Raw genomic sequence first — 72089 nt, 5'->3', positions numbered from 1 at the left:
AAAGTGCCTTTATCCAAGCCACATCTCCAGCACAAGTCTGGTACGCCAGGATACATAAGAGCCACTTTATCGGGTGTTCTGTACCATCTGGACAGAATTTTGTAACCATTCTCCTGTACCCGGACGCACCTTGAGGACTTATGAGGGGTGATCAGCAGTGAATTAACCTCCGTGTCAGAGAATTGTTTGCCTAAATCTTTTTCCCATAATCCTATGTATGAGGGTTTAACTCTCGTGTGAGGCTGAATGAGTTTTTTGTAAAGGAAGGAGATTAGTTTGGGGGGGTAAGTGGCAGAGGAAATCAGATTCTCAAACCATCCAGAGGTATGTGTCATGGGGGTAAATTTGTAGTAACTGAGCAGCTCTTCTTTAAGATATTTGAGAGCAAGAAAATTAGCGGGCAGTATACCGCTTGTGGAGGCTAGAATAGATTCAGGGGGAACACAGCCATCGCCATCCAGTAGCTCCAGTATAGGAGTAGATGAGGATCTAAGCTGGGAGGGGATGGAGGATTTTACTTCCCTAGGGGCGAGTGAATATATATCTTTGATTTGAAGGAGGTGAGACAGAGGTAATTGGTCAGCATAGTTGGAAGAGAACCACTTCCATACATTGATGGTAGACCTTATTAGAGGGTTAGTCATATGAGGAAGGTGAGATAGTGGCTTGTCCGAGAGCAAAAGGGATCTAATAGAGGAAGTAAAGTTGGAATTTTCGATATGGAGCCATGTTTTATGTGTAGGGGAACGTATCCAGTCAACCACTCTGCAGAGGTGTATCGCCTTCATGTACAATTCGGGATCAGGAATGGTTATACCTCCTAGTTTTTTCGGTCTTATGAGGGAGGAAAGTGAAATTCTGGGCTTTTTCTTATCCCATAAGAACTGTCGTATAAGTGCATTTAATTTAATGAAAAAAGAACGAGGGATCATGATAGGGAGAACCTGGAGGAGGTAAGTCAGTCTTGGGATGACCAATGACATTACAATATTTTTCCTTCCAAACCAAGAAAGGAAATGTTTTTCTAGTGAGTCCAATTGAGCGGCCATAGACTTTAACCACCTCCGGACCGCTGTACGCAGATTCGCGTTCCGGAGGTGGCAGCCCTGCGCTCAGCGACGCATATACGCGTCATCTCGCGTGAGCCGGGATTTCCTGTGAACGCGCGCACACAGGCGCGCGCGCTCACAGGAACGGAAGGTAAGAGAGTTGATCTCCAGCCTGCCAGCGGCGATCGTTCGCTGGCAGGCTGGAGATGTGTTTTTTTTGACCCCTAACAGGTATATTAGGGCTGTTTTGATAACAGCGTCTAATATACCTGCTACCTGGTCCTCTGGTGGTCCCCTTTGTTTGGATCGACCACCAGAGGACACAGGTAGCTCAGTAAAGTCCCACCAAGCACCACTACACTACACTACACCCCCCCCGTCACTTATTAACCCCTTATTAGCCCCTGATCACCCCATATAGACTCCCTGATCACCCCCCTGTCATTGATTACACCCCTGTCATTGATCAACCCCCTGTAAAGCTCCATTCAGATGTCCGCATGATTTTTACGGATCCACTGATAGATGGATCGGATCCGCAAAACGCATACGGACGTCTGAATGAAGCCTTACAGGGGCGTGATCAATGACTGTGGTTATCACCCCATATAGACTCCCTGATCACCCCCCTGTCATTGATTACACCCCTGTCATTGATCAACCCCCTGTAAAGCTCCATTCAGATGTCCGCATGATTTTTACGGATCCACTGATAGATGGATCGGATCCGCAAAACGCATACGGACGTCTGAATGAAGCCTTACAGGAGCGTGATCAATGACTGTGGTTATCACCCCATATAGACTCCCTGATCACCCCCCTGTCATTGATTACCCCCCTCTCATTGATTACACCCCTGTAAAGCTCCATTCGGATGTCCGCATGATTTTTACAGATCCACTGATAGATGGATCGGATCCGCAAAACGCATACGGACGTCTGAATAAAGCCTTACAGGGGCATGATCAATGACTGTGGTGATCACCCCATATAGACACCCTGATGACCCCCCTGTCATTGATTACCCCCCTGTCATTGATCAACCCCCTGTAAAGCTCCATTCAGATGTCCGCATGATTTTTACGGATCCACTGATAGATGGATCGGATCCGCAAAACGCATACGGACGTCTGAATGAAGCCTTACAGGGGCGTGATCAACGACTGTGGTTATCACCCCATATAGACTCCCTGATCACCCCCCTGTCATTGATTACACCCCTCTCATTGATCAACCCCCTGTAAAGCTCCATTCAGATGTCTGCATGATTTTTACGGATCCACTGATAGATGGATCGGATCCGCAAAACGCATACGGACGTCTGAATGAAGCCTTACCGGGGCGTGATCAATGACTGTGGTTATCACCCCATATAGACTCCCTGATCACCCCCCTGTCATTGATTACACACCTGTCATTGATCACACCCCTGTAAAGCTCCATTCAGATGTCCGCATGATTTTTACAGATCCACTGATAGATGGATCGGATCCGCAAAACGCATACGGACGTCTGAATAAAGCCTTACAGGGGCATGATCAATGACTGTGGTGATCACCCCATATAGACTCCCTGATCACCCCCCTGTCATTGATTACCCCCCTGTCATTGATCAACCCCCTGTAAAGCTCCATTCAGATGTCCGCATGATTTTTACGGATCCACTGATAGATGGATCGGATCCGCAAAACGCATACGGACGTCTGAATGAAGCCTTACAGGGGCGTGATCAATGACTGTGGTTATCACCCCATATAGACTCCCTGATCACCCCCCTGTCATAGATTACACCCCTGTCATTGATCAACCCCATGTAAAGCTCCATTCAGATGTCCGCATGATTTTTACAGATCCACTGATAGATGGATCGGATCCGCAAAACGCATACGGACGTCTGAATAAAGCCTTACAGGGGCATGATCAATGACTGTGGTGATCACCCCATATAGACTCCCTGATCACCCCCCTGTCATTGATTACCCCCCTGTCATTGATCACACCCCTGTAAAGCTCCATTCAGATGTCCGCATGATTTTTACGGATCCACTGATAGATGGATCGGATCCGCAAAACGCATACGGACGTCTGAATGAAGCATTACAGGGGCGTGATCAATGACTGTGGTTATCACCCCATATAGACTCCCTGATCACCCCCCTGTCATTGATTACACCCCTGTCATTGATCAACCCCCTGTAAAGCTCCATTCAGATGTCCGCATGATTTTTACGGATCCACTGATAGATGGATCGGATCCGCAAAACGCATACGGACGTCTGAATGAAGCCTTACAGGGGCGTGATCAATGACTGTAGTTATCACCCCATATAGACTCCCTGATCACCCCCATGTCATTGATTACACCCCTGTCATTGATCAACCCCCTGTAAAGCTCCATTCAGATGTCCGCATGATTTTTACGGATCCACTGATAGATGGATCGGATCCGCAAAACGCATACGGACGTCTGAATGAAGCCTTACAGGGGCGTGATCAATGACTGTGGTTATCACCCCATATAGACTCCCTGATCACCCCCCTGTCATTGATTACACCCCTGTCATTGATCAACCCCCTGTAAAGCTCCATTCAGATGTCCGCATGATTTTTACGGATCCACTGATAGATGGATCGGATCCGCAAAACGCATACGGACGTCTGAATGAAGCCTTACAGGAGCGTGATCAATGACTGTGGTTATCACCCCATATAGACTCCCTGATCACCCCCCTGTCATTGATTACCCCCCTGTCATTGATCACACCCCTGTAAAGCTCCATTCAGATGTCCGCATGATTTTTACAGATCCACTGATAGATGGATCGGATCCGCAAAACGCATACGGACGTCTGAATAAAGCCTTACAGGGGCATGATCAATGACTGTGGTGATCACCCCATATAGACTCCCTGATCACCCCCCTGTCATTGATTACCGCCCTGTCATTGATCAACCCCCTGTAAAGCTCCATTCAGATGTCCGCATGATTTTTTAGGATCCATTGATAGATGGATCGGATCCGCAAAACGCATACGGACGTCTGAATGAAGCCTTACAGGGGCGTGATCAATGACTGTGGTTATCACCCCATATAGACTCCCTGATCACCCCCCTGTCATTGATTACACCCCTGTCATTGATCAACCCCATGTAAAGCTCCATTCAGATGTCCGCATGATTTTTACGGATCCACTGATAGATGGATCGGATCCGCAAAACGCATACGGACGTCTGAATGAAGCCTTACAGGGGCGTGATCAATGACTGTGGTTATCACCCCATATAGACTCCCTGATCACCACCCTGTCATTGATTACACCCCTGTCATTGATCAACCCCCTGTAAAGCTCCATTCAGATGTCCGCATGATTTTTACGGATCCACTGATAGATGGATCGGATCCGCAAAACACATACAGGCGTCTCCCTGGAGCCTTCCAAGGGGGGTGATCACCCCATATAGACTCCCTGATCACCCCCCTGTCATTGATCACCCCCCCCTATCATGCTCCATTCAGATGTCCGCATGATTTTTACGGATCCACTGATAGATGGATCGGATCCGCAAAACGCATACGGACGTCTGAATGAAGCCTTACAGGGGCGTGATCAATGACTGTAGTTATCACCCCATATAGACTCCCTGATCACCCCCATGTCATTGATTACACCCCTGTCATTGATCAACCCCCTGTAAAGCTCCATTCAGATGTCCGCATGATTTTTACGGATCCACTGATAGATGGATCGGATCCGCAAAACGCATACGGACGTCTGAATGAAGCCTTACAGGGGCGTGATCAATGACTGTAGTTATCACCCCATATAGACTCCCTGATCACCCCCATGTCATTGATTACACCCCTGTCATTGATCAACCCCCTGTAAAGCTCCATTCAGATGTCCGCATGATTTTTACGGATCCACTGATAGATGGATCGGATCCGCAAAACGCATACGGACGTCTGAATGAAGCCTTACAGGGGCGTGATCAATGACTGTGGTTATCACCCCATATAGACTCCCTGATCACCCCCCTGTCATTGATTACACCCCTGTCATTGATCAACCCCCTGTAAAGCTCCATTCAGATGTCCGCATGATTTTTACGGATCCACTGATAGATGGATCGGATCCGCAAAACGCATACGGACGTCTGAATGAAGCCTTACAGGAGCGTGATCAATGACTGTGGTTATCACCCCATATAGACTCCCTGATCACCCCCCTGTCATTGATTACCCCCCTGTCATTGATCACACCCCTGTAAAGCTCCATTCAGATGTCCGCATGATTTTTACAGATCCACTGATAGATGGATCGGATCCGCAAAACGCATACGGACGTCTGAATAAAGCCTTACAGGGGCATGATCAATGACTGTGGTGATCACCCCATATAGACTCCCTGATCACCCCCCTGTCATTGATTACCGCCCTGTCATTGATCAACCCCCTGTAAAGCTCCATTCAGATGTCCGCATGATTTTTTAGGATCCATTGATAGATGGATCGGATCCGCAAAACGCATACGGACGTCTGAATGAAGCCTTACAGGGGCGTGATCAATGACTGTGGTTATCACCCCATATAGACTCCCTGATCACCCCCCTGTCATTGATTACACCCCTGTCATTGATCAACCCCATGTAAAGCTCCATTCAGATGTCCGCATGATTTTTACGGATCCACTGATAGATGGATCGGATCCGCAAAACGCATACGGACGTCTGAATGAAGCCTTACAGGGGCGTGATCAATGACTGTGGTTATCACCCCATATAGACTCCCTGATCACCACCCTGTCATTGATTACACCCCTGTCATTGATCAACCCCCTGTAAAGCTCCATTCAGATGTCCGCATGATTTTTACGGATCCACTGATAGATGGATCGGATCCGCAAAACACATACAGGCGTCTCCCTGGAGCCTTCCAAGGGGGGTGATCACCCCATATAGACTCCCTGATCACCCCCCTGTCATTGATCACCCCCCCCTATCATGCTGCATTCAGATGTCCGTATGATTTTTACAGATCCACGGATACATGGATCGGATCCGCAAAACACATACGGACATCTGAATGGAGCCTTACAGGGGCGTGATCAATGACTGTGGTGATCACCCCATATAGACTCTCTGATCACCCCCCTGTCATTGATCACCCCCCCTGTCATTGATCAACCCCCTGTCATTGATCACCCCCCCTGTCATTAATCACCCCCCCTGTCATTGATCACCCTCTGTAAGGCTCCATTCAGACATTTTTTTGGCCCAAGTTAGCGGAATTATTTATTTTTTTTCTTACAAAGTCTCATATTCCACTAACTTGTGTCAAAAAATAAAATCTCACATGAACTCACCATACCCCTCACGGAATCCAAATGCGTAAAATTTTTTAGACATTTATTTTCCAGACTTCTTCTCACGCTTTAGGGCCCCTAGAATGCCAGGGCAGTATAAATACCCCACATGTGACCCCATTTCGGAAAGAAGACACCCCCAGGTATTCCGTGAGGGGCATATTGAGTCCATGAAAGATTGAAATTTTTGTCCCAAGTTAGCGGAACGGGAGACTTTGTGAGAAAAAAATAAAAAATATCAATTTCCGCTAACTTGTGCCAAAAAAAAAAATTTCTATGAACTCGCCATGCCCCTCATTGAATACCTTGGGGTGTCTTCTTTCCAAAATGGGGTCACATGTGGGGTATTTATACTGCCCTGGCATTCCAGGGGCCCCAAAGCGTGAGAAGAAGTCTGATATCCAAATGTCTAAAAATGCCCTCCTAAAAGGAATTTGGGCCCCTTTGCGCATCTAGGCTGCAAAAAAGCGTCACACATCTGGTATCGCCGTACTCAGGAGAAGTTGGGGAATGTGTTTTGGGGTGTCAGTTTACATATACCCATGCTGGGTGAGAGAAATATCTTGGTCAAATGCCAACTTTGTATAAAAAAATGGGAAAAGTTGTCTTTTGCCAAGATATTTCTCTCACCCAGCATGGGTATATGTAAAAAGACACCCCAAAACACATTCCCCAACTTCTCCTGAATACAGAGATACCAGATGTGTGACACTTTTTTGCAGCCTAGGTGGGCAAAGGGGCCCATATTCCAAAGAGCACCTTTCGGATTTCACAGGTCATTTTTTACAGAATTTGATTTCAAACTCCTTACCACACATTTGGGCCCCTAGAATGCCAGGGCAGTATAAATACCCTACAAGTGACCCCATTTTGGAAAGAAGAGACCCCAAGGTATTCGCTGATGGGCATAGTGAGTTCATGGAAGTTTTTATTTTTTGTCACAAGTTAGTGGAATATGAGACTTTGTATGAAAAAAAAAAAAAAAAATCATCATTTTCCACTAAATTGTGACAAAAAATAAAAAATTCTAGGAACTTGCCATGCCCCTCACGGAATACCTTAGGGTGTCTTCTTTCCAAAATGGGGTCACTTGTGGGGTAGTTATACTGCCCTGGCATTCTAGGGGCCCAAATGTGTGGTAAGGAGTTTGAAATCAAATTCTGTAAAAAATGACCTGTGAAATCCGAAAGGTGCTCTTTGGAATATGGGCCCCTTTGCCCACCTAGGCTGCAAAAAAGTGTCACACATCTGGTATCTCCGTACTCAGGAGAAGTTGGGGAATGTGTTTTGGGGTGTCATTTTACATATACCCATGCTGGGTGAGAGAAATATCTTGGCAAAAGACAACTTTTCCCATTTTTTTATACAAAGTTGGCATTTGACCAAGATATTTATCTCACCCAGCATGGGTATATGTAAAAAAACACCCCAAAACACATTCCTCAACTTCTCCTGAATACAGAGATACCAGATGTGTGACACTTTTTTGCAGCCTAGGTGGGCAAAGGGGCCCATATTCCAAAGAGCACCTTTCGGATTTCACAGGTCATTTTTTACAGAATTTGATTTCAAACTCCTTACCACACATTTTGGCCCCTAGAATGCCAGGGCAGTATAACTACCCCACAAGTGACCCCATTTTGGAAAGAAGAGACCCCAAGGTATTTCGTGATGGGCATAGTGAGTTCATAGAAGTTTTTATTTTTTGTCACAAGTTAGTGGAATATGAGACTTTGTAAGAAAAAAATAAATTTTAAAAAAAATCATCATTTTCCGCTAACTTGTGACAAAAAATAAAAAGTTCTATGAACTCACTATGCCCATCAGCGAATACCTTAGGGTGTGTACTTTCCGAAATGGGGTCATTTGTGGGGTGTTTGTACTGTCTGGGCATTGTAGAACCTCAGGAAACATGACAGGTGCTCAGAAAGTCAGAGCTGCTTCAAAAAGCGGAAATTCACATTTTTGTACCATAGTTTGTAAACGCTATAACTTTTACCCAAACCATTTTTTTTTTACCCAAACATTTTTTTTTAATCAAAGACATGTAGAACAATAAATTTAGAGCAAAATTTATATATGGATCTCGTTTTTTTTTTGCAAAATTTTACAACTGAAAATGAAAAATGTCATTTTTTTGCAAAAAAATCGTTAAATTTCGATTAATAACAAAAAAAGTAAAAATGTCAGCAGCAATGAAATACCACCAAATGAAAGCTCTATTAGTGAGAAGAAAAGGAGGTAAAATTCATTTGGGTGGTAAGTTGCATGACCGAGCAATAAACGGTGAAAGTAGTGTAGTGCTGAAGTGTAAAAAGTGGCCTGGTCTTTCAGGGTGTTTAAGCACTGGGGGCTGAGGTGGTTAAAAGGGGGGTATAGTTCAAATGAAAAAGGTCTGGCAAGTGGGCATTAATCTTAATTCCTAAGTATATTATGTGTTGGGTCGTTCAATTAAACGGGGAATTAGTTTGGAGTTTTTTAACGGACGCAGGGGATAAACCAATATGTAAAATCTGGGACTTTTGGGGGTTGACCTTAAAGTTAGAGAATGAACTAAAGACATCTAGCATATGGAGTATTTTAGTCATAGAGGTACTGGGGTTAGTGGTTAGGATTAGAGTTGAGCGAACACCTGGATGTTCGGGTTCGAGAAGTTCGGCCGAACTTCCCGTAAATGTTCGGGTTCGGGATCCGAACCCGAACCGAACTTCGTCCCGAACCCGAACCCCATTGAAGTCAATGGGGACCCGAACTTTTGGGCACTAAAAAGGCTGTAAAACAGCCCAGGAAAGAGCTAGAGGGCTGCAAAAGGCAGCAACATGTAGGTAAATCCCCTGCAAACAAATGTGGATAGGGAAATGAATTAAAATTAAAATTAAAAAAATAAAAATGAACCAATATCAATTGGACAGAGGTCCCATAGCAGAGAATCTGGCTTCACGTCAGCAGAGAATCAGTCTCTTCATGCCATAGCAAAGAATCTGGCTTCATGTCAGCAGAGAATCAGTCTCTTCATGCCATAGCAGAGAATCTGGCTTCATGTCAGCGCAGAATCAGTCTTCATGTCATAGCAGAGAATCAGGCTTCACGTCACCCACCACTGGAACAGGCCACTGTCACAAATTTAGGCCCCGGCACCCAGACAGAGGAGAGCGGTCCCGTAACAGAGAATCTGGCCTTATGTCAGCGCAGAATCTGTCTTCATGTCATAGCAGAGAATCAGGCTTCACGTCACCCACCACTGGAACAGGCCACTGTCACACATTTAGGCCCAGGCACCCAGGCAGAGGAGAGCGGTCCAGTAACAGAGAATCTGGCCTTATGTCAGCGCAGAATCTGTCTTCATGTCATAGCAGAGAATCAGGCTTCACGTCAGCCACCAATGGAACAGGCCACTGTCACACATTTAGGCCCAGGCACCCAGGCAGAGGAGAGCGGTCCCGTAACAGAGAATCTGGCCTTATGTCAGCGCAGAATCTGTCTTCATGTCATAGCAGAGAATCAGGCTTCACGTCACCCACCACTGGAACAAGCCACTGTCACACATTTAGGCCCAGGCACCCAGGCAGAGGAGAGAGGTCCCGTAACAGAGAATCTGGCCTTATGTCAGCACAGAATCTGTCTTCATGTCATAGCAGAGAATCAGGCTTCACGTCACCCACCACTGGAACAGGCCACTGTCACACATTTAGGCCCAGGCACCCAGGCAGAGGAGAGAGGTCCCGTAACAGAGAATCTGGCCTTATGTCAGTGCAGAATCTGTCTTCATGTCATAGCAGAGAATCAGGCTTCACGTCACCCACCACTGGAACAGGCCACTGTCACACATTTAGGCCCCGGCACCCAGACAGAGGAGAGCGGTCCCGTAACAGAGAATCTGGCCTTATGTCAGCGCAGAATCTGTCTTCATGTCATAGCAGAGAATCAGGCTTCACGTCAGCCACCACTGGAACAGGCCACTGTCACACATTTAGGCCCAGGCACCCAGGCAGAGGAGAGAGGTCCCGTAACAGAGAATCTGGCCTTATGTCAGCGCAGAATCTGTCTTCATGTCATAGCAGAGAATCAGGCTTCACGTCACCCACCACTGGAACAGGCCACTGTCACACATTTAGGCCCCGGCACCAAGACAGAGGAGAGCGGTCCCGTAACAGAGAATCTGGCCTTATGTCAGCGCAGAATCTGTCTTCATGTCATAGCAGAGAATCAGGCTTCACGTCAGCCACCACTGGAACAGGCCACTGTCACACATTTAGGCCCAGGCACCCAGGCAGAGGAGAGAGGTCCCGTAACAGAGAATCTGGCCTTATGTCAGCGCAGAATCTGTATTCATGTCATAGCAGAGAATCAGGCTTCACGTCACCCACCTCTGGAACAAGCCACTGTCACACATTTAGGCCCAGGCACCCAGACAGAGGAGAGCGGTCCCGTAACAGAGAATCTGGCCTTAAGTCAGCGCAGAATCTGTCTTCATGTCATAGCAGAGAATCAGGCTTCACGTCAGCCACCACTGGAACAGGCCACTGTCACACATTTAGGCCCAGGCACCCAGGCAGAGGAGAGAGGTCCCGTAACAGAGAATCTGGCCTTATGTCAGCGCAGAATCTGTATTCATGTCATAGCAGAGAATCAGGCTTCACGTCACCCACCACTGGAACAGGCCACTGTCACACATTTAGGCCCCGGCACCCAGACAGAGGAGAGAGGTCCCGTAACAGAGAATCTGGCCTTATGTCAGCGCAGAATCTGTCTTCATGTCATAGCAGAGAATCAGGCTTCACGTCAGCCACCACTGGAACAGGCCACTGTCACACATTTAGGCCCAGGCACCCAGGCAGAGGAGGGAGGTCCCGTAACTGAGAATCTGGCCTTATGTCAGCGCAGAATCTGTATTCATGTCATAGCAGAGAATCAGGCTTCACGTCACCCACCACTGGAACAGGCCACTGTCACACATTTAGGCCCAGGCACCCATGCAGAGGAGAGAGGTCCCAAAACAGAGAATCTGGCCTTATGTCAGCGCAGAATCTGTATTCATGTCATAGCAGAGAATCAGGCTTCACGTCACCCACCACTGGAACAGGCCACTGTCACACATTTAGGCCCCGGCACCCAGACAGAGGAGAGCGGTCCCGTAACAGAGAATCTGGCCTTATGTCAGCGCAGAATCTGTCTTCATGTCATAGCAGAGAATCAGGCTTCACGTCAGCCACCACTGGAACAGGCCACTGTCACACATTTAGGCCCAGGCACCCAGGCAGAGGAGAGCGGTCCCGTAACAGAGAATCTGGCCTTATATCAGCGCAGAATCTGTATTCATGTCATAGCAGAGAATCAGGCTTCACGTCACCCACCACTGGAACAGGCCACTGTCACACATTTAGGCCCCGGCACCCAGACAGAGGAGAGGTTCATTCAACTTTGGGTTGCCCCGCAATATAATGGTAAAATGAAATTAAAAATAGTATTGAATGAGGAAGTGCCCTGGAGTAGAATAATATATTGTTAAGGGGAGGTAGTTAATATCTAATCTGCACAAGGGATGGACAGGTTCTGTGGGATCCATGCCTGGTTCATTTTTATGAACATCAGCTTGTCCACATTGGCTGTAGACAGGCGGCTGCGTTTGTCTGTAATGACGCCCCCTGCCGTGCTGAATACACGTTCAGACAAAACGCTGGCCGCCGGGCAGGCCAGCACCTCCAAGGCATAAAAGGCTAGCTCTGGCCACGTGGACAATTTGGAGACCCAGAAGTTGAATGGGGCCGAACCATCAGTCAGTACGTGGAGGGGTGTGCACAGGTACTGTTCCACCATGTTAGTGAAATGTTGCCTCCTGCTAACACGTTCCGTATCAGGTGGTGGTGCACTTAGCTGTGGCGTGTTGACAAAACTTTTCCACATCTCTGCCATGCTAACCCTGCCCTCAGAGGAGCTGGGCGTGACACAGCTGCGTTGGCGACCTCTTGCTCCTCCTCTGCCTTCGCCTTGGGCTTCCACTGGTTCCCCTGTGACATTTGGGAATGCTCTCAGTAGCGCGTCTACCAACGTGCGCTTGTACTCGCACATCTTCCTATCACGCTCCAGTGTAGGAAGTAAGGTGGGCACATTGTCTTTGTACCGGGGATCCAGCAGGGTGGCAACCCAGTAGTCTGCACACGTTAAAATGTGGGCAACTCTGCTGTCGTTGCGCAGGCACTGCAGCATGTAGTCGCTCATGTGTGCCAGGCTGCCCAGAGGTAAGGACAAGCTGTCCTCTGTGGGAGGCGTATCGTCATCGTCCTGTGTTTCCCCCCAGCCACGCACCAGTGATGGGCCCGAGCTGCTTTGGGTGCCACCCCGCTGTGAACATGCTTCATCCTCATCCTCCTCCACCTCCTCCTCATCCTCGTCCTCCTCGTCCTCCAGTAGTGGGCCCTGTCTGGCCACATTTGTAACTGGCCTCTGGTGTTGCAAAAAACCTCCCTCTGAGTCACTTTGAAGAAACTGGCCTGAAAGTGCTAAAAATGACCCCTCTTCCTCCTCTTCCTCCTGGGCCACCTCCTCTTCCATCATCGCCCTAAGTGTTTTCTCAAGGAGACATAGAAGTGGTATTGTAACACTGATAACGGCGTCATCGCCACTGGCCATGATGGTGGAGTACTCGAAACAGCGCAACAGGGCACACAGGTCTCGCATGGAGGCCCAGTCATTGGTGGTGAAGTGGGTCTGATCCGCAGTGCGACTGACCCGTGCGTGCTGCAGCTGAAACTCCACTATGGCCTGCTGCTGCTCGCACAGTCTGTCCAGCATATACAAGGTGGAGTTCCACCTGGTGGGCACGTCGCATATGAGGCGGTGAGCGGGAAGGCCGAAGTTACGCTGTAGCGCAGACAGGCGAGCAGCGGCAGGGTGTGAACGCCGGAAGCGCGAACAGACGGCCCGCACTTTATGCAGCAGCTCTGACATGTCGGGGTAGTTGCGAATGAACTTCTGCACCACCAAATTCAGCACATGCGCCAGGCAAGGGATGTGCGTCAAACCGGCTAGTCCTAGAGCTGCAACGAGATTTCGCCCATTATCGCACACCACCAGGCCGGGCTTGAGGCTCACCGGCAGCAACCACTCGTCGGTCTGTTGTTCTATACCCCGCCACAACTCCTGTGCGGTGTGGGGCCTGTCCCCCAAACATATGAGTTTCAGAATGGCCTGCTGATGTTTACCCCGGGCTGTGCTGAAGTTGGTGGTGAAGGTGTGTGGCTGACTGGATGAGCAGGTGGAAGAAGAGGAGGAGGAAGCTGAGTAGGAGGAGGAGGAGACAGGAGGCAAAGAATGTTGCCCTGCGATCCTTGGCGGCGGAAGGACGTCCGCCAAACAGCTCTCCGCCTGGGGCCCAGCCGCCACTACATTTACCCAGTGTGCAGTTAGGGAGATATAGCGTCCCTGGCCGTGCTTACTGGTCCACGTATCTGTGGTTAGGTGGACCTTGCCACAGATGGCGTTGCGCAGTGCACACTTGATTTTATCGGACACTTGTTTGTGCAGGGAAGGCACGGCTCTCTTGGAGAAGTAGTGGCGGCTGGGAACAACATACTGTGGGACAGCAAGTGACATGAGCTGTTTGAAGCTGTGTGTATCCACCAGCCTAAATGACAGCATTTCATAGGCCAGTAGTTTAGAAATGCTGGCATTCAGGGCCAGGGATCGAGGATGACTAGGTGGGAATTTACGCTTTCTCTCAAATGTTTGTGAGATGGAGAGCTGAACGCTGCCGTGTGACATGGTTGAGATGCTTGGTGACGCAGGTGGTGGTGTTGGTGGTACATCCCATGTTTGCTGGGCGGCAGGTGCCAACGTTCCTCCAGAGGCGGAGGAAGAGGCCGAGGCGGCGGCAGCAGCAGCAGAAGAGGCCTCTTCCTCCGAACTGTGAAAGTCAGTGGCACGACCTTCATTCCATGTGGGGTCTAGGACCTCATCGTCCCCTGCATCGTCTTCCACCCAGTCTTGATCCCTGACCTCCTGTTCAGTCTGCACACTGCAGAAAGACGCAGCAGTTGGCACCTGTGTTTCGTCATCATCAGAGACGTGCTGAGGTGGTATTCCCATGTCCTCATCATCAGGAAAAATAAGTGGTTGTGCGTTAGTGCATTCTATCTCTTCCATCCCTGGGGAAGGGCTAGGTGGATGCCCTTGGGAAACCCTGGCAGCAGAGTCTTCAAACAGCATAAGAGACTGCTGCATAACTTGAGGCTCAGACAGTTTCCCTGATATGCATGGGGGTGATGTGACAGACCGATGGGCTTGGTTTTCATGCGCATCTGTGCGCTTTCTGCAGAAGACTGGGTGGGAGATAATGTGAACGTGCTGGATCCACTGTCGGCCACCCAATTGACTAATGCCTGTACCTGCTCAGGCCTTACCATCCTTAGAACGGCATTGGGCCCCACCAAATATCGCTGTAAATTCTGCTGGCTACTGGGACCTGAGGTAGTTGGTTCACTACGACGTGTGGCTGTGGCAGAACGGCCACGTCCTCTCCCAGCACCAGAGGGTCCACTAACACCACCACGACCATGTCCACGTCCGCCTCCGCGTCCCTTATTAGATGTTTTCCTCATTGTTCCCGTTCACCACAATTTTGAGAATGGCAAATTTGGGAATGCTTTTTCAACCCAGAACAAAAAGTCTGCTTTTACGGTCACTACAAATAACTTGACCAGCTAAAACTGTGCAGATTTGGTTGAATAGAGATGTGAGACCTGTTTTTTTTTGCGCTGTGTGACAGTTATAGGTTTAATCACAGAATGACACTTCTATCAGCACGCTAGCGTGTGTCTTAGGTTTTTCTGAATGACACTATCAATACCTTCAATGTAAGATTTTGTTTTTGGGATAGATTTCAAGTAGGCCTGAAATACCACAAACTAGTTATTTTCAGAATGGCAAATTTGGGAATGCTTTTTCAACCCAGAACAAAAAGTGTGCTTTTACGGTCACTACAAATAACTTGACCAGCTAAAACTGTGCAGATTTGGTTGAATAGAAATGTCAGGTCTATTTTTTAGGCGCTGGGTGACAGGCTCAACTTGCCCCTGATGTAATATATGGCCAAAAAATAACTACACTGTTGATGGTTAAATGCACTTGGGTGACACAGGCTCAGCCTGCACCAGATGTAGTATACGGCCAAAAAATAACCAGACTGTTGATGGTTAAATGCACTTCTTTGACACAGGCTCAGCCTGCAGCTAATGTAGTATATGGCCAAAAAATAACCAGACTGTTGATGGTTAAATGCACTTCGGTGACACAGGCTCAGCCTGCAGCTGATGTAGGATATAGCACAAAATAACCACACTATCGATGGTTAAATACACAAGTCACAAAATGGCCGCCGATCACCCCAGAAAAAAAGTGATCTAAAAACGCTCTGGGCAGCCTCAAAAAAGTGAGCAAGTCAATAATAGCACTTCAATGATCCACAGCTGCAGTTCGATCACAGAATGAAGTCTTTTGGAGGAGTTAATCTGCCTAATCTCGCCCTAACGTCGCAGCTGCAACCTCTCCCTATACTGATCATAGCAGAGTGACGTGCGGCGCTACGTGACTCCAGCTTAAATAGAGGCTGGGTCACATGGTGCACTGGCCAATCACAGCCATGCCAATAGTAGGCATGGCTGTGATGGCCTCTTGGGCCAAGTAGTATGACGCTTGTTGATTGGCTGCTTTGCAGCTTTTCAAAAAGCGCCAAGAAAGCGCCGAACACCGAACCCGAACCCGGACTTTTACGAAAATGTTCGGGTTCGGGTCCGTGTCACGGACACCCCAAAATTCGGTACGAACCCGAACTATACAGTTCGGGTTCGCTCATCCCTAGTTAGGATCAAGAGATCATCCGCAAAAGCGGCTAGTTTATGTTCTTGTGAACCAACCTTTAACCCTTTGATGGATTCCTCTTGCCTAAGTGCTTGCATGAGAGTTTCCATAACTAATACGAAAATAAGGGGGGAGAGAGGACAGCCTTGGCGAGTGCCATTTTTAATCTGGAAGTTATTTGAAATATGGTTATTCACTAGGACCGACGCGGAAGCATTAGAGTACATTGCAAAGATAGCTTGAATATAAGGCTCAGGAAATCCAAATTTCTGTAACGTAAGCTTAATATATGACCAGTCAATGCGGTCGAATGCCTTTTCCGCGTCGGTACCTAGGAGAACCAAAGGAAGTTTTTTACTGGAGGCGTAATATAGGGCATTCAGAATTTTAGTAGTATTATCCTTCCCTTCCCTTGACAAACCCCACTTGGTCAGGGTGTATCAAAACAGGAAGGATATGTTGTATTCTGGTTGCTAACATTTTCGCTAGTAATTTCAAATCTGTGTTTAGGAGGGATATTGGGCGATAATTAGCACAGTTAGTAAGATCTTTTCCCTCTTTAGGAATGATCGAGATCACAGCTCTCGTCATGTCTGCGGAGAGGGGAAAGTTTAGGAGAGTTTGGTTACAGACTCAAAGGAGAAAGGGGGCTAATGTATTATGGAAAACTGAATAGTAAACAGTCGGGAGACCATCAGGGCCGGGACATTTATTCTTTGGAGAGGATTTTAGGGCCTTGGAAAGCTCCGCAAGATCGAAAGGCTTTGAAAGGTCTTCCCTCTGTGACAAGGTTAGAGAGGGTAATTTGAGAGTGTCTAGGAAAGAGTTGGGGTGACAAAGTGATCCGGTGGCTGACATAATGTCAGAGGGGGTGGGTAAATTATAAAGGTCTTTGTAAAAGAGGCGAAATTGTTCCGCAATAGATTCAGGTGAAAAAAGTTGGTGTCCTTGGGGGGATTTGATAGAGGTTATATATCTAGCATTTTTCTTTTTTTAATTCGGTTCATAAGGAATCTTGAGGCTTTATTGCCGTGGGCATAGAATTTTTGTTGGGAGGAAAGGTAATATTTAGCTGATTTTTTATTTAAGATATTTTTCAGCTCAGATCTAATAGTTAATAGCTCAGTGAGTTGTTGAGGGTCCAACGACTGTTTATGCAGGTTCTCTAAAATGTGAATGCGGTCTAAAAGGGATGAGAAGTGTTTGTCAGCTAATTTTTTTAGGTGGGAGCACTTGCTTATAAACTGTCCATGTATATAAGCTTTGTGGGCGTCCCATAGTGTCTGTGCGGAAATTTCAGGGGAGTCATTGGACTTGAAGTATTGCTCTAAAAGGGAGGTGAAAAAGGAAACGTGGCTAGTGTCGCTCAATATGGACTCATTAAGTCTCCAACCGGAGAACTTACCAGATCCAGGTTGAGGGTGGAAGGAGCAGAAAATTGGAGAGTGGTCTGAAACGGTAATGTTTACAATCTGGGGGTCAGAGGATTGGTGTAAGAAGTCTTTAGGCACGAAGATGTAATCGATTCTGCTGTATGAATGAGAAGGAGCCGAATAAAAGGTGTAATCAATACCAGTCGGATTCATACATCTCCATATGTCAACCAATCCCAAATCATGTAGCTTATTCTTTACTTTTTTTAGTAGTTTACCCGAAGTAGAAGACTTCTTAGACGAAGTGTCCGAGATCGGATATAAGGCTAAGTTTAGGTCCCCAGCTACGATAACTGTTCCCTCTCTAATATTTTCTACAATGGAAAGAACTTTCAAAAGCCAAGGGACTTGGTCGTAATTAGGGGCATAGACATTAACCAAAGTGAACATTTTATGTCCTATAAGACCCTTTAAAATAACATACCTTCCCTCGATGTCTGCGATGTGGGAGGAGTATTGAAAAGGGAAGTTCTTTTTTATGCCAATACTGACTCCTCTGGAGGCCGCCCCATCAGAACTAGAATGATACCAATCAGGGAATTTAGAGTAGGAGTGATCAGGGTAGTTACCCTGTTTATAGTGGGTTTCCTGAAGAAAGATAATTGAGCACCTCTCCTTCCAGAGAAGGGAGAAGATCTGAGATCTTTTTGAGGGTGATCTTAATCCTTTCACATTGAAGGATGCGAGTTTAAAATCCGTCATAGTGGATTCAATGTGGAAGTATGGGCAGGGAGGATTTCGTTATGGTTTTTGGCATCAGAGAGGGAGAAAAAGGTGTGATTGACAGCCCCAAGAGGAGTCAGGACCCAGCACAGCACAACACCGAGAACACCTGTACAGTGTGTCAATACCTCTTGACTGTGAAATAGCAGAAAAATAAAAAAGAGAAAAAACATACAACAAAAACTAAAACAGGGTCGCGTTTGGGCAACCAACATTAATGTGAATTATAATTGACACTTATCAATTAGATACTTAACACTTAGAAGAGAGGGGGGAAAGGAGGTAATAACCCCATATAGAGCGACCTGCTAAAGGACGACAGAGTATAAGATGTTGAGACCATTGGAGTGAGGCGAAAAAGGAGGAGGGTGTGAGAGGGGGGAGAGGGGAAAGGAATGAAGGAGGAAAAAGGTGAGACGGGAGGTAGATGGAGAAAATAAGTAGTGATAAGGGAGAATAAAGATGGAAAGAAGGAGGGAAGGAAGGAAGGAAGGAGGACAGAAGAGATCACGGACAAAAGTGTCATAAGGTTAATGACATCAATTGACCGCCAGACATTAAGAGGTGGACCATGCAATTCTCTTAGGCGTCAGGGGACTGTTTCTTCTCTTTGCTCTCTGCTGTTTAGGAGTGCCTGCTCTTTCCCAGGGTGTCATCTTCGGTAATTCCGGAAGAGAGGTGATATCAGAAACAGAGTCCCAGCAGGCAATATCTAGAGGAGGGACATCTGAGGATGAGAGAAATTCTTGTAGGTCTGCATAGGTCGAGATTCTGATGAAATTCCCTGAGTAACTGAACGATAGTCCAAATGGAAAAGTCCATCTGTAGAGGACCCATTTCTCACGTAGAAAATCAGTGAGGGGTTTGAGAATTTTCCTCTTCTGGAGCGTAACGGGAGCTAAATCTTGAAATATTGAGATAGGTATGTTGCTATAGGTGACGGTTTTCGCCTGTCTTGCGGCAGTGAGAATTCGTTCTTTATCGGCGAAATTCAGGAAGCGACAAATTATATCTCTTGGAGGCTCGTTACCTTTCGGCTTGGGCCTAAGAGCCCTATGTGCTCTTTCAATTAAGATGTTTGGAGGATCTTCACAGCCTAGAAGTGAGGCTGCAACGGACAGAATCGCTGGTAAAATTTCTTCATTAGTTACATGCTCTGGTATTCCTCTAAAACGCAGATTGTTCCTGCGTCCACGATTTTCCTGGTCTTCCAGGTTGTTATAGAGGACATTGATGTGTGATTGGCACATGGTGAGAGATTGGGTGATCGCTGTGCTGTGCTCAATTATAGCGGCCTGTGATGTTTCCAGAGTTTCTACCCTGTGGCCTACATGCTGGATTTCTTGTGTGAGGCCAGATATTTCCTGCCGCAGCGGCAGTAAGGCTTCGGCCAGCGCTTGCTTTATAAATTTCCTGGACACTGGTAATGCCCGAGGGGATCCGATGTCCCCTGCTTCACTTTCCACCTCCGACTGTCCCTCCTCGCAGCCATCAGAGATGTGTTTACCCGGCGGCGCCATCTTAGATTCTTTAGTCCCTGGAGCAGCCGCTTGCTTTTTAAGGTATTTAGCCATACCTGAGTTGGGATTCGGAGCTTTAGGAATGGCCCCTGGGTTGAGGGGTCTCTGTCCTCCGATTTTGACCATGTTAGGAGGTATTAGTAGCTTGCGATAGCTTCGTTCTTAGCAGGTCTAAGTACGGAGCTCAGCCAGAAGCGACCATTTGGCTCAGGCGCAAGCTCCACCCCCCTACACAAGCAGGTTTAACAGCTCAGCAAACAACTTCACCTTAGTTGAAAGTCCTGGTGTTTAGTTCACACAATGCTGCAAGTCCTGCATACAGAGTCCAAGTACAAGCGTGTGTTCACCCTTTGAAAACAGTTCCACACCAAAGTTTAAGTCTAGGATTTAGCCGACCTGTCCTCCCCATTAAGGTCTCAAACATTCATCCAGATACAAGCCTCATACAGAGACCCCTACTGCCGTCCACCTTGCTTTTTTAAGACAGTCAGGTGTCGGCAAAGCCCGAACTGTCAATCAGACCAGCAGCACATGCTGGGAGGAAAATACCTTCTCCATTTACACCAGAACTTTTACTGTGTCACACCACATATTGTTTATAAGAAATTATTATTATATATATATATATATATATATATATATATATATATATATATAAAATATATACTATATACAATACACCCTCTTACTGGGTCTGATTCGAGGTTGGATGCAATAAATGAGACACAAGAGTGAACGTATTAAAAAAAGATATATTGGATAGTGTGGGAAATTGATGTTACAGTATTATTATTGATGAGCATGGAGTTACAGTGGAACAAAAATAAATAAATATTACATAGAGAGAGACTTATCCACACATAACAATAATTAGAATTTCTTCACCAATCCAAGATGGCAGACTTATACAACAGACAACTCTTTAAACCTTACAGTACATATTTATCACACATGTGCTTTTTAGGTCTGTCTACCAGTCTCCTCTCCTGTCCCCTTCCAAGTGTCTCCTAGCCTCCTCCAGCTTTTCCTCCAGCTTCCCCCCAGCTTTCTCCAGATTTTCCTCCAGCTTCCCCTCAGCTTTCTCCAGATTTTCCTCCAGCTTCCCCAAAGCATTGATCTTTTATTCCTTGAAAGCTCTCAACCCCCCTCCATGCCAACGCCCCATATCGGTTATCTCAGAGAAACTGAATCTTAATCAATCAGTTATTTTAGCATTTTATGACACTTCTCCACTATTGACACATTTTGGGTGCCTTTTGTTCTTTGCCAATCAGCATATGTAAGAGATACAGGATCCTACAAGGCCTTTATCTGTGAGAATCAGAGTAAGATAAAAGGAGCTAGATACATACTGATGCGTACAGTCACCTACCAGTCTCTGATTCACACAAATAAATGCCTCATAATCTATAAAATATAATGCAACATAATGCATATATTATTTCCAAAACCTGTATTTCTTACAATATATCCACTTAGAATCCTTATCTAATGCATGTGAATAGGCATTTTGCTCACACACTCAAAAAAGTCCCATGGATTGTTGTCCGTGGTGCAGAAAAAAAAATCACACTTTTCTTTCTTTCTTCTCTTTTCACATATTCCACATGGATTAGCCCCATTTAGATTAGTTCAATTGAATGGGGCTAATCTTCATGAGTATCTGCAGTTCGATGAGTAGATACTAATACAGACACAGAGAGACCTGGCAGCCAGACTGCGATTCAAAGCATGGCACACAGGGGTCTGGCAGATGGCCCTGAGCAGAAGCTAGGTGAATGATGCAGTGCCTGTGCCATCCTTGGAGAGCAGGATGGTGGGGGACATAGAGCATCGCCATGACAATGGTGTATAAAAGTGTGCACTTCTTTGCAGGCAGCACAAATTCTGCCATGTTTGGGTGGCACTCTGCTTACACTCTAGGGCATACTGTACATGATGTTCAGGGGTTATATAAGCTATGTGTACACTCTCAACATGGTGGGAGATAATTTAATGGAGCACTGACATTCCACAATACATTAAATAAGTGTTGCAATGAGCCTTTTATTTTGGCATTGCCTTAATTTCAAAGGGAACTATGTAATGCCTTATTTGACTCCTAGTAGCGGGATGCACTGTGGTGAAATTAGCATCAGGAGGCTCTTCTAACAATTAAGGAGTCTAAAGCTTACCTTCTTTAAAGAACCACTCATATCCATGATTTGCTTTCAAAATTTCCTTACAAAATAAATTGACCATAGTTGTGTTTTTTAAAACAGTACAGTAGAAGACAAACCAAGAAACAGGAAGCACAATTTCAGAATGATTTATATTCCAAGAAAAAAAAAAGTCATGTGTAGTATGACATGATTTTATTGCGATGGAAGACTGGCACTTGACACATGGAACAAAGTGGGCGAAGTCTGAATCACAGTAACGTTTAATATCAAACAAAATATGTTTAAATATATCTATAAAAAAAGGTATGGCTAAAATATTGACTAAAAACAAATAGCGCACAAATTCAATATAAAATTGGCAAGTATAGTAGCTCAGAATAAGGTAACTATCATAATTCTTGCATCAGTTTGTTATGCATCCCGAAGCATGGCAAAAATATGTCTACTGCTTTATTTGCAGTGTGAGTCTGGAATGTCGATCAGATGTCATTTATTGCAACAATATAGTCCAAAGTGTCTCATTAGAATGGTGAAAAAATGAAACCGGTATATAGAAAATATGGCAAATCCGTTTGAATCAAATTGGATATATTGTATCTATGATAGATATGATCGCAAGTCTAGACGCCAGGTTAGCAAAGTCCTTCTAAGTTGATACTGATAACCCACGTATGTGGGCTTACCTTTATTTATCCCGGACTGCTCGTAGGTTCCCGTGGCACCTCCTTAGGCCGACTATAGACCGGCGTCCCGGCTGTTTCTCCGTCGGCGTCCCGCGTTTGGACGGAAGTCAGTTCACTGCGTGGGTGGTACTCAAGGAGCTGGCGTTCAAGCAGGCAGGAAGGGATCTTCCGGTGTGTCTCGATCAAGTCCTCGGTTATGATAGACTATAATCGTTAGTCTATCATAACTGAGGACTTGATCGAAACACACCGGAAGATCCCTTCCTGCCTGCTTGAACACCAGCTCCGTGAGTACCACCCACGTGGTGAACTGTCTTCCGACCAAACGCGGGACGCCGACGGAGAAACAACTGGGACGCCGGTCTATAGTCGGCCTTAGGAGGTGCCACGGGAACCTACGAGCAGTCCGGGATAAATAAAGGTAAGCCCACATGTTTTTAGTCATTATATTAGCCATACCTTTTTTTATATATATATTTAAACATCTTTTGTTTGATATTAAACGTTACTGTGATTCAGACTTCGCCCACATTGTTCCATGTGTCAAGTGTGCCAGTCTTCCATCACAATCTACTTAATTTAAAGGGTGAATCAATTTAGATCACCTGACCGTGGTTGTGAGGAGGTGAGCTATTTCCATAGAGATTCTATAGAAATGACATGATTTTAGTTTTGAAAGGTTTCTACAAGACATTGTGAGCAACAACTTTATATACAGAATACTGTAAGGCAATAGCAATCATACTAAACAGAAATGAATTGCAGACAAGTTTAGGCATGGCTTTTATCAATCCAATTTCTCAGTTTAATACAGTGCAAGCTATCCATGAAAGGAAGCAATTTTAAACACAATTACAGGAGATGAGACATTTAAAGCTGTAGTTACAACCCTTTACTTTACACTGCTGGTGGGTATCAGACATCAGAATCAATACATACATTACAAATTGCAGACTGAATTGTGTATTGACTAGTGTTGATTGAGCACCAAAGTGCTTGTGTGCTCTGGCCAAACACATCGGTATGCTCATGTGCTCTGCCGAGCACAATGATAGTCAATAGAAGTACCCCAGGCACCCCCTGCTTGGAAGAGAAGAGGGTGTCTGGTTCACAAAAAAAAGAAAAAAATTGATTGAAACCCCACCAAAATAGTTTGGAAACAGCATTGGGAGGATGTCTGGATGTATCTTGGACTCCCATTACCTATGACATACAATAAGCAACCACACAAAAGCTATATGCCAAAAGCTGGGTATCTGCAAGCCAACAATCTATCCATGAGACATGAGATCATCTGACTGAGAGCCAGTAAGCCTCAAAGTTGCTTCATATTTGTTGGATGGCTTGGGTGGACCTGCGCACCTAGATCAATATCATTAGGGTGACAAAAAGTTTTCCGATTGTCCTAACATAATATTCAATAACTTTTCTATACAGTTTTGTCATGTAAACTCATTTGCATAAACATGGGCATATGGTAAAGATATGCAAATTAGCAGAATCTGACTTGTTTTTCTACTGAAAAACCGTTTGTTTGGAAAATTTGCGATAAAAATTTGTCATTACAAGACTATGAATCCAATAGATGGCACTGTTCATGAGTAGTGTAGATCGCTAATTTTTATCGCTAATTTTCCATGCAAATGGATTTTCAGCTGAAAAACAAGGCAAATTCTGCTCATTTGCATGTCTTTACCATATGCCCATGTTTATTCAAATGAGTTTTCATGACAAAAATGTATAGAAAGGTTATTGAATATTATGTTAGGACAATCAGAAAACTTTGATATTGATCTAGGTGTGCAGGTCCACCCAAGCCTTCCAACAGATATGAAGCAACTTTGAGGCTTACTGGCTCTCAGTCAGATGAGTGCTGGTTTTGAATGTCTCATAGTGCACAAAGCTGCTATTGTAAGGTATGCTGACTGTTATCTGTCTCATGGGTAGATTATTGGCTTGCACATACCTGTTTTTTGGCATATAGCATTTGTGTGGTTGTCTATTGTATGTCATAGGTAATGGGAGTCCAAGATGCATCCTACCATCCTCCTAATGCTGTTTCCAAACTATTTTGATGGGGTTTCCATCAATTTCTAACCTTTTTTTGTGAACCAGACACCCTCTCTTCTTCAGAGCAGGGGGTGCCTGGTTTGATACTCGGGTCTCCCATTGACTTTTATTGTATTAAATTGTACTTGAGCACACACAGTATTCGGCCAAACACTGTGATTCGGCCGAGCATGCTCGCTCAACACTAGTATTGACCAATAAAGATAAGATTTTTTTCTAATAAGATTATCCCTAATGTTAAGCGAACATATCATTTCACTAACCTTGATTGAAATTTGGCAAGTGGGAGTACAAACACTTAGCTATAATATACAGGGCTGCATATTAAGCTGACAGATCCACAATTATACCTTTTCGTACCTTAAGCTTTGCCTTACACAATCAAAAAATGATGTACAGGTATGTTTGCTAACAAAATCATAGAAAACCCATGATTAGAGATGAGCGAATTTCTAAAAAATTCAATTTGGCGGGTCCGCCGAATTTTACGAAAAAATTTGGTTAGATGTATTTATTTGTGGCGAATTGCGTTAAAAAACTGCAATTTACTGGCTGCAGAGAGCCTTTATAGTGGTGTAGAATATTGTGCCTTGCAGTAACACACATAGGGAGTCTGCTGTGGTAGTGAAACAATACTGTAAGTCAGTATGACATGTAGATGACAGGTGTCACTCTTAGAATCACTGCACAATTCACTTAATTGGGTAGTTATGGGGCCAAAACTGACCACATAACTCAAGTGTGAACTTAGCCTTACAAGTCAATGTTAGTGTCAAGAAGAAGCACACTCCGTTTACACTGTAGTCAGTTGATTCCACATAGATGTCTACAGAACCTGTTCTAATAAACGCTTATACAAGTAGAAGACCCCCCGACAGACTAAAGAGGGTGTCAGCAGTAAGTTTCTGTGGACGACACTGATTATTTTGCCCTTCCTCTGATCCATCAGAACAATAACCCCAAAGAAATGGGTCCTGTCTGTGGAGAATCTGCCTTCACTCGGTCAGCATTTGGTCAGTAATCCATCAGTATAGCTAAGGCAAAAAAAACAAAAAACAGGAGAGGATCCAAAACAGAGATGACACGTGAATTGAATATTTGCATGTTTTCTGTGTTTTGTACCCACTCCTGCTTTTAGCTACCAAATCAAAAGCCAATTCTGATGCAATATAGGGACCATGTCATGCAGATCTTACAGCTGTTATATAGACAGGATCCGTTGTGCATCTAATTTCTCCTTCCGTCTGACAGATCAGAAGAAGGGTCAAATAAATGATGATGTCAGCCAGGCCAAAAAGGCAAAATAGTGGCCCGTCATGGAGTAGGGAGGGTGGGAGCAGCATGAGAAGTCCACAGAGTCGCCCTATGACATAGTGGTGAGATGGAAGCAGCATGAGGTGACCAGAGAGTGGCCCAATAACAGTTTTTAGGTGGCAGCAGCATCAGGAGGAGGCCACAAGGTGGCACAATGACAGTTTGGAGGTGGCATCAGCAGCAGCATCAGAAGGCCAGTGGAGGTGGTGGCAGCAGCAGCATCAGGAGGAGGCCAAAGGGTGGCACAATGACAGTGTAGAGGTAGCAGCAGCAGCATGAGGAGACCACAGATTGGCACAATAACAGAGTCTGGAGGTGGCAGCAGCAGCATCAGGAGGCTACAACGTGGCAATGTGAAATAGTGTGGAGGTAGCAGCAGCATCAGGAGACCACAGGGTGGCAAGGTGACATAGTGTGGAGGTGGCAGCAGCATCAGTAAACCACAGAGTGAAAGGGTGACATAGTGTGGAGGTGGCAGCAGCATCAGGAGACCACAGAGTGGCAAGGTGACATAGTGTGGAGGTGGCAGCAGCATCAGGAGAAAACAGAGTGGAAAAATGACATAGTGTGGAGGTGGCAACAGCATCAGGAGACCACAGAGTGGCAAGGTGACATAGTGTGGAGGTGGCAGCAGCATCAGGAGACCACAGAGTGACCCGGTGACAGAGTGTGGAGGTGGGTGGCAATACCAGTAGCAGCTGAAAATGGTCAGTGAAAGAAGGAGCACTTGGCATCAGATATGTAGCATCAGGCGGGTGGCAGCATCAGAATCGTAGCTGAGGCAGGTAGCCAGAAGAAAACTGACTATTTTGTCAAAGTGTTGGTGTGGCACCATGGATGATCTAGTCTGATGCATCAGGAATTGTTGGGTGGAAATCCTGGCTGATCCACGCCTGATTCATCTTGACAAAGGTCAGTCTCTACACATTTTTGGTGGACAGGCAAGTTCTTCTTAGGGTAACTATGGCTCCCGCTGCACTAAACACCCGCTCTGATCCAACACTACTGGCCAGACAAGACAGCTTTTCCAGGGCAAACTCAGCCAGTAGTCTCCACAAATCCAGTTTGGCTGCCCAGTAGTCCAGCGGATCTTCAATGTGGGGTGGCAGAGTGCTGTCCAAGTATGCCACCACCTGCTTGTTAAAGTCTTGCTCCAGGTCTAGCTGCTGCTGCTGGTGAGTAGATTCTTCAGTAGGTGGGTGAAGAAAGCTGCTCATCAGCGACTCTAGACTCAAGTTGCTGCTGATGGAGCTGGAACTGCTCCTACCCCCTCACCCTGCCACAGCAGCCATGGCAGTGGAATATGAGTGCAGAGGGCCCCCCGGTCAGACCTGCGAGAGGATGGACGATGGCGCAGATAGGCAGTGGCCAACTGACTACATAGGATGTGTCTATAGTAGTTGAGTCTGTCCTCCCTCTCAGCTGGTATAAAAAAGGCCCTCATTTTGGACCGGTAGCGAGGGTCCAACAAGGTGGAGAGCCAGAAGTCATCCCTCTGCCGAATGCTGACAAATCGGCTGTCACTACGCAAGCAAGTGAACATGCATCGGGACATTTGTGCAAGTGACTTGGAGGGACTCCCTGCCTCCATCTCCACTGCATAGTGCCACGGTGTGTCTGGGTCCTCTGCCTCGTTTTCCTCATCGCCCTACAGTTCCTCTGGCTGCTCCTGTTCCTCCTCTCCTGTCAGCTGTGTAGCAAAACAACCCATTTTGCTACACATTGTATAACAAGCAATGTCCTCCTCCAGTGGCCATGAGATCTAGGCGTCACGTCTTCCCTGACCAGCCAGATTTACCAGCATCTATTCCAGGACATGAAGCAGTGGAATGATGTTGGTAATCCCGTAGTCCTGGTGAATGACAAATAACGCGGCCTCCTCAAAGGGCCTGAGCAAACAGCAGGTGTCACGCATGAGCTGCCACTGGCTGACATTGAAGTTACACAGGGGAGTACTCTTGTCCGCTTGGATCATTAAAAAATCATTTAGGGGCTTTCTCTGTTCATATAGTCGGTCCAACATATGGAGGGTGGAATTCCAACTAGTGGAAAAGTCGCATATCAGCCTATGTTGGGGGATGACGTTCTGCAGCTGAAGGAGGGTGTGCTTTGCGGTGTACGAGTGGCTGAAGTGCATGCAAAGTTTCCTGACCATTTTTAGGATGTCTTGCAGATGGGATGAAGACTTCAGGAACCGCTTGACAACCAGACTGAACACGAGTGCCATGCAGGGCGCATGGCTTAGCCCTCCATGAAGCAGCGCCAACACCATGTTTTCCCATAGTCGGTCACCATGGTTCCGATCTTCAGTTGTTGCGGAGAAAGCCAGGATTCAATTTATTGATGAAGGACACGGAGCAGTTCCTCCCCTGTGGCACTTCTTTGTCTGACATGCTGTTAGATCAAATAAATAAATAAAAAGGAAATTAAAACACCCCAAAAAAGTCTGCAATTTTCTCACTTCACCACACAACGGCTAATGACCCCTTTTTTTTCCCACTAATACACGCCGAAGAAGGCTTTAGAACATATAACTGCACCACTGAATGGTAAATAGGCCCTTACTTTTTTCTATGTATATACGCCACAAAAGGCTTTAGAACATATAACTACACCGATGAACGGCAAATAATATATATTTTTTTGCCACTAATACACGCCAAAAAGGGCTGTAATTTTCTCACTTCACCACACAACGGCAAATACTTTTTTTGTGCCACTAATACATGCCAAAAAGGGCTTTAGAACATATAACTACACCGCTGAAAGGCAAATATATATATTTTGCCATTAATACACGGCAAAAATGGCTTTAGAACATATAACTATACCGCTGAACTGCAAATAATGTATATTTTTGTGCCACTAATACACGCTAAAAACGGCTGTATTTTTCTCAATTCACCACACAATTCACCACACAAAAAAGCCCTTTTTCCCACTAATACAAGACAAAAAATGCTTTAGAACATATAACTGCACAGCACAAGGGCAAATAAGACGTAGAAATATTTCCTTGCAATAAACCCTGTTGATGGCTGTATCAAACAGCACTTGCACCCCAATAACAAGAACGGTTTGCTGGAATTACAGAGCTGTATAATGGCAATTTGGATCCGCAGTCAGTGCAGCAAGGTGTAATAGGATTGTTCCTATTACCCAGGTTGTAAACTCCCCTACTGAACCCTGTTCTGCTTCAATACTGTGGAATGAGTTTTAAAGTCTTTTCTACCACTGTCCCTAGCGCCTGCACTAAGTACACTGGAAAATGACTGAATCCAAGATGGCTGAGGCTATTTATACGGCTGTGTCCTCACAGGGATGGCTGGCTGCTGATTGGCTGCATGCATGGCATTCTGGGTGATCCCTCGTTCCCAGAGTTCCTTGCTCCATGTCCTAACACGTGCAGCAGCCATTTTAGGATTCTGTGCAAATCGAATTTTTCAACCTTGATTCGCTCATCTCTAGTCATAATATTCATAGTCATAATATTTCTAGGTATACCCAAAAAAAAATTAAATCACAGAGAAAAACCGAAGATAAAAACATCCTGCACGGTATGATAAATAAATGTGCGGATGTCACTGGCCATATTCATGAAAAAAAAAATCACAGAAATAAGGTAATAATGCACTTAATAAAATAGATGCAAGCATTATATAGGGACAAAGTCCTCACTATGGTGTGATAAAATCTGAGACACTTAGCCAATATATTTTGATCAAAACACATCTGTGCCCACCTACCAAGCGCCAAGGTGGTCTCAGGTCAGGCGGGTCCTACGCTAAACCTTCCTAAGCCATTGGGCTTCTATGTTCAGGAGCGCAGACGCTGCACATATGGTGTGCTGCTCCTAGTCACCTCCATGTGCATCAAGCAACCAATGGGAGGAGGAGAAAGCACACCTATATGTACCACCTAATCAGGGGCGTAGCTAGATGTGACTGGGCCCCACAGCAAACAAGCCCTCACATAGACCGAAATATAGAAAAGTAATTTTTTAAAGTAATTAAACCAAATAAAAACCATACAAGTTTAGTATCGTATTGAACCACAGAATAAAGACGTCATTTTTAGTGAACGCTGTGATGTGAAAACCTCAAAAACCTTGGCGGAATTGTGTGTGTGTGTTTTTTTTTTAACCCACAAATAATTTTTTTTCCTGCGTTCTGATACAACACATGGTAAATTAAGTTGCGGCGTTTAAAAAATGCATCTTGTCCCACACAAAATAAGCCCTTATATGACTATGTGAATGGAAAAATAAAAAAGGTATGGCTAATGTAAAAATGAAAATGGGCCCGGTCTTTAAGGGGTAAAAGATATCAAACTACAATGTTTTATATTGCTTGCTCTTTTTGAGAGCATCAGGGTTTTTGCACATTTTACATATACAACCCTGCTATATGCACACACACACAGCTCTGGGTGGCACATTGTATATCACTGTGTTGCACATTTTACATACACAGCTCTACTACACACACACAGCATACACACACAGCTCTGGGTGGCACATTGTATATCACTGTGTTGCACATTTTACATACACAGCTCCGCTGTGCACATTATATATTCCTCTGTCTCATACAGCTCTGCTACATACACCACACACACTACTGTGCTGGATTCACACTATACACCTGTCTTTGCTGCATTATACACATGAAGCACCCTCAGCTCTGCTACATGCACCCCACACACAGCTGCTCTGGGTAGGCAGACACACACAGCTATGCTACACGCTGTACATCTTGTTTGCAGATTTGACTAAATCTGCAATGTGTGAATGAGGCTATACACATCATCCCGGCATTAACCCCTAAGTACCCGGAATTCTAAGTCCTAGGGTGCTAACCTCATATGTTCAAGCCAAAGTCAGGAGCGGATGAGGATCATAAAGGTGCTACCAGCCAACAGCCTGGCTCCTCCCACCCACATGAATGGTCACATGGTCATGACATCATCAATGGTCCTGTAGCTTAGAAGGATCTAGCATCTACACTGAGCGGCAGGGCACGGCCACGTAGCCCCTGTGTCTGGTATACTGGGAGGGGGGGTGCAGAGCTGAGGGACCCCCATATGTTGTCTAGCTCTGCAGGGATAGACAGGGCACGCTGACGGGTGCCGGGCCCCTTGTCAGCCCAGGCACAGAAGCAGCCGCTTCCCCTGCTTTCCCGGTAGTTACGCCACTGCATCTAATGAAGGCGCTCTATTGGATAGGAAGGGCAAAAGTGCAGAGGAATGCTACTCCCAAGATAAAATAGGAGCACATTCACACTTGAAGGTGCCACTTTCTCAAGCATATACTACATAAACAAAAAAATCACTGAAAAAATACAAAGATAAAAACATCCTGCACGGTATGATAAATAAATGTGCGGATGTCCGTGGCCATATTCAAGAAAAAAAAAAAAAAAATCACAGAAATAAGGTAATAATGCACTTAATAAAATAGATGTAAGCATTATATATGGACAAAGTCCTCACTCTGATATGATAAAATCTGAGACACTTAGTCAATATATTTTTATCAAAACACATCTATGCCCGCCTACCAAGTGCCAAGGTGGTCTCAGGTCAGGCGGGTCCTACGCTAAACCTACCTAAGCCATTGGGCTTCTATGTTCAGTAGCGCAGACCCTGCACTTTTTAAAAGCCATATCCACCTTTGCAACTATTATTCCTTTGCTCTGAAGCATCTAACAGCCGGTTCAGACCTGAGCGTTTTACAGCGCGATCGTACGCGCTGTAAAACGCTCAACAAGGAGAAACCAATGCTTCCCTATCGGCATGGTTCTCACCTGGGCGTTTTACAGCGCGTACGATCGCGCTGTAAAACGCTCAACAAGGAGAAACCAATGCTTCCCTATCGGCATGGTTCTCACCTGGGCGTTTTACAGCGCGTACGATCGCACTGTAAAACGCCCCGACGCCCCAAGAAGTTCAGGAGCTTCTTTGGGGAGTAGTGTCACGCGTTCCCGTACATAGACATCCGGGAACGCGCGACACTGGGCGTTCGCTTGTCTCTGTATGCACGATTGTAAACGCCCGTACAATCGCGCATACAGAGCGTACGTTCAGTACGCTCTGGTGTGAACCCAGCGTTAATTAAAAAAAGTTTATAAAGCTGCTAACTCTACTTCTTCATACTTCTTAATAACCAAATCCTGGACATTAAAATGCCTCAGAGCAGATTAGTCAGAGTTTATAGTTAGAGCAGATTAGAGATTGACCCATGGTGGGAAGGTATTTAGATGCAGAGTTAGGGCATCAATCCAAATCTTTTGCACTGGTAAAGGAAATAATTGCTCCAGTTCATACACATATCATGCTATGTACCATATATTGCTGTATTTTTTTTACATAAATCACTTATTACCTATGTCAGTGTGAGAGGAGATATGACCACAGAGATTATTGCACTAACAAAAGTTTTAAACCAGCAGCTCTACAGTCAGAATCTTTGGATAAGACGTGGAAATAAAAGATAGTCAATTTTAACAGTGAAATAGATCACAGTTGTACTTGTAATATGTTTTAGCTTAGTTTGAACCTTTGACAAAGCCAAACATGTCACAATTGTATCTATAAACCACTGAAGATGTTGCAACTGCTATGTAAGTGTATGTGTTTTTACTTCTACTGGGTGGTTGGGACTGCAACCCCGGACACGTGCATTAAGGACTGCTGGTAAGATGTTCCATTTATATTGAAAATAAAGGAGGCAATACAAAAATTAGCTGAAACATTGTGAAATTTCATGATAAAGGTAAAGCCCCCCCCCCCCCCCACACACACACACCAACACTATTAACTACAGTACTGCATGAATTAAAGACTTGATACTGAGTTCACTGGGTTAATACGGAATTCACATCTTTTTTTAGACCATCGCAAAGTAACCAGAAGGAGAATAGAGATAAAAGTTACTGATTAGGATGTCAACTTCAGGAGTTCTATTCATGCATATTGTCAATAGGGCTGTGTCACAACCAGACAGTTGAGAAGCTCTGACAGGAGCTTTCCAGATCCTCCTCCTTGAGTTTCTTTGTTTTGGTTAAGTTCCTTATCTCGTTAGTCTATCTCAGCTGTCTTGCAGTTGGACTGATTGCTTCCCTTTAAGTTCCTCCCCATGATGCATTAGGTTGCGGCTTATACAACTTCCTGGAGTGTGTGTGCTTGCTGTTTCTATTTCCCAGTCCTCTGCAAGATAAGTGCTGTTCCTTTATTTGTGATTTTCTGTCTGCTGGATTTTCAGGTGACCCTGACTCCCTCCGTGTCTAGTGTAGGGAGCCGGTGGTCGTGTCCCCTCACTATTGTAGGGTCTTCAGGTATTAGATAGCCGAGGTACGTGGATATGCGCCCATCCACCTTTGGGGTGTTCGCATAGGCTGAGCAATTAGGGAGAGTGGCAGGTCTCATGTAGGGGTCTCCCTTTTGTTCCTTAGTTGTGGATCCAGTGAGTCATTATTGTATTGCATTGTCTTGTTTCCTGTACACCATCCGCGACATTATAAGCCGCCAAAACCGTCTCAAGCATGGATCCGGTTTCACTTTTGGCTGAGCGCTTCCAGGGTCTTTCATTGGAGGTAGCTGATCTCCGTATAACTTTTTCTCAGTTTCAAGTGACCGGTTCAGCTTGCGTTCATGGAGTTTGTTCTGAGCCTAAGATCTCGCTCCCGGATACGTTCTCCGGGGGTAGTGAGTATTTTGTGCGTTTTAGAGAGGCTTGCAAACTCCATTTTCGCCTTCTTCCCCATTCCTCTGGTGATGAAGAACGGAGGGTGGGGATCATTATATCGCTGCTCAGGGGTAACGCTCAATCCTGGGCCTTTTCGCTGCCGGAGGGGGCACGGCCCCTCCGTTCAGTGGATGAATTCTTTTTAGCCCTGGGTCAGATATATGATGATCCGGATCGTATTGCTCTGGCTGAGTCTAGACTACGTCTGTTATGCCAGGGTAAACAGTCCGCAGAGATATACTGCTCAGAATTTCGGAGATGGGCAGCTGATACTGGTTGGAATGATGCTGCACTCCGAAGTCAATTTTGCCATGGTCTTTCAGAGGGATTGAAAGATGCATTTGCCTTTCATGAGAGACCTACCTCCTTGGATTCTGCTATGTCTCAGGCCGTTCGTATTGACAGGCGTCTTAGAGAGAGAGGAGAGATTTCTCCTTCCTGTCATACTCAGTCCCGGGACAGTGCAGCGGTCTCTTTCTGTGCGCAGGGGTCTCAGTCGCTGTCAGCCCCTTCTGAGCAGAAGCCCATGCAGCTGGGGTTGATTGCTTCTGACAATAGAAGATTCAGCCCGCATGGGAGGGTTTGTTTTTGTTGTGGAGGTATAAATCATTTGGCAAATGTTTGTCCCTCTAGGAGATTCAGGCAGTCTTCTGGGAGTAATAAAGAAACAAAAAGGAAAAAATCTTTTAAAAATGTTCCGTCTGTTACCTGAAATTGAAGGTTTTCCGTTTGCTTGTAGTTCCCGTTTTGTCCTGCCTGCTAGGGTGGCGCTAGAGAGCAAGAGCATTTTTTGTGAGATTTCTGTGGATAGTGGAGCAGCTGTCAATCTCATTGATAATCAATTTGCAATAACTCATGGTTTCCAGGTATGCACTTTGGGAAAGGATATTCCTGTTTTTGCTATTAATTCCGCTCCACTTTCTCAGAAATCATTAAAGGGCATAGTTCACAATATCCGTTTAATTGTGAGTGATGCTCATGTTGAGGATGTGTCATGTTTCGTCCTTAGCGGTTTGCCTACTCCTCTAGTGTTGGGGCTACCCTGGCTCACTAAACATAACCCCACCATTGATTGGCAAGCGAGGCAAATAAATGGTTGGAGTGACTTTTGCAGAGAGAATTGCCTCATGACATCTGTTTCTGAAGTTTCTACTAACACTGTACCACCTTTCCTCTCTGAATTTTCGGATGTCTTCCCTGAGAGTGGAGTACAGGATTTGCCCCCGCACACGGAGTACGATTGCCCTATTAATCTCATCCCAGGCGCCAAGCTGCCTAAATCTCGTTTATACAATCTTTCCCAACCTGAGAGGGTCGCTATGCGTGCTTATATCTCTGAGAGTCTGAGAAAAGGACACATACGACCCTCGAAGTCACCTGTTGCCGCTGGTTTTTTCTTTGTTAAGAAAAAAGATGGTTCTTTAAGACCTTGTCTGGATTTCAGGGAGCTGAACAGTATCACTATTTGTGACCCTTATCCGCTTCCTCTGATCCCGGACCTGTTTAACCAGGTTGTTGGGGCTAAAGTCTTTTCCAAATTAGACCTAAGATGGGCATACAACCTGGTTAGGGTCAGAGAAGGAGACGAATGGAAGACGGCTTTCAATACCCCTGAGTGCCATTTTGAGAATTTGGTTATGCCTTTTGGTTTGATGAATGCCCCAGCCGTTTTTCAGCATTTCGTCAACAGCATTTTTTATCATTTAATGGGAAAATTAGTATTAATGTATTTGGATGACATTTAGATTTTTTCTCCTGATTTCAAGACTCATAAGGAACATTTACGTCAGGTCTTGCTCATCCTGCGGGAGAATAAATTATAAGCGAAACTGGAAAAATGTGTGTTTGCGGTTCCAGAAATTCAATTTCTGGGGTTTCTTCTCTCCGCTTCTGGTTTTCGCATGGACCCCGAGAAGGTCCGCGCTGTGCTTGAGTGGGAGCTTCCTGAGAATCAGAAGGCGCTGATGCGTTTTTTGGGCTTTGCCAATTATTACAGGAAATTTATTTTGAATTATTCCTCTGTTGTTAAACCACTCACTGATATGACCAGAAAGGGGGTCGATTTTTCTTCCTGGTCGGTAGAGGCGCGTAAGGCCTTTTCTAATATCAAGGAGAGTTTTGCTTCCGCTCCCATCATGGTACAACCTGATATTTCGTTACCCTTCATAGTTGAGGTTGATGCTTCTGAGGTAGGGGTGGGTGCGGTCTTGTCTCAGGGTTCCTCTCCTGCCAAATGGCAACCATGTGCCTTTTTCTCGAAGAAACTCTCCTCCGCAGAGAGAAATTATGATGTGGGAGATAGGGAATTGTTGGCCATCAAGTTGGCTTTTGAGGAATGGCGCCATTGGCTAGAGGGAGCCAGACACCCTATTACCGTGTTTACTGACCATAAAAATCTGGCCTACTTGGAGTCAGCCAAGCGTCTGAACCCGAGACAGGCCAGATGGTCTTTGTTCTTTTCAAGGTTTAATTTTGTTGTTACGTTCCGCCCTGGGGTTAAGAATGTGAAGGCAGATGCCCTGTCACGTTGTTTTCCGGGAGGTGGGAATTTTGAAGACCCGGGTCCCATTTTGGCTGAAGGTGTGGTGGTCTCTGCTCTTTTTCCTGAATTGGAGGCAGAGGTGCAGGCAGCCCAGTCAGAGGCTCCTGATCTTTGTCCTCCTGGGAGGTTGTTTGTGCCTCTCGCTTTGAGACACAAGATTTTTAAGGAACACCACGATAGAGTCCTTGCTGGGCACCCGGGGGCAAGAGCCACACTGGATCTCATCGCTGGGAGATTCTGGTGGCCTGCGCTTCGTAAGTCGGTTGAGGGTTTTGTGGCAGCTTGCGAGACTTGCGCTCGTGCCAAAGTACCTCATTCACGGCCATCAGGTCCTCTCCTTCCCTTACCCATTCCTTCCCGTCCTTGGACACATCTGTCCATGGACTTCATAACGGACTTGCCTCGTTCCTCGGGGAAGACTGTGATTCTGGTGGTGGTGGACCGTTTTAGCAAAATGGTGCATTTCATCCCTTTTCCTGGTTTGCCCAATGCTAAGACACTGGCGCAGGCATTTATTGACCACATTGTCAAATTGCATGGTATTCCTTCAGACATAGTCTCTGATAGGGGCACGCAGTTTGTTTTCAGATTCTGGAAGGCTTTCTGTTCTCGCTTGGGGGTTCGGTTGTCATTCTCTTCTGCTTTCCACCCGCAGTCGAATGGCCAGACAGAGCACGTCAATCAGAATCTGGAGACATATCTGCGCTGTTTTGTGGCGGAGAATCAGGAGGATTGGTGTTCTTTTTTGTCCCTTGCTGAGTTTGCTTTAAATAACCGTCGTCAGGAGTCCTCTGATAAGTCACCATTTTTTGGTGCATATGGGTTTCATCCGCAGTTTGGGACTTTCTCGGGAGAGGGGTCTTCTGGTTTACCTGATGAGGACAGATTCTCCTCGTCTTTGTCATCTATTTGGCAAAAGATTCAGGATAATCTAAAGAGCATGAGTGAGAGATATAAGCGTGTGGCAGATAAGAGACGTGTGCCTGGTCCGGACCTGAATGTTGGTGATCTGGTGTGGTTGTCTACCAAGAATATCAAATTGAAGGTTCCCTCCTGGAAGTTGGGTCCTAGGTTTATTGGGCCTTACAAGATCCTGTCTGTCATCAATCCTGTTGCCTACCGTCTTGATCTTCCTCAGACTTGGAAGATCCATAATGTTTTTCATAAGTCCTTATTGAAACCTTATGTTCAACCTATTGTACCCTCGCCTTTGCCTCCTCCTCCGATTATGGTTGATGGAAATCTTGAATTTCAGGTCTCTAGGATTGTGGATTCTCGTCTTGTCCGCGGTTCCCTCCAGTACCTCGTTCATTGGGAGGGTTATGGTCCTGAGGAGAGGATGTGGGTCCCAGTGACGGACATTAAGGCCACTCGTCTCATCAGGGCTTTCCATAGGTCCCATCCTGAGAAGGTGGGCCCTGAGTGTCCGGAGTTTACTCGTAGAGGGAGGGGTACTGTCACAACCAGACAGTTGAGAAGCTCTGACAGGAGCTTTCCAGATCCTCCTCCTTGAGTTTCTTTGTTTTGGTTAAGTTCCTTATCTCGTTAGTCTATCTCAGCTGTCTTGCAGTTGGACTGATTGCTTCCCTTTAAGTTCCTCCCCATGATGCATTAGGTTGCGGCTTATACAACTTCCTGGAGTGTGTGTGCTTGCTGTTTCTATTTCCCAGTCCTCTGCAAGATAAGTGCTGTTCCTTTATTTGTGATTTTCTGTCTGCTGGATTTTCAGGTGACCCTGACTCCCTCCGTGTCTAGTGTAGGGAGCCGGTGGTCGTGTCCACACACTATTGTAGGGTCTTCAGGTATTAGATAGCCGAGGTACGTGGATATGCGCCCGTCCACCTTTGGGGTGTTCGCATAGGCTGAGCAATTAGGGAGAGTGGCAGGTCTCATGTAGGGGTCTCCCTTTTGTTCCTTAGTTGTGGATCCAGTGAGTCATTATTGTATTGCATTGTCTTGTTTCCTGTACACCATCCGTGACAGGCTGATCCTAGAGAACATGCTGTAAAAAAAATGGCAGAATTTGTACTCACCTCACCAATCCATGTCATTCGAGATCCAAGGACCCTAGTGTCCCACTGCGCTCTACTTCCAGATGCCATCTCCTCACAGCAGGTAATAGATGGTATTGCCGTCCAGCCAATCACTGGCTGAAGGTGTCATTGCTTATGCCAGTGATTGGTTGAGCAGCCACTTCTCATCCAGTTCCGGATGTGTAGAGACAGGATCGGGAAGTGGAGCACAGCAGGTACTTGGGCACTATTGGTATGGCAGTAGCAGGGGATGGACAAGAGGAGTAGTGTTGAGCGAAACTCAGTGAAGCCGTGCTTTGTGGTAGCAAATAGATTTTCCCTGAATGGCAGTATAAAACCAAAAAAAGCATTCTTACCTCATCCATTTGATCGCGATGGGCCGGCCAACGCCATCTTGATTGAAGATCTTGCATGAAATCCTGTGCGCTGTGATGACGTCATCACGGGCTGCACCAGATTTCACGCTAGATCTTTAATCAATATGCTGGTGGCCAGCTCCTTGCGAGCAAATGGATGAGGTACAGTAAGTAATTTAAGATTATTTTCTTACATTTTACACTGTGTTATTACTGTCAAATGCCGCAATCAGCTATGAACGCGGCATTTGAGGGGTACAATTACGGGGAATGGTACAATCGCCGCTCCCTGTCATTGCACCCACTATTACAAAGAAATGCACTTCGAGATGAAGTAATCCGTCACCAAGCAAATTTTGTTGTAAAATTTGGAGAAGCAGCCAAATCGGATTTTTTAATACTTCGCTCATCTCTAAAGATGGGCATAGGTTCTGTTACAGTTTTTTTTACAACATATACAGCCCAGGAGAAAGCTTTTTGCTTGAATACCCCTTTAATATTGTTCTTAATATGATAATTACTATTACATATTTTTTTATAGCACCACTGTATTCTTCAGCAATCACATTCTGTAGCACTATATTAACATACTCTCATGTTGGCACCATCTAATTTCATATTATTTTAAATATCCATTAGCCTAAAAAATCTCATTGTGTAATAAGAGTACTAATACTACTTGAATCTGGAAAAATTTATAATTAAGGGCGCTAAACTAGAGCTCAAATATCGCTTATCTGTGCATTACATTTTACTGCAGCAGCAACTTTTATCTTTATATAGGCAATTCCCTCCTATAAGATTGAACGTGAATGAATTTTAAATCTGTAAAAGAATACTGAATAACCAATCTTTTCTTCATAGCTCTGCAGTTCTCAAGTAAAGGCAGTAACAGATGAGAATATTTTCACATCTACCTTTCAGCCTGGGAGAATATATGAGACAATTCAGAATGAAATAAATTCTCAGCTTTGTATTAGCTTTTCCCCACAGGTAGTCAGGTATTACCTCTCATGCGATAGGCAACATTTGCCATTCCGTGGCTTTCTTCTGCTTGAAATATAGACCCATCAGCAAATTCCCAGGCTGTGCAAACAACATACATTTATTTTTATTGTTACAGGTAATAGCTTTGACTTTGATGAATAAGACAAAGTTAGATTAAATGGCTTTGAATGGATAACCGATAATGATTCCTAGCTGGTCCCACTTCCTACCGGGAGGGGAAGTTCTGGAGAATCCTTACCACTAGCATGAACTCTGCAGAATGCTTATTGTCCCTTCTAAGGCTGCTCTGTTCCTCCCCTGCCTCTGGTCCTGCTTTCTGCCTGGAGAGGGAGTTCTAGTGCAGCCTTAAAAGGGAGAGGAAGCACACTGCAGAGCTCCTGGTAAAAGAAGACACAGCCAAATCACATGAAATTACAATATACAGTCAGGTCCATAAAAATTGGGACATCGACACAATTCTAACATTTTTGCCTCTATACACCACCACAATGGATTTGAAATCAAACGAACAAGATGTGCTTTAACTGCAGACTGTCAGCTTTAATTTGAGGGTATTTACATCCAAATCAGGTGAACGGTGTAGGAATTGCAACAGTTTGCATATGTGCCTCCCACTTGTTAAGGGACCAAAAGTAATGGGACAGAATAATAATCATAAATCAAACGTTCACTTTTTAATACTTGGTTGCAAATCCTTTGCAGTCAATTACAGCCTGAAGTCTGGAACGCACAGACCTCACCAGACGCCGGGTTTCATCCCTGGTGATGCTCTGCCAGGCCTCTACTGCAACTGTCTTCAGTTCCTGCTTGTTCTTGGGGCATTTTCCCTTCAGTTTTGTCTTCAGCAAGTGAAATGCATGCTCAATCGGATTCAGGTCTGGTGATTGACTTGGCCATTGCATAACATTCCACTTCTTTCCCTTAAAAAACTCTTTGGTTGATTTGGATGTAAATACCCATAAAATTAAAGCTGACAGTCTGCAGTTAAAGCACATCTTGTTTGTTTCATTTCAAATCCATTGTGCTGGTGTATAGAGCCAAAAATGTTAGAATTGTGTCAATGTCCCAATATTTATGGATCTGACTGTATAACAATACATAACTACACTGAACAAAAATATAAACATAACAGTTTTGGTTTTGCTCCCATTTTGCATGAGCTGAACTCAAAGATCTGAATCATTTTATACATACACAAAAGACCCATTACTCTCAAATATTGTTCACAAATCTGTCTAAATCTGTGTTAGTGAGCACTTCTCCTTTGCCGATATAATCCATCCCACCTCAAAGGTGTGGCATATCAAGGTGCTGATTAGACAGCATGACTATTGCACAGGTGTGCCTTAGACTGTCCACAATAAAAGGGCACTCTGAGATGTGCAGAGTTTTGCCTTACTGGGGGAGGGGGTCAGAAAACCAGTCAGTATCTGGTGTGGCCACCATTTGCCTCACGCAGTGCAACACATCTCCGTCGCATAGAGTTGATCAGGTTGTTGATTGTGGCCTGTGGAATGTTGGTTCATTCCTATTCAATAGCTGTGCGAAGTTGCAGAATATTGGCAGGAACTGGAACATGCTGTCGTATACGCCGATCCAGAGCATCCCAAACATGCTGAATGGGTGACATGTCCAGTGAGTATGCTGGCCATGCAAAAACTTGGATTTTTTCAGCTTCCTGGAATTGTGTAGAGATGCTTGCAATATGGGGCCGTGCATTATCATGCTGTAACATGAGGTGATGGTCGTGGATGACGGCACAACAATGGGCCTCAGGATCTCATCACGGTATCTCTGTGCATTCAAAATGCCATTAATAAAAATTTACCTGTGTTCGTTGTCCATAACATACGCCTGCCCATTAGTGTTGATCGAGCACCGTAGTGCTCGGGTGCTCGGGGGCTTGGGCCGAACACATCATGATATTCGGGTGTTCGACCGAGCACCCAAGTATAATGGAAGTCAGTAGGAGAACCCGAGCATTAAACCAGGTACTGTACCTCCTGCTCTGAATAGGGGAGGGTGCTTGGTTCATAAGAAAATGTCATAAATTGTTGGTAACACCACCAAAATGGTTCTGTAACAGCATGGGGAGGATACATGGATGCATTTTGGACTCGCTAGTCACTGCTGGGAACTATGTTGTCCTAATAGTACACCACTTTTGCATAATGACAATAATACGCACAAAACCAAGGGGGGAAAAAACGATTTTAGTGAAAAAATTTATAGAAAACATTCTTTCCTGAATATTTACTTGTATATAAAGTGCAAGTGCTACCAACAATTACAAGGAAGAGGCACTCCGATACTCCCTTAGTTACACAAAAAGGAGGGCATCATACACACCCTTTCAAAATTATGATTGATGGCCTGCTGGTAACCCTCAAAAACATTAGGAGCAAGGGCCTGCTGATCTGACTATCTAAAACATTATGGGCAGTAGCCTGCTGCCGCTTTGGTGACTCTAGTAAACCTGGGGCCGATGGCACGTCCCCGTAACGACAACGATCCATTCGGATGTCTGGCCTATCAACTTTCAATGTAATTGTCAGCTCAAAACCATTGTAAACTACGGGTAACGGGGAATCAGTGTTTGATTCCGGAAAGGGAGCCTGAGAAACGGCTACCACATCCAAGGAAAGCAAGCGGTTGGCGAGCAAATCACACACTCCCGACTCGTGGAGGTAGTGACGATAAATAACAATACAGGACTCTTAAGATACTCTGTTATTGGAATGAGTGATAAAAAAATTACAGGGAATGTCACTGTGGTATTTTGGATGAGGAAACGTTATACAGGAGAGGCCCTGCTGCCGCTTTGTTGATTCTAGATAACTTCTGCCTGGTCGCACGTCCCCATGACGTCCACAATCCATTTGGATATCTTCCCTATCAACAATGACAGTGTAGAGGTGGCGGCAGCATAAGGAGGCCACAGAGTGGCAAGGTGACATAGAGTGGAGGTAGCAGCAAGGTGACAGAGTGTGAAGGTGGGTGTCAATACCAGTACCCGCTGAAGATGGTGGGTGATCGAAGGAGCACTTTTCATCAGATGTGTGGCATCAGGCGGGTGGCAGCATCAGAATAGTAGTGAGGCAGGTAGCCAGAAGAAACCAGTCTCATTTGTCAAAGTGTTGGTGTGGCACCATGGATGATCTAGTCTGATCTATCAGGAATTGGTGGGTGGAAATTGTCACGGATGATGTTGCAGATAGCTGGAACTTATGAATAAACGTCCGACTGGCTTGATCCTAAACTAAGGAGCATATAGGTGAGCCCTATAAAACCCTAAGAGCTCTCCCTGACTGCTATGCCCATGCAAGGGTCTCAATGGTAGACGATTGCATGCCCACGTACCTAAGACTGTGTGACACCTGAAAACCCTATAATAGTGAGGGGACACGACCACTGGCCTCCTGCACTTAATACAGACGGAGTCAGGGTCACCTAGAATCAAGCAAGCAAGGAAACACAATACATAAAAAAGACTTATCTGAGCAAACAGCAGCAGCAGCCTCCAGCAGTAAACACTTCATCCAGGAAGTAGTATAAACCGCAAAGTGAGGCAGTATGGGAGGGAATATAAAGGGAGACGATTAGTCTAAATAGGTGACACCTGGGAGAAGGAAAGGAGATGACAAAGTGAAACCAAAACAAAGAACGTCATGCAAGAGGTAGAGAAGGACGTCTGCCAGACCTTCTCACAGAACTGGCGGTGACAGAAATCGTGTCTGATCCACGCCTGATTCATCTTGACAAAGTTCAGTCTCTCCACATTTTTGGTCGACAGGCGAGTTCTTTTTGGGGTAACTAAGGCCCCTGCCACACTAAACAGCCGCTTTAATGCCGTACTACTGGCCAGGCAGGACAGCTTTTCCAGGGCAAACTCGGACAGTTGCGGCCACAAATCCAGTTTGGGCAACGGATCTTCAAGGTTGGCTGCAGGGTGCACTCCAAGTAAGCCACCACCTGCTGGTTCAGGTCTTGCTCTACGTCTAGCTGCTGGTGAGTAGTTTCTTCACTAAGCGGGTGAAGAAAGCTGCTCATCAGAAACTGTAGACTCAGGCTGCTGGTGATGGAGCTGGAACTGCTCCTGCCACCCCACCCCTCCCCAGCAGCCATGGCAGTGGAATGTCAGCGCAGAGGGCCCCCCTGGTCAGACCTGCGAGAGGATGGACGATAGCGCAGATAGACAACGGCCAACTAACTACATAGGATGTCTCTATAGTAGTTCAGTTTGTCCTCCTTCTTAGTGGGTGTAAAAAAGGCCCCCAGCGAGGGTCCAAAAAGGTGGAGAGCCAGAAGTCATCCCTCTGTCGAATGCTGACAATTTGGCAGTCACTACGCAAGAAAGTGAGCATGTATCGGGCCATTTGTACAAGTGACTCGAAGGGACTCCATGCCTCCATCTCCACTGTATACTATTATGGTGTGTCTGGGTCCCCTGCCTCATCTTCCTCATTGCCCTGTAGCTCCTCTGGCTGCTCCTGCTCCTCCTCTCCCGTCACCTGTGTAGCAAAACCACCCATTTCTCTAGACATTGTTTGTGTTCCGATGTCCTCCTCCTCCTTCTCCTCCTCCATTTCAGCCCCCACAGGGCTCATGCGGCCATGAGATCTAGGCGCCACATCTCCAGTCCCCTGACCAGACATGAAGCAGTGGAATTAAGTTGTTCATCCTGTAGTCCTGGTGACTGACAAATAATGTGGCATCCTCTTAAAGGGCCTGAGCAAACGGCAGGTGTCACACATGAGCTGCCACTGGCTGACATTGAAGTTACACAGGGGAGTACTTCTGTCTGCTTAGATCATCAGGAAATCGTTTAGGGATTTCTCTGTTCGTACAGTCGGTCCAACATATGGAGGGTGGAATTCCAACAGGTGGAAACATTGCATATAAGTCTATATTGGGGGATGCCGTTCTGCCGCTGCAGCTCAGGGAGGGTGTGCTTTGTGGTGTATGAGTGGCTAAAGTGCATGCAAAGTTTCCTGGCCATTTTTAGGATGTCTTGGGTGGAAAACTTCAGGAACCGCTTGACAACTATATTGAACACGTGTGCCATGCATGGCGCATGGCTCAGCCCTCCTTGACGCAGTGCAGATACAATGTTCTTCCCGTTGTTGGTCACCATGGTTCCGATTTTCAGTTGTCACGGAGAAAGCCAGGATTCGATTTCGATTTCTACATGTGTGTGCAGGGCTGGAACTGCCTTTTTGGCAAAGAAATGTCAGCTTGGGACTCTCCACCTCGGCTCGGCACAAGCCATCAGTTCTCTGAAAAGTGCAGAGTCAACCACTTGGAAAGGGAAAGACTGCAGCAACTTGGACAGGAGCACATTCAGCTTCTGAGCCGTTGGATGAGTGCACGCATACTGTTGTCTCTTGGCAATCGCTTTGGTGATCGATTGCTGAGGGAATGCGTGACGAGGAGTATAAGGAGGAGGAGGAGCAGGACCATCAGGACCAGCAGATTATGGGAAGTACAGACAGCTCCCTTCGGCTGAGGTGGTGGAGCCTTGCCTGCTAGAAATCGGGTGCATGCCAGTGGGTGATGCAGTGGTTGCTTCAGCAGGCTGGACCACCACATCGGAGCGACGGTTGTCTCAGGCCACTTTATAGTGACGCTGCATATGTTGACACAGGGCCATAGTGCCAACATTGGCACCTTGGCCATGATTCACCCTCTGCCCACAGATTCTACATTCGGCCACGTTCACTTCCTTTGTCGGCTTAACAAAAAACTGCCACACCGCCGAGTAGTTGATTTTGCCCCCAACACTACGCACTGACTGACCGCACTGACTCCTTGAGCCCCTGTACCACTACTTCACAGGCAGGTAGGCTTCCGCAAAGTGGGTGGTCTACCCCGGGCGCGTGTGGCTCCCGACCTCCCATGCCTCCTAAGAAATAAATGTACTCCCATAGCCTTGCTGAACGGCGCCGCCCCCTCCACTAAATCATTTAATTTATTGACTGAACCGTCCTTGCTTCCTCCTCTCTTGGCCTCCGAAATCCCGCGCAGGCGCAGTATCGCTGAGTGCCTGCACCTGTACGATACTCCTGCTCCAGATAGCAACAGCCTCAATAGTGTCACCTAGCATGCGCCGAGCCCAGTGACGTAATCAGAGTGCTGTTGCCCTCTGGAGCAGGAGTATTGTACAGGCGCAGGCACTCAGCGATACTGCGACTGCGCAGGATTTTGGAGGCCAAGAGAGGAGGAAGCAAGGACGGTGCAGTGAATAAATTAAATGACGTAGTGGAGGGGGCGGCGCCATTCAGCAAGGATGTGGGAGTACATTTATTTCTTAGGAGGCGTTACTGGGCACTAGAGCAGAGTAATAACGCCCCTATGGGCACCTTGAGACTTAATTTGCTTATCAGAAAAATTGCTTTTTCATCTGAATGAAAAGTTGAATAAAAGAAAAAGGACACATGCAGGAATGAAGGTACTTTATTGCACATTGCTATGTTAACAGTATTATAGGCTCAAAATAGGTGACAGATTCCCTTTAAAACAGATAACTGCACCGCTAGGCGGCAAAGATATTTTTCCTTTTTCCACGAATACATGCAAAAAAGGGCTTTAAAACAGATAAGTGCACCGCTGAGCGGCAAATATATTTAACTTTTGCCACTAATACACGACAAAAAAGGGCTGTAAATTTCGCACTTCACCACACAACGGCTAATAAGCCCTTTTTTCCCACTAATAAAAGCCAAAAAATGCTTTCAAACATATAACTGCACCGCACTAGAGCAAATAAATTGTAGAAATATTTCCTTGTAATGAACCCTGTTAATGCCTGTATCAAACAGCACTTGCACCCTAATAAGAATGGTTTGCTGGAATTACAAAGCTGTATAATGGCAATTTATACGCCAGTCAGTGCAGCAAGGTGTAATTGGATTGTTCCTATTACCCAGGCTGTAACCTCCCCGACTGGACCCTGTTCAACAGAAATGCTGTGGAATGATTTCTCCCTATCCTTTCCCTACACCTTGAATAATCTTTCCCTGCACGTATAAATCGTTTTTTGAGCACAATGATGATTTTTCTATCACTGTCCCTAGCACCTGCAGACACGTCTCTCCCTGCACTATGTACGCTGGTGAATGGCAGAATCTAAGATGGCTGCCATATTTATACGGCTGTGACATCACAGGGCTGGCTGCTGATTGGCTACATGCATGTCAGTAAGGGGGATCCCGCCTTCACAGACTTTCTTTCTCCATGCCCTCACACTTGCAGCTGCCATTTTAGGAAAAATGCAATTTGTTACTATGAAGCGCAAGGAAATTCGCATTCGGTGCGAATCAAATTTTTCCAGAAATTCGTAACGAATTCCACTTCATCAGTTTTGATTCGCTCATCTCTACTGGCTACCTCTGAAACAGCAACTTGGCAAGTAAGTGATATAATAACAAAGGTAAACTGATTTTTGAAAGGAAATCGGAGAAAAGGAAGCAAGGTCAGGGACAGTCTAGCAAGACAGACACTAGCCAGATCATAAATCAGACAGCACAAGCTCTGACGCAGATAAACAGGATTCAAGACTAACAATATAATAACATGATGTGTCATGTTATAATTGACTATAAGTCCGAATTGCATTCAAACAAGCAGGCAGGGAAGTAGCAGAAGAAGCAGAACACCATTTTGTGCTGGGCTGTGAATGAGGGTGGTTGGTTCTCACAATGTCTGCCAGAAAAAAACTTTAGGCACAGTCAGAGATAAGAGACCAATCAGGCACAGTCAGAAATCAATCAAGCTTGTATACTACTGCCAAGGAGAGTGAAGGGAAAGGCTAGGATTACAAAGAAGAAGAAGACAATCCTCAATAGCAGCTACCTGCAAGGAAATACTTTGATTTTTCAGCCATTTTCACAGAATTTTTATTTATTTTTTTGGGGTGGGATGGGGCATAGAATAAGCAAAACTGTATAAGACTTGTTCTACCATAAATCTAGCATAGCTTAGAGAATACTAGTGAAAACTCTTTGTCGGGTCATCTCACATATTTAATTTTGTTTTAGTTAGAAAAATCGTATACATCAGTGATTGACAACAAAATATTAGGGCTAAATCACACACACACACACACACACACACACACACACACACACATTTTATTAGTGTGTGCGGTGGAGGGGAAGGAAGGAGTTATAGAATTGAATGAAGCTAGGGTAACAATTTACCTGTTAGTGTTAATGCAATATTAAGAGTCTGGCCTCAATCGTCAGTTTACGTATATTCAGCATCCACATGGTTGGAATTATATATTTTTTGGACTTGTTCAATTTACTTGAAATTGAGTGTCAAACGTCAATTATCCATATCCATTGTAGGAAGGAACAAAGGGTCGTCATTGATGGGCGGTATGTGTCACCGAGGTTCCTGTCCTCGGTGAGGTAAGAGCCGTTTTTAACCTGAAATGTCATTATTAGTGTTGATCACGAATATTCGAATTTCGAATTTTTATCGCGAATATAGGTACTTCGAAAATTCGCGAAAATTTCGAATATAGTTATATATATTCGAAATTTCGAATATTCGAATTTTTCCAGATTTTTTTTTTTTCTATTTTTTTTTTTTTTTTTTTATCAGTACACATGATCCCTCACTGCTTCTAGCTTGTGGGCCAATAAGAAGGCTGCAATATACTTGACTTTAGGAGTAGTAGTGTTTGCGAATTTTGCTCTATATTCGTTTTTTTTTTAATATTCGCTATATTGCTATATATTCTTGTTTTAGAATATTACGAATATTCGAAAAAACAAAGTTATAGCAATATAGAGAATATTCTAAAAAAATCGAATAGAGCAATTTAGCTAATATAGTGATATAATCTTCTTTGTCTAATAGTTGTAAGTTGAAAAATTCGCAATAAAAATTCGAATCCGAAAATTCTAATTCCAAAAATTCGCATATTGCACAATCATTACCTTTCCGATTTTTTGAGTAAAAAAAAAAAACGCAAATTTTCGAATTTTCGAATTCGCGAATTTTCGGCAAATATTCTACAAAAAATTCGCGAAATATCGCGAATTCGAATATGACCCCTGCCGCTCATCACTAGTCATTATTGCAGTCTGACACTTCAGCTGGTAAGTATGGCTGTAAAGCTGATCCGGGATGGCTCTTACTGGGAGTAGCCAAAGTGCTGGGTGGGTGTCTACTCCCCACGATCCAGGACAGGTCTTGGGAGGCTTATAAAAAGCAGTCAGCACTGTCAGGTGGGGTGGATTATCCTCCATCTCACAGTGAAGCTGTGGAGTCTCTGTGTTTTGAGATCTGAAGCTATGTGCCGTGTTAAAGCGCTGATGAAATACTGCTAACAAGGTGAATGGTTTGTTCTGTGGACTTTCCATGGTGTGAATGAACACCAAGACTGCGAACTGTCATTTTGTTTTGCCTTCTGTGTGAATAAACACTGTACTGTTTAAATGATAACTGTCACATTTAGACCCTAATTTAAATTTTCATATATGTAGTTACTAATAACATGATATTCCAGAATCAGTTACTATTAGACTGACTTACCCCATATTTAATAAGATTCAGCCCTTAGCAACCAGTCTGGATAAAACTGCAATTTCACTATTCAGTTAAGATGGCCGCCACTGCCCTCACCCTGAGGCTAATCCCGCCTGCCCTCACTAGCCAGTAACAATAGCCCCCCAAAAGTGTCAGTAACCAGAGCCCTCCCCCCTAAAGGGTTAATCTCCTGCAGCACAAAGGGGTCCTCTTACCACATGTTGCTTTCATTTATACACTGAGCAGATGGCAGATCTCCCTTCCCTGTTGTGCGCTGCTCCAACTCTGCATTCTCCAGCTCTGCTGAGTGAGGGAGCGTCTGCCAAGCTCAGGGACAGGGAGAAGTGCACACAGCCCAGGCACTGTTATCAGCTGCTGGGGAGGACCTGGCTTTAATCATTTACTTACAGTTCCTAGCTGTCAGTAATGTGAGCCTGCACGCTGCATGCTCCGTCCTTCAACAGATAGACGGACCATGCCTAGCAGCCATTTTTTAAGCATAGGTAAAAATAGGCAGTACAGGAAACAAAAATGTGGAATTAAGGGGTAATTGAATACACAGTGAAAAGTTGAAATAGGGCCACCAAGGTGATATTAATCACCACAATCCAATACTCCCAAAAAAAGAAATACAACAGTTATCCTTTAAGTTAAAGACTTTGTGGTTGCCTCTATACTGCGTCCACTAACCTGTCTACCAGAGCGAATCCCCACACCATGAATTCTATTTCAACACTGTTGAAAAGTAATTTTTATTTGGGGTTGTTTAAATTAATGAAACTAGCACATATACAGTACAGACCAAAAGTTTGGACACACCTTCTCATTCAAAGAGTTTTCTTTATTTTGATGACTATGAAGGCATCAAACCTATGAATTAACACATGTGGAATTATATACATAACAAACAAGTGTGAAACAACTGAAAATATGTCATATTCTAGGTTCTTCAAAGTAGCCACCTTTTGCTTTGATTACTGCATTGCACACTCTTGGCATTCTCTTGATGAGCTTCAAGAGGTAGTCCCCTGAAATGGTCTTCCAACAGTCTTGAAGGAGTTCCCAGAGATGCTTAGCACTTGTTGGCCCTTTTGCCTTCACTCTGCGGTCCAGCTCACCCCAAACCATCTCGATTTGGTTCAGGTCCGGTGACTGTGGAGGCCAGGTCATCTGGCGCAGCACCCCATCACTCTCCTTCATGGTCAAATAGCCCTTACTTTCAAAGTTTTCCCAATTTTTCGGCTGACTGACTGACCTTCATTTCTTAAAGTAATGATGGCCACTCGTTTTTCTTTACTTAGCTGCTTTTTTCTTGCCATAATACAAATTATAACAGTCTATTCAGTAGGACTATCAGCTGTGTATCCACCTGACTTCTCCTCAACGCAACTGATGGTCCCAACGCCATTTATAAGGCAAGAAATCCCACTTATTAAAACTGACAGGGCACACCTGTGAAGTGAAAACCATTTCAGGGGACTACCTCTTGAAGCTCATCAAGAGAATGAAAAGAGTGTGCAAAGCAGTAATCAAAGCAAAAGGTGGCTACTTTGAAGAACCTAGAATATGACATATTTTCAGTTGTTTCACACTTGTTTGTTATGTATATAATTCCACATGTGTTAATTCATAGTTTTGATGCCTTCATAGTCATGAAAATAAAGAAAACTCTTTGAATGAGAAGGTGTGTCCAAACTTTTGGTCTGTACTGTATGTGATTACTACAGCAAAATGCAGGGTAGAGCAGCAATTTACCTGTGAGTGTTAACGTGAATTTGAGCTTCAAGCCTCAATCGTCTTTCTGTGAATTCCATTTCCACATGGTTAGAATTACATTTTTTCGGGGATTGATCAATTTACTTAAACCAGCGTATACATATATATGAGATTACTACAACAATGCACACGGTAATTTAGACCTAAATCCATTTCCCTTTATTTATGTCTGGACAGAAGTAGAACAAGAAGTAGAACAAGTAGTAGTAGTAGTAGTTGTTGTAGTAGTAGCAGTAGGCCGCCGTTGTCCCTGCTGGCTTTGGAAAGTCGTAACAGTATTGTTGAGGAGAAAGAGGATGAGATTGTGTATTGGATGGCTCACTCCTCCTCTCAGTCGCAGCCAGATGACGAGGTGACTTCGGAATCCGACACTGTTCCATGGAGCCAAGGGTCACATCGTTCCTCCTGCTCCTCCTCCTCAGTCTGAGACGCTTTTCTTTTGCCTAAGAAGTGGCAAGAAAACCCAACCACATTCTATCTACTGCAGATAGTCAAGAGACTCTCCCTGTTGACGAATTGTGTGAAAGCCGTCAATGTTTGGGTTGCCCTGAGGAGGAGTTTGGGGAGGAGCCTGGGGACCACAGGAATTCCTGTATTGATGGTGGTGGTGGTAATAGTAGTATCTGCAGCCAAGGCATTCGTGACAGGGACAGCAACAATGGGAGTTGGGGAAAACAAAGAGAATGAGAGGGGGGCCTAGAAGCCCATCATGATATCTGACATTCTGATAAGGGAGGGTGAAGACTCTGATGACAATTTTATGCTGGACAGGACCTGGGAATCGGCATGCTGAGGAGGAGGCAAGAGTAGTGAAGGGCAGTGTCAGCAGCAATAAAGAGCAGATGCCACGTATCTACTAAAGAACATCCAGGGCCATGTTTGCTTCGGTATCTGGTGATGCAGCTGACACTGTGGGTGGGTCAGGCCCAAAAGGTGCTAGAGCTAAACCTAACTTGGCTGCCTGTAGCTCTGTGCGAGCAACTTTTTCTCCACAATGTGGGCACACAAAACCACAGCAGTGTGCAAGAGCTGCAAGATTAAAATTATCCATGGCCATTCAAACACACTCATAGCTACAAGAGGTCTATTGCAGCTAGTGTTGAGCGAATTGAAGCATCCGGAGCAGCTGTTACGGGCAGGGATAGTACATGTCTTTCACGGCCCACCAAAGTCAATGTTTTTTGCGGCAGTGGAGTGGCAGCACCCCAGCAACATGGCAGGCCCTTTTAATCCTCTCCCACCATATCATGAAGCTAGCTTCCACAGCAGGCACTTATCTGCCTCCTCCACCTTCATGGATACACATCCATCTCCAACAGTAGCAGGTAACAACGTCGCTCTCACTACCCCTCCTTCCTATTAGATTAGTCAAGTCAAGTTGCCACGCTGTGTTGGAGCTGATCGGCCTGGGAAAGAGTAGCCACACCAACGAGCAGTTGCAGCTAAAGTACATCAAGCAGCAAACATCCCACTGGCTGTCACACCCAACCTTCCATCTCCAACATTCTGGCTGCCCTGAACCTGGGGGAAATAATACATGCTCCCTGCATAGCCTTTTAAATAAATGTATTGGCTAGCGTAAGGTGCAGGCAATGTCCAGGAGACTGTCCCTCTTTTCAGCCATTCTCACGTGGTGAGGAAATGTTCTCCTCGATGTGCAGTGTAAAAATGTCTGCAGCTACACTGTTTAATCTGCAATGTTCCAACTTGCTGAAATTAAACATTGCACATGCTTAAGGGTGTGTAGGAGCAGGAAAAAGCTGTAAACGATTTAGTTATGCACCAGACCGTCTCAGCAGAGAGCATGTGTTGTTTCCGGGTCGGCCAGGTGAAGCTCATGCTGTTCATGCTACAGTTGTCTCTCATCCCCCCTCATATGTATTTTTGAAGAGACGCTGAAGCTCTTGCAATAGGTGGCGATGAAGGAAAAGGAAGAACTGCTAACACATCTTGATGTCCGCCCTAAATCTGTTGGGGACCCACAATACGAAACTGCCATGAGGAAGCAGGAGGAGGTGCTTCCACTTCAGGAGGAGGAAGAGGAGTCAGAGTGGGAGGAGAAAGAGGATGATGATGAGGACGGTGACACCGGCCATGACTCCCAATCGTCTAAATTGCAGGGTGAAAATGGAAAGAACTGTTTTCTTGAGCACGAGGCCAGAATGGCCACCTGTACACTGGTTTGCTTACGCAGTGGCAGGCAGTTTGGTGACATCAAGCAGTCTGATGATTACTGGATGGCCATGCTTTTGGACCCTCACAATTAAGGCAAAATGGGGGAATTATTTCCTCTCACAGACAGGCCAAATTACATTATTACCAAGAAACACTGTGTATGCAGATTGCCCCCAGCATGTCTTAATGGAAGGCCCCTCTCTGTCCCCGCAGAGTCACCCCCTACTGCAGCCAAGAGCAGCAGCTATTTCTAGAAATGACCAGTTTTGAAAAATATGATTCTGCAGATTCATCAAATTGACAAGAAATTTTATTTGTTCCAAATGGATTTGTCACGAATCACAACAATTCAGGCATACCCAGGCCACTCTGCCTAATATTATTCATCCCACTCGGTGGCCCAATCTCATTTTGAAGGCTAGAAACTTAAACTGCAGGGTGATTGCAGGGAAAGTGTATAGCCATGTGCATTATGTTCTAGTGCACCCACATTCATAGTTAATCCGTTCTGTTGGTACTGGGTCTTCATTATTACAGGTGTAATTTATCGCCGTCTACATCACTGTGCAGTGCACCAAGATTAATAGCTAATCCTTTCTGTTAAACGAAAACAAAAGCATACAGCACCCTTTAGTAAAGCAAAAAAAAAAAAACATGTGCACCACCAGCAGTGCAATAGCTCCTTAGTGGAACAAAATCAAGAAATGGAGACAGCTCCAATAAAGTAGTGGAGAAAAAAAAGTTATTTTAATGCATGTTAAAATGCATGTCAAACACTTTTTTTTAATCCACTCTGCGTCAGTATTACCAGTCACTGTTACCGTCAGGTCGAATTTTTTGCTTTGGACTTGCACTGTGCAGTGCCTCAATATTCAAGTAGTGGCCCCATGACAGAGTGGTGAAAGTAGCAGCAGCAGCAGCAGCAGCAGTGGCAGTACCAGTGATAATAGTGGTTCTAAGACAGAGTAGGAAGGGTGGCAGCGGCATCAGTGGTAGCAGCAGTAACAATAGTGGCCTCATGACAGAGAGGAGAGGGTGGCAGCAGTGGCAGTACCAGTGACAGTAGTGGCCCCATGACAGAATATGGAGATGGGCAGCAGCAGTGGCAGTAAGGCTGTGTTCCCAACACTATTCCGTCATAAGAAAACAGAAAACTAAAAAAAAAACGAAGCCTGTTGAGCATCCATAAAGCCATTTTAGACAATCAGTATTTGTAAGGAAAAAAAGAGACAATGCAGCAGCACTCTGCAAATCAGACAAAGTACAACAATGCTTACAAAAATTATGGTGCTAATACTACGCTTATTTATAAAAGCGAGATGCTTGGACAATGCATTTTGTACAAAACCATCTAAGCCGTCTGCCGAACGTCAAGGCGATCTCTGTTAGACGGGTCCTAACACTTAGTGTTAGGACCCGTCTAACAGAGATCGCCTTGACGTTCGGCCAACTGATTCCTGGGCTGTTGTAACTAATGATGTTGAAGAGCAAGTCAAGCATTCCAGTACAGATGGATTGTTGGTCAAAACACAACCGCTGGATGACAGTAGCAACTCTGCCCTGTTGCTGCTACCACCACCCCTTTTTCTGCTGTTACTTGTGCTGGCTGCAGCAATATTTTTTCCACTGCATGTTTCTTTTGAGGGCCCAGGCAAGTGTCTGTTTGCCATAGTGTACAGTAACTGTATCAGTAATGTAACAGATTAGGTAAGAATGTGGCAGAAGTTCAACAAGATGCACGTGGCAATATGTCCTTTAATACTGAGGTACAGTAATTCTATGTATAAACCAACAGATTAACCCCTTAAGGACTTAGGACGTACCGGTATGCCCTATTTCCCGAGTCCTTAAGGACTCAGTACGTACCGGTACGTCCTAACTTTAAATCGCGATTGCGGCGGGGGTTAATCGCAACAGGATGTCCGCTGAAATCATTCAGCGGGCATCCTGTCACAATGCCGGGCGGGGTCCCGTGACCCACCCGTGTCGGCGATTGCCGCAAACCTCAGGTCAATTCAGACCTGCGGTTTGCGGTTTTACCTTATCTGGCGGGCAGCGGTGACATCGGGTCCCCATGCAGCTGTAGGGGGGGACCCGATGGCATGGAAGGCAGCACAATGTCTAAGGAAGGCATCGCACTGCCTTCCGGTGACGAGCCTGTGAGATCCAGACCCCTGGATCTCATAGGCCGGAAGCTGTATGAGTAATACACACAGTATTACTCATACAGCCAATGCATTCCAATACAGAAGTATTGGAATGCATTGTAAAAGGGATTAGACCCCCAAAAGTTGAAGTCCCAAAGTGGGACAAAAAATAAAGTAAAAAAAAAGTTGGAAAAATAAAGTTTTCCTCCCAAAAAATTAAAAGTTTCTAGTAAAAATAAACAAAAACGTCATTTTCCTCAAATAAAGTAAAAAAATAATTGGTAAAAAATAGGGGGGGGAGAGTATACATATTAGGTATCGCCGTGTCCATATCGACCGGCTCTATAAACATATCACATGACCTAACCCCTCAGATGAACACCGTAAAAAAATTAAAATAAAAAGTGTGATAAATAAACCATTTTTTTGTCACCTTACATCACAAAAAGTACAACAGCAAGCAATCAAAAAGGCGTTTGCCCACCAAAATAGTACCAATCTAACCGTCACCTGATCCCGCAAAAAATGAGCCCTTTTCTGAGACAATCGCAAAAAAAAAAGAAAAACTATGGCTCAGAATATGGAGACAATAAAACCCCTCAGATAAACACCGTAAAAAATAAAAATAAAAACTGTGCTAAATAAACAATTTTTTGTCACCTTACATCACAAAAAGTGTAATAGCAAGCGATAAAAAAGTCATATGCACCCCAAAATAGTGCCAATCAAACCATCATCTCATCCCGCAAAAAATGAGACCCTACCTAAGATAATCACCAAAAAAATGTAAAAACTATGGCTCTCAGAATATGGAGACACCAAAACATGATTTTTTTTTTGTTTCAAAAATGATATTATTGTGTAAAACTTACATAAATAAAAAAAAGTATACATATTAGGTATCGACGCGTCCGTATCGACCGGCTCTATAAAAATATTACATGACCTAACTCCTCAGATGAACACCATAAAAAATAAAAAATAAAAACTGTGCTAAATAAACAATTTTTTGTCACCTTACATCACAAAAAGTATAATAGCAAGCGATCAAAAACTCACACGCACCCCAAAATAGTGCCAATAAAACTGTCATCTCATCCCGCAAAAATCATACCCTACCCAAGGTAATCGCCCAAAAACAGAAAAAATTATGGCTCTCAGACTATGGAAACACTAAAACATGATTAATTTTGTTTAAAAAAAGAAATCATTGTGTAAAACTTACATAAAGAAAAAGTATACATATTAAGTATCGCCGCATCCGTGACAACCTGGTCTATAAAAATATCACATGATCTAACCTGTCAGATGAATGTTGTAAATAACAAAAAATAAAAACGGTGCCAAAACAGCTATTTCTTGTTACCTTGCCTCACAAAAAGTGTAATATAGAGCAACCAAAAATCATATGTACCCTAAACTAGTACCAACAAAACTGCCACCCTATCCTGTAGTTTCTAACATGGGGTCACTTTTTTGGAGTTTCTACTCTAGGGGTGCATCAGGGGGGCTTGAAATGGGACATGGTGTAAAAAAAAACAGTCCAGCAAAATCTGCCTTCCAAAAACCGTATGGCATTCCTTTCCTTCTGCGCCCTGCCGTGTGCCCGTACAGCGGTTTACGACCACATATGGGGTGTTTCTGTAAACTACAGAATCAGGGCCATAAATATTGAGTTTGTTTTGGCTGTTAACCCTTGCTTTGTAACTGGAAAAAAAATATAAAAATGGAAAATCTGCCAAAAAAAGTGAAATTTTTAAATTGTATCTCTATTTTCCATTAATTCTTGTGGAACACTTAAAGGGTTAACGACGTTTGTAAAATCAGTTTTGAATACCTTGAGGGGTGTAGTTTCTAGAATGTTTTTTTTTTTTGGTGCTTTCTATTATGTAAGCCTCGCAAAGTGACTCTAGACTTGATCTGGTCTCTAAAAATTGGGTTTTTGAAAATTTCTGAAAAATTTCAAGATTTGCTTCTAGACTTCTAAGCCTTGTAACATCCCCAAAAAATAAAATATCATTCCCAAAATGATCCAAACATGAAGAAGACATATCGGGAATGTAAAGTGATAACTATTTTTGGAGGTATTACTATGCATTATAAAAGTAGAGAAATTGAAACTTGGAAATTTGCAATTTTTTTACAAATGGATAAGTCAAAGCTTTTTAAAGTTATCAGCACTTAAAGTGACACTGGTTAGATTTGCAAAAAATGGCCAAGTCCTTAAGGTGAAATAGGGCTGAGTCCTTAAGGGGTTAATGGACATTGTGGCAGCAGTTGAACAAGATAAACGCAGAGATATGTTATAACACCATTTAATACTGAGGCACAGTAATTCTATATATGACAGATTAACTGGGATTGTGGCAGCAGTTCAATAAAATGCCCACAGCGATTATACTCAACCTGCACTTTCCCTGCAGTCTCTCTATGCTTTCTCTACAGTGTCTAAAATCTCTACCTACGATCTCCCTGCACTGTAAATCCGCTCTCCCTATCCAATATTATCCAATAAAGCTTTCTGAAAAACTGTCCCTAGCGCATAAGCGCTTGTCACATCTTTCCATAAGTTCAGCTCACAATGGCAGAGACCACAAGGGATGAGACTTTTTTGGGGGGTTGTAAGTCACAGTAGATGATTTCTGCTAAATGGATGGCTGCACGGCATTATAAGTAATCTCACATGCCCAAGCTTCTTACTTTTAGTTTGTAATACATGCAGCAGAAATAAACGATGTGTTACCACTAGTGTTGATCGAGCACCAAAGTGCTCGGGTGCTCTGGCCGAACACATCGGGATGCTCGGGTGCTCTACTAAGCACCCGAGTATAATGGAAGTCAATGGGAGAACCCGAGCATTAGACCAGATACCCCCTGCTCTGAAGAGGGGAGGGTGCCTGGTTCATGGGAAAAGGTCAGAAAATGATGAAAACACCACCTAAATGGTTCGGGAACAGCATGGGGAGGATGTCTGGATGCATCTTGGACTCCCAGGTCGCTGCTGGGAATGATGAAGTACGCCACTTTTACAGACTGACAATAATACGCACCAAACCGAAGATAAAATCGATTTTAGAGGAAAAATTGTTAGGAAACATTCTTTCCTGTATATTTACTTGTATATAAAGTGCAAGTGCTGCCCAAAATTACAAGGAAGAAGCACTTCAATACAACCTGTATATAACATAAAGGAGGGCCTCATTCACATTGTGGTACAATTGTTCAGGTAGTGGGACTCACTTGCACTAAGTGAAAGGGCTGCCAAAAATTACAAGGAACCGGCACTCCAATACACCCTTTGTTACACAAAAAGGAGGGCATCATATACAGCCTTGAAAAATTATGATTGATGGCCTGCTGGTGACCCTCAAAAACATTTGGAGCAAGGGCCTACTGATCTGACCATCTAAAACATTATGGGCGGTGGCCTGCTGCTGCTTTGGTGACTCTAGTTAACCTGGGGCCGATGGCACGTCCCAGTGATGGCGATGATCCATTCGGATGTCTGCCCTATCAACTTTTGATGTTATTTTCAGCCCAAACCATGTAGACCATGAAAAATCTACAGCTACGACATCCAAGCAAGGCAGCATGTGCGCAAATTACCTATTAGGTATAATTAGGTGAGGGCCTGCAGGTGAGCTGACCCTGTAAAAGATTGTAGGTGAAGGCCTGCTGGTGCCCCTCAAAAACATTTGAAGCAAGGACCTGCTGATCTGACCATCTAAAACATTATGGGCGAGTGCCTGCTGCCGCTTTGGTGACTCTAGATAACCTGGGGACGATCGCACGTCCCCTTGACGGCTACGTGTCACCTCCAGATCTCTGAGAAGTTCTGAGATGTTCTTCAGTACCTCCTGCATGATGTTCTTTTGTTTTCGTTTCATTTTGACATCTCTTCTCCCTCTCCCAGCTGTCATCTATTAGCAGTGATTGCCTCCCTTTGTATCCCCTCCCATACTGCCTCACTTTGCGGTTTATACTACTTCCTGGATTGTGTTCACTGCTAGAAGCTACAACTTCTGGTTCCTCAGATAAGTCTATTTCTGTATTTGTGCTTTCCTGTTGGCTTGATTCTAGGTGACCCTGACTCCCTCCGTATTATGTGCAGGGAGCCGGTGGTCGTGTCCCCTCACTATTATAGGGTTTTCCGGTGTCACTCAGCCTAGGTACGTGGACATGCAATTTTCTATCATAAAGATCTTTGCATGGGCTGAGCAGTCAGGGAGAGCTCTAGGGCTTTTATAGGGCTCACCCATTTGTTCCTTAGTTTGGGATCAAGTCAGTTGGATCTTTATTTGTTACTTCTTGTTTTCTGCAACACCATCCATGACATTAAGCATGGATCCGGTTTAAGCCTTGATTGACCACGTGCAGGGTCTATCACTGGAGGTAGCAGATCTCCGTAAAACTGTCTCTCAGTTTCAGGTGACCGGGTCTGCTTGCATTCATGGAGTTTTTTCTGATCTCGCTGTCCGTGGTTAAGTGGACCTTCCCAGTAACTGTGTTGGTCAGGGCATGTGTGATATTACGAGACACATGTTGGTGTAAGGCGGGCATGGCACACCTTGAAAAATAGTGGCGACTGGGGGCTGCGTAATGAGGGACGGCATCCGACATTAGGCTGCAGCAGGCCTTAGTGTCCACAAGACTAAATGGCAACATTTCCAGGGCCAGTAATTTGGAAAGCTGAATATTTAGTGCTATGGCCTGTGGGTGGGTGGCTGGGTATTTTCGCTTGTGTTCAAAGGCCTGGGGTAAGGACATTTGGACGCTGCACTGGGAAATGGAAGTGGATGTGGTCACTGATGGTGCTTGCAAAAGTCCAGGTGCAGGGTGAGAGGCATCCGGGCCTGTGCCTTCGACAGGGGATTGGCCATCACGTAACATAGGGGAAGAGGAGGCAGTGGTGTGACCCGCAGACACAGATTGTGAACCCAGGCGTTCGTCCAACTTATTACGGTGCTTGGATGCCATGTGGCGGATCATGCTGGTGGTGTTGAGGTTGCTAGTGTTCACGGCCCGGCTCATTTTCATATGTCACAGGTTGCAAACTACTATTCTTTTGTCGTCCACACTTTCCTCAAAAAAGCGCCATACAGTGGAACATCAACCCCTTGGCAAGGGAGATTTCCACAAGGGAGTGCTCCGTGGAACAGTTAGTAACATAGTAACATAGTAAATAAGGCCGAAAAAAGACATTTGTCCATCCAGTTCGGCCTGTTATCCTGCAAGTTGATCCAGAGGAAGGCAAAAAAAAAAACCCTGTGAGGTAGAAGCCAATTTTCCCCACTTTAGGGGAATAAAAAATTCCTTCGTGACTCCAATCAGGCAATCAGAATAACTCCCTGGATCAACGACCCCTCGTAGCCATAGCCTGTAATATTATTACGCTCCAGAAATACATCCAGGCCCCTCTTGAATTCCTTTATTGTACTCACCATCACCACCTCCTCAGGCAGAGAGTTCCATAGTCTCACTGCTCTTACCGTAAAGAATCCTTTTCTATGTTTGTGTACAAACCTTATTTCCTCCAGACGCAGAGGATGTCCCCTCGTCACAGTCACAGTTCTGGGGATAAATAGATGATGGGATAGATCTCTATACTGACCCCTGATATATTTATACATATTAATTAGATCTCCCTTAAGCCGTCTTTTTTCTAAAGTGAATAACCCTAATTTTGATAATCTTTCAGGGTACTGTAGTTGCCCCATTCCAGTTATTACTTTAGTTGCCCTCCTCTGGACCCTCTCCAGCTCTGCTATGTCTGCCTTTTTTACAGGAGCCCAGAACTGTACACAGTACTCCATGTGTGGTCTGACTAGCGATTTGTAAAGTGATAAGGGATTATGTTCTTATCACGGGCATCTATGCCTCTTTTGATGCAGCCCATTATCTTATTGGCCTTGGCAGCAGCTGCCTGACACTGGTTTTTGCAGCTTAGTTTGCTGTTTATTAGAATTTCTAAATCCGGGCCTATTTGGTGTGGCCCGCCTTCTCCCTTTTGGCACCCCACTACCTCTTCCAGCCTGTTGCGGTGCTGCAGATCCCTCCCCCTCTGTACAGCTGTCCTCGCTCGGCTTTCCACCTTCCCAGGTTGGGTCATTGACCTCATTGCCCACCACCTTCTCTTTCACTTCCTCACTCTGATCATCCTCCTGATTTGTTGACCTAGCCACAACCTCAGTGATTGACAACTGTGTCTCATCCTCTTCATCAACCTCTTGAGACAATAATTGCGGTTTACTCATTGGCAACTGTGTCTCATCATCATCCACCTCATTAAACACTAATTGCCGTTCCCCACCGTCATGTTCTTGTGACTGTGGATGCTCAAGAGGTTGGGAATCAGGGCAGAAGATCTCATGTTCCTCTTCAAGAGTGCTTGACGAGAGGGCCAAATCAAGTAATGGCGATGAAAAGAAGTCCTTGGAATTTCCGAGTGTGGGATCACTTGTTTGGCCAGACTGTACATGGCGGGAGGAAGGAGGATCAATGTGAGGATTGTGTTGACCAGATTCCTGGCTACTGAGACTAAACTTGGTGGAAGACAGGGTGGTGCTTAACCGACTGAAAGCATTATCTGCTGCAATCCAACTGACCACCTGGTCGCACTGGTCTGACTTCAAGAGTGGTGTCCTGTGCCGCCCTGCAAACTGTGACATGAAGCTAGGTATCCTGGATGATTGTTTTTCTTGTGCTCTAGTTGCTCTACAAACATATATTGCTGCTGTCATACACAATAGTCCTTACAAGGACTTTTGGGTCTCTGAAACGTTTTTGTACCAAAAAAAAATTTCAATAACACTCACTACACTCTCTGTACCTTCCTATGCTCAGCTCTCCCTGACTACGAATGAGCATAACATGCGTCATCAGGTTCTATATATAGCACCCGATGACGTGTTCTGGCCAGCCAATCACTGTAATGCCAGTAGCCAACATGGCTACTGGCATTATAGTGAGGGCAGTACTTACCTGCATGTTTATTGGCTGCGTAGCAGGCGATAAACGTGCGGGGAGGGGACTCGAGCATGGTGCTCGAGCACATGTGGTACTCGGACGATCATGCTCGATCAACACTAGTTACCACGACGAGGAGAGAGAAAATTAGGATTTTTGGCAATCAAATTTTTCCTAAACTTTATATTGAATTCCACTTTGGATGCTTAGATTTATTCAATATTAGCCATTTCAGTTTCCTCAACATGAAGGGCAGTTTTTCCAAGTGCAGCGCCAGGCTAAGGCCAATCAGCAAGCCTACTGCTCCTGCCTCAAGGCCCAAGTCAAGGCCTACCTAAACTCTAGCCAAACTTTGGCGCATAAAATTGACTCTGCTAACACATGTCACAGTGTTATCTTGTGTACAGTGTTCATTTTAGGACATGGTCAGATATCATAGTCAAGTATCAGAATAATGCCAGTGTGACACCTGACCCTGACACCTGACTCTGACACCTGACACCCGACCATGACAGCTGACCCTGACTTAGCTGACCCTGACTTTGATATTCTGACTAATCAGCGTCAGCGTCGCAGTGACTTTTAGGTTCATTGTACTTTCAATATGCTCAATCACATAGGTGAAGAAAATCTTTCAGGTTACTGTCTGAAGCTGTAGCTCAGTGGTTTAGATGCTTGCCTCACGTGCAGTGTTCTTGGGTTCAAAACCCTTATCAGTCTTTAAAAAAAAATACATTTTATTGAGCCCTAGAAAAAAGACAAATTCAAGTGATGTGTGACCCTGATGTCTGACTCTTCTCTTCTCACTAGTCATCGTCAGCGTTGCAATGACTTTCATCTATATGATTGAGGATATTAAAAGTACAATGAACCTAAAAGTCATTGTGATGCTAATGCTGACTAGTGAGAAGAGTCAGACATCAGGGTCACACATCACTTGAATTTGTCTCTTTTCTAGGGCTCAATAAAATGTATTTTTTTCTTTTAAAGAATGATAGGGGTTTTGAATCCAGCAACACTGCATGTGAGGCAAGTGTCTAAACCACTGAGCTATAGCTTCAGACAGCAACCTGAAAGATTTTCTTTATCTATGTGATTGAGCATATTAAAAGTACAATGAACCTAAAAGTCATTGTGACGCTGATGCCGACTAGTCAGAATATCAAAGTCAGGGTCAGGTGTCAGAGTCAGGGTCAGGTGTCAGAGTCAGGTGTCACACTGGCATTATTTTGATACTTGACTATGATGTCTGACCATGTCAACTATGTCTAAAATGAACACTGTACTTGTGCCATCTTTTTACAAAAGCCATTGAAATACATTGAAAGAGTTAGTTAACTTTTTTGTACCATCAAGTTTAGCTTCACTGTACCTTGTTCCCTGACCCCATGGATTTCTGGACAGGCAGACTGGAACAGTGGCCTGAACTGACAGTACGCACTCTCTTCTTGCCCAGCCTCCAGAGGGTTTTCAGCTCCGCAAGGGGCATGGTGACACCCAAGCTAGCCAGGTTGTCCTCTGCCAGTTTCTAAAACATCACTTTTGTCAAAATGATTCTAGCCTGGATTCCGGATGATTTTTACACTCCTCTAGCTTAGGCTGATGACTAGATCTGGTCTTACTGGAGGTGCCCTATCTTGTCACTGTCGTTGCCTGCCTGCTTCCATCATGCCACCAATACCATCAAGCCACTGCTGTGGCCTGCCTACCTTCATGTTCTGTATGGCTGCTGCCGCCGCCTCCATACTAGCACTGCTGCAATATGCCTACCATCATGTTCTGTGAGGCTGCTGCCACCTCCATTAAGCCACTGCCGCCATCATTCTACTGTTGCGGCCTGCCATCCATCATCCTCTGTAAGGCTGCTGCCTGTCTTGTATGTTCCATGCTATGCTGCTCCTGCTGCTGTTACTATTGCGGCAACATGCCACTATAAACATACCGTACCATTTAAGCATCCACACTCAACTGCTGCTGCTCCCAATTAAAAGGGGAATGTTTTAGACTGATTCACAAAGAATCACTTTTCTTCTGACAATCAAAACTTATGCGTGTCAATGGGCATGCATTCCAACCCTGTCAAGACAAAACATTTTGTATGCTTGGTCACTCAAATCAATTTTTGTATTTCTTTATCCCATAATACTGCGTGTGTATCATCTGCCCCCAATAAGAGACAATTTTTGGAAGCTTTCGAATATGAAAAAGCATAACACAGGCATGCCCAACCCCCAGCATTTCCAGACAGTCTACAGCTATCAGCCTACAGCAGGGCATGGTGGAAGTTGTAGTTTTACAACAGCTGGAGGGTCACAGGTTGAGCATCCCTGGCACATGTGCCATTGAAGTGTGTTTTTAAACATGCTGTATTTTAACACCAAGCTTGCATTTACACACAGCTATGTATGTCAGTGTCACTCAGACATAATTTACTATTGCTGTCATTGCGTTGTAGACCTTGGGGAGGGGGGAGGTTGGGAGGAAAAATGAAATAAATAAAAAATAGTCCTAGGAGGCTAGAGGGGGTTATATACCAACTTCCAGGGCAAATAGAACAGCTTCGGTTCAACTCAAACCGATTTGGGTCCGAATCAAACTTTTTCAAATATTTTGCAAACCGGACACGAATCTCATGGGGTTTGCTTATCTCTATGTATCGGCATCTGGTTTTAATTTGTAGAAAAATTACAGGTTGTATGTTCCTGCTATATAGTACTTACTGGGAGCTAACAGATGACCAGAGCGGGTGCCAATCCAATGTCATGAGCCTGGCAATACGTTATTGGATCATTAGGGAATATTTGCAGTGCCACCAACAGAGGACAGGCAAAACATTATCGTCACAAGTTAGACACTACAATGTTGAGGGACCTTTTACAGATACTATAAGCAAGGATTTAAAAGGAAATTGTTGTATGAGGTTACCAATAAATGGGCACCATAATGGGCTGCTTTTGTCCAAACCTTGGACTTGCCTACATGTTTTTTCAAATCATTGATATAGAGTCTCTCAATCCCGATAGGGTCTCGGGATTGAGAGACTCTATATCAATGATTTGAAAAAACATGTAGGCAAGTCCGAGGTTTGGACAAAAGTTGTACACAGAAATACTGGCCACTTATCCTGTGACTGTCACTCCTGAAAGTTTTAATCTCCTCTCATCTTTTTTGTTCCCAAGTATTATGTTGGTTTTAAAAGAAATATAATAAAATTGAGTTTTATAATATCAGTCAGAGGAGTTGCAAAAATACGCGTGGTCCTAGTGGCCGTTAAAAATAAAAAAATTTGGTCAATAGTTGCGTAGCAACTCCTTTGAGGGATTTCATTGTTTGTTATAATCGTCCATAATGGGCTGAGCACTGCACCACTAGATTTTCAGAAGATGGATGCATTTCTGCTATTGCACCACTAGAAACCTGACGTTATGACAGGAGTTACAGTGAATATGTATCACGTCTGATTAGGCAGGTAACAGACGTGCGGCGCAGAGGGGAGGAGAGAGGAAAGGGAGTGGACCCCTAACTTACCTAGCATTGGCACCTAGCTGCCCTGACGCCCCTAGACGGGCTACTAACCCGTATTCCGATCACTTGTCTCGTCCCTGGCTTACCCAGCCATAGGTAGTGAGTAGGGAGGTGGGAGCACTAGTCCTCTCCACTGACACCTAGGGTAACAACAGGCAAATGACAAACACCACAAACACCACAAACAAGCCCAAAAGGGAGGCAACAAACAGGAGAGGATCGGAGATCTGACAGTACCAGTTCCAACAGCTCTACAGCAACTCCAAGTCCACCAGAGGTCAGAATAGAAGATCTGGAAAGAAGGTCTCCATCTGGCAACAAGGGAAGCAGAAAGGGAAAATGTATAGTAGCTGGGAGTGGCTGACAGAAAACTGCTGAAAGGAAAAGCTACAGATTCCTAAATGGGACAAAAAGGATTGCAAACCTAAGCAGTAAAACCTGGACCGGAATATATTCCCACCACTAGGTCATGGAGCGATCTCTTGAGCAACCGAGCAAGTAGCCACCCGCTGCGACCTTCTGACTCCAGGCACAACAGAGTCAGCAATAGGTCGTGACACCCTTGTGACAATATGTAGAGAGAAATAGATGTCTCAATGGACTTTTATATTCATAAAGACACATAAATTGAAGGGTCCTTTTGCACTGTTATTCAATGATAATACAAAAATTACTTTATGTATGATCTCAACTAGTCTATCAAAAATGTTTCTTTGCTCCTATACATTAGGTTTGAAAACCTGCATCATGAGAATCTTCAGTGTTTATGAGCACTTTCATACTCCGTGATATTCTCTCTTATATACTTAACCAATGTGCCCTTATTCATAGAGCTCTGTTTAATGTGTCACAAAATGAGCAAACAAAATAAAAAAATTTCAGCGCCGTGTTAGTCACTAGACATTCTTTTTATTGTATAACAAAATGCTAGACTTGTTTGGTTTAGTTCTGAATGACACAGGAAATTGGTATGCAAAACCAATATCCTGAGGACGGTTAACTTCATCTCACCCATTGGAGCAAGGCTTACTATGCACCATAAACATCCTTAATTATAAGCATCCTTGCAACATCTACCTAATATATGCAAAGTGTAAAGATGACCCACTCCCTTAAAATATAAAATTTATATTCTATGCAGTAAAAAGAAATGACTTCAAAGAGGCAATTTAGATTTAAATTAACTTCTGCTCACTGAATATAAATGATGATGTGTGTTATTCTGGATAACTTTATGGGCTTTATAATTATTTACAGTTAGATTTTGGTTTCATAAATTTTGTTCTATAGCCAGGAGATACGATATTTGCTTTACCAAGAAAATTTTTGTGTTCATTTACATAACTGATGATATTTTTATATTAAATATATTACAACTGCATTAAATTAAATGGAAATTTCACCTAAAGCACAAAATTCTGTTAGGTGTTTATTCATGTTCTCTCCAACCTTGAAAAGTGAGTAGAGGTAGATTGTCCTTTTTGTCTGCAGTGAGATTGTGGGAGGGAGATTGACTACAAGTCATTTCCTTTCTATTAAAGGATATAGATTCTGAAGATTATTTTTACGGAATAGTCTAGATTACCCCCTATGACATGCCTATGACACATTGTCTCTTCTAGAAACCAAAATGCCAGCTTAATAGCCAAAATGCTCTCCATGACCACAATTGGATCATCATTGGTGCATTTTGAAGGATTTGCTCCAGTTCTCACACTGCACCTTTATTGAGGGTCCCTAGTCACAGGGTTGATTCTCCCAGTTTCTGGAGCCCCAGAACTCAACTGTGTCTGCATCCACAGGACACGGAAGCAATCGAGCACCTGGTAGTCCCAGTGTAACACAGGAATCATTCTGGTGATTTTCTGTGACGTAGGTGACAAAATGACTTCAAACACCACCTGTGACATACCACAGCAGCAGACCTATATACAGTGTGTGTTCGCTGTATCACTATTCAGGGGGGGGGGGCATAGATGAGATACAATATATATATATATATATATATATATATATATACACTGCTCAAAAAAATAAAGGGAACACAAAAATATCACATCCTAGATCTGAATTAATTAAATATTCTTCTGAAATACTTTGTTCTTTACATAGTTGAATGTGCTGACAACAAAATTACACAACAATTAAAAAAATGGAAATCAAATTTTTCAACCCGTGGAGGTCTGGATTTGGAGTCACACTCAAAATTAAAGTGGAAAAACACACTACAGGCTGATCCAACTTTGATGTAATGTCCTTAAAACAAGTCAAAATGAGGCTCAGTAGTGTGTGTGGCCTCCACGTGCCTGTATGACCTCCCTACAACGCCTGTGCATGCTCCTGATGAGGTGGCGGACGGTCTCCTGAGGGATCTCCTCCCAGACCTGGACTAAAGCATCTGCCAACTCCTGGACAGTCTGTGGTGCAACGTGACGTTGGTGGATAGAGCGAGACATGATGTCCCAGATGTGCTCAATTGGATTCAGGTCTGGGGAACGGGCGGGCCAGTCCATAGCATCAATGCCTTCGTCTTGCAGGAACTGCTGACACACTCTAGCCACATGAGGTCTAGCATTGTCTTGCATTAGGAGGAACCCCGGGCCAACCGCACCAGCATATGGTCTCACAAGGGGTCTGAGGATCTCATCTCGGTACCTAATGGCAGTCAGGCTACCTCTAGCGAACACATGGAGGGCTGTTCCTCCTTGCACAGAGGCAGAGGTAGCGGTCCTGCTGCTGGGTTGTTGCCCTCCTACGGCCTCCTCCACGTCTCCTGATGTACTGGCCTGTCTCCTGGTAGCGCCTCCATGCTCTAGACACTACGGTGACAGACACAGCAAACCTTCTTGCCACAGCTCGCATTGATGTGCCATCCTGGATAAGCTGCACTACCTGAGCCACTTGTGTGGGTTGTAGACTCCGTCTCATCCTACCACTAGAGTGAAAGCACCGCCAGCATTCAAAAGTGACCAAAACATCAGCCAGGGAGTATAGGAACTGAGAAGTGGTCTGTGGTCACCACCTGCATAACAACTACTTTATTGGGGGTGTCTTGCTAATTGCCTATAATTTCCACCTGTTGTCTATCCCATTTGCACAACAGCATGTGAAATTGATTGTCACTCAGTGTTGCTTCCTAAGTGGACAGTTTGATTTCACAGAAGTGTGATTGACTTGGAGTTACATTGTGTTGTTTAAGTGTTCCCTTTATTTTTTTGAGCAGTGTATATATATATGTGCAAAAAAGAGACAAGGCAGCACTCAAGTATCCGTGTCAAACAGTGGGTGATTTATTAACCCATGTGATAGCAGCAACGTTTCAGCTCACTCCATGGAGCCTTTGTCAAGCCATAATACATAGTGCAAAATCAAGTGTTTATATATAGCATACATAATTAACAAAGTGATTACACAATTATAAATTAATATCCATAAAAACACTAAACACAGAGTGTACATGATTTTATAACCAATATATACAAACAATCAATCATAAAGTGCAATGTGCCAGTGGTATATAAATAAATTCATGTGTTTACAGTACATATCATAAAGGACCCATCATTATCCAATATCACATCTCAGGTTGTGTATATTAAAAACAAATAGCTCATTAATCAGAATTCTCACAAGCAGCTTGAGACGGCAGGACCTGGTCGGCGTCCAAGACATCGTATTGCGCAGGTGTGGAGTACTTCTCATCCCGCGATAGTATCCTAACACATAGAGGACATAGGAGCCCAGACCAAAATGGCGACCTAGCACTAAATATCAACTGGGCATGCTCCAGCCCATAGAAAGGTGGATGCAGTCCGCAGATCACATGATCATGTCACATCACCGCCATTCACACACAAACAATCATTCTTCAGTATTTCTTATGTATTTACTTAAGGACGGGAGCCAAACAGTACTAAAAGTCGGGCTAGTGGCATCCCGCCATTATCACCCGCTGGAGTTTGCACCCATAACCTTATATATCAATAATTCAGGTGATAAACTCACCATATGTATTGCATCGTAGTCCACTTATCTTAAACAGTCACATACTTATTCAGGGGGCACGAAGTCCCCCCCAGCGGTCACCTGGCTAGGGACAACGTGTCGTTTCGGGGTTATGGGACGTCATTGTCGCCGTAACATGACTCCGCATCCCAGTCCGTCTCCTGAATCACTAAATCGCATCAACCAATATTTGCAGACTTTATAGTACCTTATGGGTACAATGAACACAGGCACATGACCTCCAACAGGGTGTCATTGTCCACTATGTCAAAGGCCCCTAAAATATAGAGAAATTGTGCAAGGTCTATTCATGATTGTGGCATCACATGTCCCATTACAGTTACATACATACAGCATTATAGAAAAAATGAAAAATTAAAGTTGTCCATAGCCGTCCATCCGGTCCTGCTGTCTTATAGCTTCCAAGGAGGTAATTCAATGTTGTAAATATTTGTAAATCCATCTGTGTAAAAACTAAAATAAATTATTAGAATAATTCAAATGGTTGCACATGTATAAAACCTGGGGGCCCCACGATCAGTAGATGATTGTCCCGTTAGACGGTTGTTCTTTTTACAATCTCGTCCTGTATACATAGTCACAGATGACACGCATGTCCAAACTCTTTGACAAGATGTTGGACTAGATTATTTGTGACACCAGGATCTATCGTGGCCGTTGACACGGCATCGGTTGGCCCTAATTGTTCAAGGATGTTTTTCTGTAACCGGCCTCCAACACTCCAATCTGCCTACAAACGCTTATAATACTTTTATGTCTGCTGAAATGAGGCGAATCGCAATATAACTGTCCACACCTATTTTATATACTTTATTGATTTAAAATGTGTCACTATATAATAAAAGCAGATCTAAACCGTTATATTGCGGTTATTATATTATAGTATATCCAGTTTGTCTTGCAAATGTCCGATCATGTGACCAATACCTGTGGTCACATGGATTGGTGAACCTCCAGGATCTTTTGCTGCATGTTAGTTTTCTAACTTTGTCTGCAAGGACCTTTGGAGGCGTGTCTAGTGAGTCATGTGATCGGAGCCAGCTGATGTTGGGTGGTTACGTCACACTGGGTGACTCGACACTGTTCTCTGACATGCGCAGTTCACACTGGAAGACGCTCAGATGGACGTGATGTTCTTATGCTGGTTAGTACCTACAACTTACCCCTCTCGCCAATTATTGATTTTAACTGTGTTCACATGGGTTTTCACAGATGTATGTGATTAGATAATTATGACACTTTAGTAACTTTGTCTGTATTAGGGCTTGTGAATATTTTTATATTATAAATTCACCCTATGTATATTTTTATTGTATTTATTATACTTCTATACTGAAGCTGTATATGCACATTTATTGACTTCTTATGTTTTTACACTGTTTTATACTAATTACCTCTATTGATTGATTGGTTTGTGGGTGTGTATATTTGCCCCTGTATGTGAGCACCATTTTGTCATCACCATTTGCTTGAGAAAGATCCCACTGAGAGGATTGAAACGTTGCTGTATGTCTGGTGAATAAACATTTTTGTTACTTTCTCTACTTCTGGATGTGCTGTGGAGTTTATCAATTTATATATATTAGTCCAGAAAATGAACGGCACTCCGGTAAAGCATGAACAAATGACTCCTTTAATCACCCGTGCGGTACAACCAGTATATATATATATATATATATATATACATACAGTACAGACCAAAATTTTGGACACACCTTCTCATTCAAAGAGTTTTCTTTATTTTCATGACTATGAAGGCATCAAAACTATGAATTAACACATGTGGAATTATATACATAACAAACAAGTGTGAAACAACTGAAAATATGTCATATTCTAGGTTCTTCAAAGTAGCCACCTTTTGCTTTGATTACTGCTTTGCACACTCTTGGCATTCTCTTGATGAGCTTCAAGAGGTAGTCACCTGAAATGGTCTTCCAACAGTCTTGAAGGAGTTCCCAGAGATGCTTAGCACTTGTTGGCCCTTTTGCCTTCACTCTGCGGTCCAGCTCACCCCAAACCATCTCGATTGGGTTCAGGTCCGGTGACTTTGGAGGCCAGGTCATCTGGCGCAGCACCCCA

The sequence above is a fragment of the Bufo bufo genome, chromosome 5 (assembly GCF_905171765.1).
Source record: "Bufo bufo chromosome 5, aBufBuf1.1, whole genome shotgun sequence".
NCBI classification, from domain to species: Eukaryota; Metazoa; Chordata; class Amphibia; order Anura; family Bufonidae; genus Bufo; species Bufo bufo.
Note: the sequence above shows the minus strand (reverse complement) of the source record.